Source organism: Rattus norvegicus, chromosome 9 (genome assembly GCF_021556685.1).
Source record: "Rattus norvegicus strain SHRSP/BbbUtx chromosome 9, alternate assembly SHRSP_T2T, whole genome shotgun sequence".
In the NCBI taxonomy this organism is placed as follows: Eukaryota; Metazoa; Chordata; class Mammalia; order Rodentia; family Muridae; genus Rattus; species Rattus norvegicus.
The window spans coordinates 22379862-22451950 of record NC_141542.1 but is presented as its reverse complement, the minus strand read 5'-3'; the positions used below and the strand labels follow the sequence as shown (position 1 = coordinate 22451950).

The window sequence follows — 72089 nt, the reverse complement described above, 5'->3', positions numbered from 1 at the left end:
GAGCAGAGGCTAGCCAGTGAGCCTGACTGAAGAGCAGAGGCTAGGCAGTGAGCCGGACTGAAGAGTAGAAGCTAGCCAGTGAGCCTGACTGAAGAGCAGAGGCTAGCCAGTGAGCCAGGCTGAAGAGCAGAGGCTAGCCAGTGAGCCAGGCTGAAGGCTGAAGAGCAGTGATTTTAACCTTTATTTCTAAGTTCTTCAGTTTTCCTAAAAGTTTCTACAAAGTTTTGCCTCCATAAAGTTTGGCTTAAAAGGTTCTCCTTGCTCTCTTCTTCTGATCTCCTTTCCTCTTGCTCTATGTCACAATAATTTCCTTACTCTCAATGCCTTACTCTCAACGCTATGCTTTACTTCTAAGTTCTTCTTGAGTTCTGTTCTGTTCTGTTCTGTTCAGTTCTGTCTAAAAAGCTTTCTCTCTCTTTGTCCTCAGCATTTGTATATCTTTCTGAACACAGCATCACATGGTGAAAAGTTCACTACAAGTTTGCACAGGAATTCAAATCATAAGTTGGATAATCAGTTTACGACAGAGAATGTTTACATGCACATCCATGAAGAGTAATCATCAGGATAAACCATCATCATCTGTCACTAGTTCTGCACGTTCATGGAGAGTTAAAAGCTGTAATTTTTATGAGAAAAGAATAAGTGAAATTACCTATAGGCAAATCCAGTCAATTATTTATGTTCACTCCTTGCATCTATAGTAAATCATTAGTTCTCTTTTTATGAACTTTGGTTAATTGGTTTACACCCTCTTAGGATGGGCTCTAATTTGTAGATGCCTGCTTGGTATTGCAGAAGCAATTCACTCATGACACTTTAAGAATAGAAGAGATTTCAATGCAATTTTGATTACCAGATAAAACATAATAGCAGTCCTATTATAAAAGCTTAACATTACTAATCTAATTTTAGGAATTCTTATAGAACCATCATTAGGAATTAAGAAATCATCTATTTGTCTACAGATCATCACTCCAAGACAATACATCTTCGTTGCTCTGTGGTGATCTGCTCAAAAGAGTGGGGTAAAGAGCATGACAAATACAGAGGCAGATGCTTGCAGCCAACAATTCAGCTGAGATCAGGGTCCCCAATGGAGAAGTAAGAGAAAGAATTGAGGGAGCTGAAGGGCTTTACAGCCCCATAAGAACAACAGTAAGAAACACCCATAGCTCCCAGGGCTGAAATCACCATCCAAAGAGTACACATGGACAGACCCATGAGTAAAACTGCATATGTAGAATAGGATGGCCTTCTTGGGTACAAATGGGAGGAGAAGCCCTTAGTCTTGTCAAGGCTTGATGGCCCAGCGTAGGGGAAAACAGAACAGGGAGGCAGGTAGGCCTGGGTGTTTGGGTGGGTGGTGAAACCCTAATAGTAGAAGGGGGAGGCATGTTATAAGGGGTTTTGTGGATGGGATACAGGAAAAGGGATAACATTTGAAATGTAACAAAAGCCCTCTCTGGGGGATGGACAGCGGCTAAGGTTCTCTGAGCCCCTACTTCTCTGCTGCCTCCCTTTGATCACGGATCTGGTGCCAGATGTCAGCCTGGGGCTCTCCATGGGCTGCTGCTGGCACTGGTCTTGGCGTTCAGGGCCAAGAGCATGATGAGCAAGGAGCACATGGTTTGTCCTGATTCAGAGCAGGGCGAGTGGCCACCAGGGAATAAGTACAGCTTCCTGTACGATCATGAGGTCTTCCTGGGCAAGGAGGACTCCAAGACCTTTGATAGCTAAGCCTGGACGAGAGCAGGAGAGGCTGGGGAAAATTGTTGATCCAATTGACAGTGATGGAGGCGGCCTTATTACTTCTGAAGACCTGAAAGTTTGGGTCAAACAGGTACAGAAAAGATACATCTACCATAATGTGGCTAAACTCTGGAAGAATTATGATAGGGACATAGAGGAAAAGATCTCCTGGTAAGAATACAAGCAGCCACCTATGGCTACTACCTTGCTGAATTCCAAGATAGCTCAGATCATCACAACTTTAAAAAGATGCCTCCAGGGGAATCACTATCCCTGAACTCAAGCAGTATTACAGAGCAATAGTGATAAAAACTGCATGGTATTGGTACAGAGACAGACAGATAGACCAATGGAATAGAATTGAAGACCCAGAAATGAACCCACACACCTATGGTCACTTGATTTTTGACAAAGGAGCCAAAACCATCCAATGGAAAAAAGATAGCATTTTCAGCAAATGGTGCTGGTTCAACTGGAGGTCAACATGTAGAAGAATGCAGATTGATCCATGCTTATCACCCTGTACAAAGCTTAAGTCCAAGTGGATCAAGGACCTCCACATCAAACCTGATACACTCAAACTAATAGAAGAAAAACTAGGGAAGCATCTGGAACACATGGGCACTGGAAAAAATTTCCTGAACAAAACACCAATGGCTTATGCTCTAAGATCAAGAATCGACAAATGGGATCTCATAAAACTGCAAAGCTTCTGCAAGGCAAAGGACACTGTGGTTAGGACAAAACGGCAACCAACAGATTGGGAAAAGATCTTTACCAATCCTACAACAGATAGAGGCCTTATATCCAAAATATACAAAGAACTCAAGAAGTTAGACCGCAGGGAGACAAATAACCCTATTAAAAAATGGGGTTCAGAGCTAAACAAAGAATTCACAGCTGAGGAATGCCGAATGGCTGAGAAACACCTAAAGAAATGTTCAACATCTTTAGTCATAAGGGAAATGCAAATCAAAACAACCCTGAGATTTCACCTCACACCAGTGAGAATGGCTAAGATCAAAAACTCAGGTGACAGCAGATGCTGGCGAGGATGCGGAGAAAGAGGAACACTCCTCCATTGTTGGTGGGATTGCAGACTGGTACAACCATTCTGGAAATCAGTCTGGAGGTTCCTCAGAAAATTGGACATTGAACTGCCTGGGGACCCAGCTATACCTCTCTTGGGCATATACCCAAAAGATGCCCCAACATATAAAAAAGACACGTGCTCCACTATGTTCATCGCAGCCTTATTTATAATAGCCAGAAGCTGGAAAGAACCCAGATGCCCTTCAACAGAGGAATGGATACAGAAAATGTGGTACATCTACACAATGGAATATTACTCAGCTATCAAAAACAACGGCTTTATGAAATTCGTAGGCAAATGGTTGGAACTGGAAAATATCATCCTGAGTGATCTAACCCTATCACAGAAAGACATACATGGTATGCACTCACTGATAAGTGGCTATTAGCCCAAATGCTTGAATTACCCTAAATGCCTAGAACAAATGAAAATCAAGACGGATGATCAAAATGTGAATGCTTCACTCCTTCTCTAAAAGGGGAACAAGAATACCCTTGGCAGGGAAGAGAGAGGCAAAGATTAAAACAGAGACTGAAGGAACTCCCATTCAGAGCGTGCCCCACATGTGGCCCATACATATACAGCCACCCAATTATACAAGATGGATGAAACAAAGAAGTGCAGACCGACAGGAGCCGGATGTAGATCGCTCCTGAGAGACACAGCCAGAATACAGCAAATATAGAGGCGAATGCCAGCAGCAAACCACTGAACTGAGAATAGGACCCCCGTTGAAGGAATCAGAGAAATAACTGGAAGAGCTTGAAGGGGCTCGAGACCCCATATGTACAACAATGCCAAGCAACCAGAGCTTCCAGGGACTAAGCCACTACCTAAAGACTATACATGGACTGACCCTGGACTCTGACCTCATAGGTAGCAATGAATATCCTAGAAAGAGCACCAGTGGAAGGGGAAGCCCTGGGTCCTGCTAAGACTGACCCCCCAGTGAACTAGACTTTTGGGGGGAGGGCGGCAATGGGGGGAGGGTTGGGAGGGGAACACCCATAAGGAAGGGGAGGGGAGAGGGGGATGTTTGCCCGGAAACCAAAGAATTATTATTAAGTATTAAATAAATTAAAAAAAACTGAAAACAACAAAAAAATGTAAGTTAAAATTATCCAATAAAAAGATTCAAAGCCAAAAAAAAAAAAAAAAAAGTTGCCTCCACGAGATGAGAGGAGGTTTAAGGCCTTGACGGTGACCTGACAGCTACTCAGGACGGGTTCATTGCTTTTCTACACTAAGAGGATTTAAAGCATATGAAGGAGATTGTAGTTCTGGAAACCCTGGAGGATATCAACAAGAACGGGGATGGTTTTGTGGACCAGGATGAGTACATTTTGGACATCTTTTTCCCATGATACAATTCCCCTATGACAGACTGGGTTTTGTCTGGGGAGCAGTTCAATGATTTTCTAGACCTGAACAAGGATGCGAAACTGGATTAGGATGAGATTCACCATTGGATCCTCCCTCAGGACTATGACCATGCACAGGCTGAGGCCTGGCATCTGGTATATGAGTCAGACAAAAACAAGGATGAGATGCTAACCAAGGAGGAGATTCTAGACAACTGGACCATGTTTATGGGAAGCCAAGCCACCCATTATGCGGAAGATCTTACCAAAAATCATGATGAACTTTGAAAGACATTCATCTTCATGTGGCCAATGGTCACAGGCTTCCTGCGGATGTTCTGGGTTATTGCTATATTTGTAAAGTATATAGCAGTTGTGTCCCTAAACAATGAGAAACCTTTCTAAAGCTCAAAAAAATAATATATTGCACCACAAACAATAATAGTTGGAGATTTAAACACCCCACTTTCATCAATGGACAGATCAAGGGAACAGAAATTAAACAGAGACATAGAAAGACTAACAGAAGTTATGAAACAAATGGATTTAACTTATATTTATAGAACATTCCATACTAAAACGAAAGGATATACCTTCTTCTCAGCATCTCATGGAACCTATTCCAAAATTGACCATATAATCGGTCACAAAACAAGCCTCAACAGGTACAGGAAGATAGAAATAATCCCATGCATCCTATCAAAAAACCACGGACTAAGGCTGCTGATCAATAACAACAAATAGAACAGAAAGCCCACATATACATGGAAGTTGAAGTCAATAACAACTTGTTCATTGGAGACATAAGAAAGAAATTAAAGACTTCTTAGAACTTAATGAAAGTGAAGATACAACATACCCAAACTTATGGGACACAATAAAAGCAGTGCAAAGAGGAAAACTCACAGCTCTAAGTGCCTGCAAAAAGAAACAGGAGAGAGCATCTGTCATCAGCTTGACGGCACACCTAAAAGCTCTAGAAAAAAAATTAAATAAACCCTAGAGGAGTAGAAGGCAGGAAATGATCAAACTCAGGGCTGAAATCAAACAAGAAGAAACAAAACTGAGTATCAAAGGAATCAGCAAACCCAGGAACTGGTTCTTTGAGAAAATCAACAAGATAAATAAACACTTAGCCATACTAACCAGAGGTCACGGAGAGTGTATCCAAATTAATAAAATCAGAAATAAAAGGGAGACATACAACAAAATCTGAAGAAATTAAAAAGATCATCAGATCCTACTACAAAAACATATATTCAACAAAACTGGAAAATGTGAAGGAAATGGACAATTTTCTATACAGATACCAGGTACCACAGTTAAATCAGGAACAAATAAACCATCTAAACAACCCCATAACTCCTAAAGAAATAGAAACTGGTATTAAACATCTCCCATCCAAAAAGAGCCCAGGACCAGATGGATTTAGTGCAGAATTCTATCAGACCTTCATAGAAGACTTCATACCAATACTGCCCAAACTATTCCGCAAAATACAAACAGACAGAGCATTACCAAATTCCTTCTATGAAGCCACAATTACTCTTATACCTAAACCACCCAAAGATACAACAAAGATAAAGAAAATCAGATCAGTTTGCTTTATGAATATTGATGCAAAAATGGTCAATAAAATTCTTGCAAACTGAATCCAAGAACACATCCAAATGATCATCCATCATGATCATGTAGGCCTCATGGCAAGGATGCAGGGATGGTTTAATATACAGAAATCCATCAACGAAATTCACCATATAAACAAACTCAAAGGAAAAAAAAAACACATGATCATTTCATTAGATGCTGAGAAATCATTTGACAAAATTCAACACCATTTCATTAATAAAGTCCTGAAAGATCAGGAATTAAAGACCCATATCTAAATATAGGAAAATACAAAATACATCAAACCAGTAGCTAACATCAAACTAAACTGAGAAAATTGAAGGAATCCCACTAAACCAGGGACTAGACACGGCTGACCACTCTTTCCCTACTTTTTCAATATGGTACTTAAAGTCCTAGCCATAGCAATCAAACAATGAAAGTAGGTCAAAGGGAAAAAATTAGAAGGGATGAAGTCAAAATACTAATATTTGAGGATGATATGATAGTCTACATAAGCAACGCCAAAATTCCACCAGAGAACTACTTAACCTGATCAACAACTTCAGCAAACTGTCCGAGTATAAAATTAACCCAAACAATTCAGTAGTCTTCCTCTACTCAAAGGGTAAACAGGCTGAGAAAGAAATTAGGGAAATGACAGCCTTCACAATAATCCCAAATAATATAAAATAACTTGCTGTTACTTGAACCAAGCAAGTAAAAAATCTGTATGACAAGAACTTCAAGTCTCTGAAGAAGTTGAAGAAGATCTCAGAAGATGGAAAGATCTCCCATGCTCATAGATTGGCAGGATGAATATGGTAAAAAATGGCTATTTTGCCAAAAGCAATCTACAGATTCAATGCCATCACCATCAATATTCCTACTCCATTCTTTATAAAGGTAGAAAGTGCAATTTGCCGTCATTTGGTATAACTTAAAACCCAGGATAGCAAAACTATACTCAACAATAAAAGAACTTCTGGGGGAATCACCATCTCTGACCTCAAGCAGTATTACAGAGCAATAGTTTCTATGGTATTGGCATACAGACAGGCAGCTCAGTGGAACATAATTGAAGACACAGAAAAGAACCCACACACCTATGTTCATTTGATCTTTGACAAAGGAGGTAAAACATCCAATGGAAGAAAGATAGTATTTTTAACAAATGGTGCTGATTCAACTGGAGGTCAACATGTAGAAGAATGCAAGTTGACCCATTCTTATTGCCCTGTACAAAGCTTAAGTTCAAGGGGATCAAGGACCTCCACATCAAACCAGATACACTAAAAGTAATGGATAAAAAGTAGGGAAGAGTCTCGAAGACATGAGCACTAAGGAAAATTTCCTGAACAAAATACCAATGGCTTATGCTTTAAGACCAAGAATCGACAATTGGGACCTCATAAAACTGAAAAGCTTCTGTAAGGCAAAGGACAGTGTCATTAGGACAAAAAGGCAACCCACAGATTGGGAAAAAATCTTTACCAATCCTGCATCTGATGGAGGGCTAATATCCAAAGTATACACAAAACAGAAGAAGTTAGAGTACAGAGAGCCAAACACCCCTGTTAATAAATGGGGTTCGGAGCTAAAGAAAACATTCTCAGCTGAGGAATATAGAATAGCTGAAAAGCACCTAAAGAAATGCTCAACATCCTTAGTCATCAGAGAAATGCAAATCAAAACAACCCTAAGAATCCACCTCACACCAGTCAGGATGTCTAAGATCAAAACATCAGGTGACAACAGATGCTGGCGAGGATGTGGAGAAAGAGGAACACTCGTCCATTGTTGCTGGGATTGCAAACTGGTACAAGAACTCTGGAAATCAGTCTGAACGTTCCTGGAAAATTGGACATTGCACTACCTGAGCACACAGCTATACCTGTCCTGGGCATATACCCAAAAGATACTCCAAAATAAAACAAACACATATGATCCACTATGTTCATAGCAGGCTTATTCATAATAGCCAGAAGCTGGAATGAACCCAGATGCCCTTCAACAGAGGAATTTATTTGAAAAATGTGGTACATCTACACAATGGAGTACCACTCAGCTATCAAAAACAATGACTACGTTCAATTCATAGACAAATGGAAAGAACTAGAAAATATCATCCACAGTGAGGTAATCCAATCACAGAAAAACACACTTGGTATGGTGTTGGGAGCGATGGCCTTGAAGACCTCCATTATTGATGTTATTATTATGGTTAGCATTAAATATGATGGGGTTCATGGAAAATCCCCAGCCAGCTGCAGAAGACTAATACAAATGTGCTGGTCAAGATGAATAATCATATGATAACGTGTGACGTTAAGATACCCAATGTCATGACCTGTAACCTTTCTGAAAAACCAACATCCTGCTGACTAATAGATATGACAAACCTGTGACCTTTCTGACAACCTGTCAACATCAGCCGATTCCCTGAGCACATGAATATTGTGTCCTTGGCGTGGGTAAATGTTTCTTACTTCTCTCCTCTCTCTGTTACCCTTTTTATGGTACAAATTTAGCCTTGGGGAAAAATAAAATTGTCGCCTTGATCAGACTCTTGTCGTGGAGTCCTTCTTCACATCTCTTGTCCCTCATTCTCTTCCAGATACTCAGCACCCCTCATTGACAGTATGTACTCATTGATAAGTGGATATTGACCAAAACCTCAAATTACCCAAGATGCAATCTACAGATCTCAGGAAACTCAAGAAGAAGGATGACCAAAGTGCAGATGTTCCCACTCCTTCTTAAAATGGGGAACAAAAATATCCATAGGAGGGGATATGGAGGCCAAATCTAAAGCAGAGACTGAAGGAACAGCCATTCAGAGTCTGCCCCACATGTGGCCCATATGTATACAGCCACCAAAACTAGGTAAGATTGATGAAGCTAAAAAGTGCTTACTGAAAGGGACCGGATATACATCTCCCCTGAGATACACATCCAGGGCATGTCAAATAAAGAGGTCAGTGCTGGCAGTAAACTGCTGAACTGAGAACAGGACGCCGTTTATGGGAATTAGAAGAAGGATTCACAGAGCTGAAGGACTTGCAACCCCATAAGAACAGCAATGCCCACCAAATAAACCACTAGCAAAAGACTATACGTGGACTGACCCAGGGGTCCAACTGCATATGTAGGAGAGAATAGCCTTGTTGGGGCACCTGTGGAAGGGGAAGCCCTTGTTCTTAACAAGGTGGGACCCTGAGTGCAGGGAAATGTCCGGGAAGGGGTTTCTAAGTGGCATGGATTGGGGGACCATACATATGGGAGAGGGCACGGCAGGGGGGCTTATGGACCAAAAGCTGGGAAAGGGAATAACGTTTGAATAAAACATATATATCTATTAAAAAAACTGAAATTTAAAAAAAATGATAGTAATACCAAAGAATAATCAAAATATGTGAATAAGAAAGAAATTTTAGGTTTTGGAAAAAGATGAATGCCAGGTATTTGAAAAACTGTATGACGATGGTAAACACTTTAATATACTTGAGAAATTTTTTACATGTTAATGAACTGCATCTTTTTTTTAAATAGTGAATGCAAATCCAGTCCCTTCCTGGGTATGAGGCTAGGGATCCAGATGTAGTGGAATTCATTATTTGTTGGTCCTGAACCTTTGAGCCTGCTTCTAACTCAGCTTATGCCAAGGAAACTAGACCAGGGTGATATCTAAGCCATTGACCAAACTATCTGGACTAACAATCACACGTGAAATTCCACCTTGTAAATGGGAGGAGAGGAATAAAAGATACCTTTAAGGATTTAAAAAAGATGAAATGTACCCAAAAAAATTCAATAAAAAATTTAAAATAAAAATAACTTAGGAAATACAAAATACTGGGGTACCATTCCACAATCATGATGTGTTTCTTCTGTGATAGCTTACAGGTTAATTTACTTCTCTATAACTGTTTTCTTATTTCAAAGTAAGAAATGGCATCATCTGTGGAGTGATGGTGAGAACAAAAGCTTTGCCGAACTTGAATAATCGATCCCTCCCGAGCATGTGCTTAACATTCTAAGCACAGGGAAATTTCCTGAGGGGATTAAAAAACAAAATGCAAACATAAAACAGGAACAACAACAATGTAAAAACATTCTGCATGCTGGGTATGAAGGCATGTTGCATCTTTAATCAGCTTTGTAGGTATTTCTAATAAACACACAAAGAAACAAACATCCTATCACAGTCCTAGCAGTTGCATCCAACAAAGAGAGAGCTGTGAGGTAGTGTGTGCTGCTTCTTTCCCCAGATACCACTGGGCCTCAGGCCTGCACCCAGTGAGCTGGACCAAGAGCAGACAGGTTGAAATTCCTGCTGCCATGGCAGGATTCTGCAGGAATATTTCCCTTTGACAACAAGGAACCTGTGTGGAGGAGACCTCTTGGTGAGTCCTCAAGGACTCTACATTTCCTATTCTACAGGGAGAAGCCCTGCCAGGTCTTTGGCAAGGCCAGCCATTTGTATGGGGAAGTCTCTGGTCCTGTGGCAGAGGGCGAGGAATGGCAGAAAGAATGGCAGCTCCACTGAGAGCAAAGGATAACCCTTCTAGGCCTATGACCTCCTAATTAATTTATCTTTTCACCTGATGCCCTATTCACATTTTCTTACTATCATACAACTGTGATCTTGATAAGCCGCTGGGCTCTTGTTTTCTTAATCAGTTCTTTGTTGTCACAGACGTTTTTAACTTACTCCAGCCCCTGAGACTTATTCATACCTTCTGTATGCAGTAGGACCCTTGGTGGGACTGTCATCTCAAAAATAGAAGGTTCAGTAATCCAAAAGATTGGACTCCAGTTTACCTCAGGCCAGGAAGGAAGTCAGCCACCATTACTAAAAGAGCAAGGGAAAAATTACATAGGAAAAACAAGTGGCTCAATCAGAAGAAAAGATCCTCGACTTCTAATGCCCGCACATCTGCACCCCTCTCTTCTGAGCTTTGTATAGTGATGTTGTATAACTTCAGATGGTAGTAAAAGGCAGAGTTCTTCCCAGAAAGGTCAGACATGATTTTCACTCTTACATATCTGAGGTGGGGTGGCATTATAGCACACATTCATGTTGAATTATTATAACACCTATGATAAGAAGACAGAATCCATATATCACAATGCCAAATGGACTCCCTCCTGAACGTATGGACCCATTAAAATTGAGGTTCAACCTGAACTCAGGCCATTCCACTCCCTTCCCATCCTCCTGATTCTTATGTTTGCTACAAGTAAAAGATATGGTGCAGCCCCCAATATTCTCATGCCTAGACTTGTCTATTCATGAAGAATGATATTGGAGAAGTGATGGCTATATAGTTACAATGTAGTAACACAAGGTCCAGGTTGACATTTGCTCACTGATGTCCAATTTAATTGTCTTGTTATATTTGAGAAGGGGAGGATGTGCTACATAATATATAAAACAGACAGAAATTTATTGTTTTATATATGCCCTGTAGTTGATCCCTATGTTCCCAAGGAAAAGGAGTTTTTATTGCAAAAAAATAGGATTATAGACCATTGATTTTGTGAAATACATGGATATGTAAATGGAAACAATGTCGGCTGTCAAGGACTGCACAGTAAGCAAATATTCCAGGTTTTATACACTCAGAGGTATAGAAGAAATATATTGGCCTCCAGAAAAAGGGAAAAGCTCAGGAATGGAAACGTGTGTCACATGCATTGTCTCAAGTAGTAGATTTACTTTTAAGAAAAATCTCCCTCCTCCTTGGTCCCTAGAGATTTGGGTGCTAAGAAAAATCTGTTCTCCAATTCAGGGTTGTAAGCAACCCTCCCCAGCAAAAGCATTGTTGACTTCTAATGAAGCAGAGAGAAATATCTAGCTTTGAAATAGAGGTTGCCAAATGGTATTCCCAGTGGCTCATGGGAGACTGGAGGAAAGGGTCCCCACATAAATTCATCAGTGTGGGGAGAGCTGGTTAGTAGGTAGGCCATAGAACTTTCCAGTGACATCACTAGTAAGCCGTTCACTGGACACTCTATTGTATCTAAGAGAACCCTAGAATCTTCTGTGATGTCACCAGTGTTGTGGTGACACCAACTGCCTTTGGGATATTACTTCAGTTCCCTTTGGGTTCACAAGCAGGCATGTTTCGCCAGCTGCTCAGGCTATTTCGGAAGGAAAGTGTTGATCAAGGAGAGACCGCACCAGGTCAGAGGGAAGCTGACCCCCTCTCTAGTGAAACAGGAAGGAGGAAATCATTCTGGGGAAGGCTTGGTGAGTCGTGGGCAGAGTTGGGGAACATCCTCAAGGAGGTAGGTTTGAGATGTGCCTTCTAAGACTAGGCCTTACAAGCAGGAGCCTTGGGATTTTTCAAGGGCAAACCAAGAGGCAGGAGTTTCTGATCTTTAATTTGAGAGAAAGCCATAAAGTGGTAAGACTTCAGTGTCTTTTCTTGAAGCTTTTTAACTGTGAGTGTCAACAAATGGCAGGAGGAGGCATTGTGAGATTAACAATGTGACCATCCATGGTTGGGGGTTGAAGCAATTCATCCTCTAGATTACTGTAGGTTACATAAGTGTCTGATGGCAAGAACAAGGAAGGATGCACCCCTAGTCATGAATTGAGTTCTCAGACACTTTGGGCTGGACACACTTGGTCAGAGCTTCATGGTGCTAAGCATTGTGAAGTCATTATGAACTCCAGGATTAACTGCACCACATCTGATATGAGATAACAATGTCGCAGATGGTTATGTCTCAGTCAGATTATAACTTTCAGTGCCAGGGGTCCTGTAATAGTGAGTGTGGCACGTGTATGGCATTAGAGGTTGGGAAGAGGGACATAGCTTAAGAATCAACCTTTAAGAACGCTTTTCTGCTCTTTCAGGGATTAACCCAGTCTCTACCATTTCCCCTTCCTCAACCTCCTTTTCGGATTCAGAATGATCTATTCTGCCCATTGGTTCAATATGCAAATTCACTTGGGTTTATCTGTCTACAGGTTTTGGTAGGAAGGCATCATCCCAAAATGTCATCAGTAAGCAAGAGGAGTGTCTAAAGGAACTGGAGGAACTCAAATTTGAAATCCAGAAGTGTCAATTCGAGAAGGATGAACTTTATCAAATCCTGGATCTTTATATCTATGATGAGTGGGACCACAGGTAGTCATTATGCCCAGTAACCTGTTCACTGTCTTGTGCTCTCTCTCTGCTAACCTGAGATTTCCTCATAGCACGAGAAAGTTTCACCTCTCATCCTGGATTTTAAGGAGATTTGGCAGGCATTAGCTTGTGAGATAAGCTAGGTGCTGTGTGTTTAGGGTCAAACTTTTTGTACTTGACCCTGAGCCTCTTGGATTAGCATTGGTTATGTCAACAGCTAGAAGGACCTTGTCACACTTGCTGCAACTGTGTGTGTGAATGAAATGCCTGCACGTCATCACTCTTTCCTCTGAATTTGTTCATTATACACTGATTCTATGGCACCTCCATGCATGTAGCTGGCATTCTAAATGTGTTTGGATATGGGTTGCTATGTATGTATGTGGCAGTATTTGTTGGTGGTTTACTCAGGATCAGGACATCTGGGACGTTTGATGGGGTCTGAGGATTTGTTTGATCAACAGTTTGCAGGTCATGATAGTGATGAGTACGTGGAGGCCCACACTGATCAACAGAGCACTTTGCTCCTTCTGTATACCTTGGTGGCACACAGGACTCTCCCGAGGGGAGGAGGTGCTATAAATCCTCTTCCCTGTCAAACTTAGTTATGCCCTCTGGGAATTCATGTAATGATAGAAACCAAGGATTGAGTATACCTGCTTTCAAAACAAGAGAAATGTCATCACAGCTTTCTCTTGGGCCCAAAGCTGTGGCACAGACTGGAGGAATCTTCTTCCTGAACTAGTCAATTCCATCATGCTCACCTGGCCAGCTCTTGAAGGTCAGGTCCCTCCAACTGGTACCGTGGCTCTGTTGTCCTGTGCCCAGGATAATAAACTTAACCAGTACAAATACTTTGAAGGAGCAAGTATGTGGTACATACTGAGTTTAAGTAATCGAGAGAACAGTCTGATTTCACCTAATTTGTTTCACCTGCTTTGATCTTTAGTTTTTTTATTTTTTTAACTATCCAGGGATTGTTTATTGTGACTTAGAAATGGTCACTGTGGTCTTGACAGTTGTTATTCCCAAACAGGCAGCTCTCAGGCTCTGCCCCCTCCTATATAGTGAGTCTTTGCAGAACCATATCTCTCAGGATTCCAAGGAGTCCTTATTTCAAAACAAATGTTTGCTTATTTACACAGAAATATTTTCTGTGGATTGAGTCTCACTGTTGGGTTTTGGTCTGGTTTTTGAGTTTGCCATTTTCTTCCCTTCCACCATTCCTTGAATTTTAAATTTTTTATTATATATTTTTGTTTACATTTCACCTAATTCTGAAATCGTGAGTTCAAAACATTATTTGTTCCTTTGGCCATGACCTAACCCAGGCTGCATGTCGAATTGCCAGTCCTTCAATCTGAACATGAGATGAGAATGATGGCTATGCAAATGATGACCAACTCAATAAGTGATGCCATGGAGAGGTACAAGGAGCTCATACAAGTGAACAGTTCCTACTGGTGAGTCGCAGACAGAGATGAGAACCCAGCACTAGGCAGGGAATGCTTCTGTCCTGTATGACTTTGAACCAAAGTCAGGGCTCTGGTTCTGTAGTGTCTGACTCTTAACAAGAAGCCTGCCTCCTGGCAAGGGTCTCGGATTTGTAGCTCTTGGACTCAGTTGTCCTACATGAGAAGGGTGTAGAAGACCCTCCAATTGTTATTTTCCCCGTTAAAGTTCCTCTAGATAGAAACGGTTTGCACCATGATGGGAATATCAATCAACTCTGAATCTCTAGGACTCTGACAGGAGATTTAAAGATCTGTGATCCATGAGAAACACATGGAAAGAATCTATAGCTATTGGGTCTTCAACTCCCCCTCAGACGGGCTTTCCCCACAACGTGAAGATGGTTTCACCATACCATGGACATACGAGCTCGCTTATGGACCATCTCTTCTACCTTGATTTATATAAACCGTCTTAGTGTCAGGATTTTCAGAAGTACTTTGATTCATGTGGAATGTGTGCTCTGGATTTGACCTCCTCTAATTGGTGCTAACTTGTATAGTGTGGCTCTATTCTGGGGATTTCTGAGGATGAGGACCCTTGAAGGGATGATTGGACTTGCAGGAGTGACAGGCAAATAGAAGCTAGCTGGGATTACCATTTTTTGTTTGTGGTTCAGCATCAGGCAATACCACCTCCTGCGTGAACAAGCTCAATTGAAGAACAATATACAGATTTTGCTGAATGAGAAGAGAGAACTGCTGGTGGAGCAGACTGAACTGCCAGCATCCTCTGTGGAGGCAAAGAGGCTCTGTGAAGAGGCCGGAATGAACATCTGTGACCCCGGAGCCAAGCCACAGCAGGTAGGGTTAGGGCTCAGGGTCGGGTTGTCCTCAGGTCTTACCATAACCATAGACAAACCAATGTAACTGTCTATTGACTGATCCATGTCCTGACCTAGGTCTCATCCAAGTGTTCATTCATGTGATGGTTTACAAAGCTTTCGGTGGAGATAGCCCCTTTTCAAGAAACTGCATGTTTGGAAAGCAAATGCTCCTGCTCTTCGAGAATCTGCACTTCATTAAGGGAAATAGGTTGATCACACAGCAGAGCACTACATGCCATTATGTATGGAGGGTGCTATGTGGGAGCCCCTCTTTAGACTAGAGCAGGGCTTTGAGGGATGAAGCAAAAGCCCAGAGCCCATTTTCTTTACAGGGATCGTGTGAGACTCAGGAAGTAAGTAGTTTTCAAGGAGGAGAGCCTGGTGGAAATGCCAAAGAAATGGTTCTCATTGTCATTTGTGGTGGCTTTTGTTCTTCCTCCCCTCATGTCCCTGTATATGAAGATGGTGACTTCATGCTTCTTAGATCTTGGGTAACTACAGAGCCTGTGTATCAGCATGTCAGTCCTGTCTTATTTGAGTGCTCCTGGAGAGTTCATAACTGGGCCTAACAACCTGAAGCTGGTTAGAAGAGCAAGGATGTGGAAAAGGTTTCTCAAAGGCTGAGGGCTGGCATGAGAGATTTGAGACTTCAAGAACAAAGTTATCCATATGTACCCCCAATTCTCACCAAGAAAGGTGCATTGCTGTGCTGACCTGCATCTTAGGGAACATGCGGGGAGGCCAGTTCATGACATGCAGTTTTGTCCAGTCATTATCTAACTTAGTCCTTTAAGCCTAGGTCTCTCAACAAACATGAAGCTTCCTGTTTTGTGCTGGCCAGCAGTCTTTGCATCATTCGTCCAGTTCCAAGATGAGCCCCCTCTCTTATTTGTCTCAACACATTCTTAAACCATTCACCTATTTTAAAAATAAGGATTAGATTTCTTCACTTTACCTGAACAGAGTTATCCCCCGGGAAGGTTCTGGATTGTCTTATTGGCTTCCCCATGATATTGCATGGAATCCTAGAGTGCAACCCTCTGCTGACATTGCTTTGCTGACTATATCATGGGCACTGCATTCTTTCAGGATAGATTCCCTCTCAATATTGTACACAGTGCTGCATTTCAGAAAATTCACTGTATGTTATTTATTTAGCCTTTTTCTGACTGACATTGAGGTTGTTTTAATATTACAGGAACTCTAATGTGGTCAAATGTTCCTGGTAACTGACCGTGAGTCACTGTCTTCTCTGATGCTTCCAAAGTCTTCTATGAAGGAAACAGGGTAGCTTTAGTGAGGGGCCTATGATGAGTCAGCATAGAGCTTGATGGAGTCTTTTCCTAGAAATCTCTCTCTCGGGGATTTGATGTTGTGTTGTTTAGGCTATCTGTGCAGAACATGTAACTTACTTGTCGCACCAGCAAGTATCTGCATAGAAAGGTTTCCTGAAGTGGAAATGAGTACAGGCCAGGGCAGCACATCTTGCTTGTGTCTAAGAGACTTGTACACAGCATTGTTCCCACTAATTCCTCACTCAACAGGAAATGTGCTGCATAAGAGCAAAGTTTTCATTTGTGCATGCAAGTGTGTATCTCTGTGTCTGTGTTTGTGTGTGTGTTTGTGTGTGTGTGTGTGTGGTGTGTGTGGGTATATGTGTGTGTGTGTGTGTGTGTGTGTGTGTGTGTGTTTGCAGTAGTGAACGTGTGTTTCCCTCTATTTCCAAGTTTCATGAGAAAAGTACTCTAAGCGTTCACTTTACATCCATGGAACATGAAATAGAGCTGCCCAGTCATTTGGCATCTCCATCTAGCTCTGTACAGCAAAAGGACACTTAAATTACTAATTTATTCTATTTCCAAAAATTTCAGAACAGAATTATCTTGTGAAGTCTGGGGGAGGAGTGGAAATATGTTCAAGTGAGTCGTGTTTAACAGGGGTAACAAATGGTACAGGCCTAGAGCTTGCAGGTCCCTTTTTGTTATGGTGTAGAAGCAGGACAGTACAATCCTTTAGAAATGCAACCCCCAAAAAGAGGACACAAAAACACCTGTAAAGTTAGATTTTCAAGTGATTAGGGGCAAAACTACTGATCTGCATTGAAATCCTTTGGAGCACATCAAAGGAATGGAGTACTGGGAGGTAAAGGCAAGCTTTCTCTATAAAATCCATGAGTTTATGTTGCTTCTCTGTTCTTTGTGAATTGTGAAAGCCCACTGGAAGGTTATGTCACTCACTGTGTCTTCTCCAAGGTTGCTTTCCACATTGCCTGCTACCATTTCTTTCGAGCTACCTTGGCACACTACAACTTCCCCTGGGAGTTTGGCTTGGATTTTATTCATTGAGAATTTGAGTTGCTTGGAATTGTATCGTCATCCAGAAACAGTCCCATAGCTATGCTGTGGTGCAAGAACAGGGCAGTTTCAGGAACCCCTTCAGGTGCACAGATAATCCAAAGAGCTCCTCTATGTTATCTGTGTAGCATTCTGCAACTGCTGTCGATCAACATCATTTTCTCTCAGTTAATTTCAGCCTCAATGGGTTAGGAGAAATGATGAGCTTCAAATGGGTCTGACAGTGTAAGAACAGGTAGCCCTATGAGAAGCCATGTTCAGAAAGTGGAACAGAAGTTTTAGTTAACCCAGTGATTCCACAACAAGGAGTAGGTATTGCCATTGCAACTAGGGAGCATCAATGTTGTTGTGGTCCCAGAGTAACCTTGAAGGAGAATCTATCCAGACGTCTATCAGCCAAGAGGTAAAAGTGTACCATACGATGGAGCCCTTCCATAGATTCTGATTCAGTGTGAGATAATCCATGCAAGCTTTTACTTACTTATTCAAATTATCTGTGGAACAATCACATTACGGGGAGAAAATTTGTTGATTTGGATCCTGGTTATGGAGATTTCCTATGATTCTAGCTTTGGGCATGAAGTCACTCAGTCTATGGTAAAGACAGCTCCGATTAGAAGAAGTTGCACACTTTGGGGAAAGTCTGAAAGAGTGAACAAGAACAAGAGTCTAGTCCACCACCAACATATGATCCTTTGCTGAGCAACAAGACAGCTCTACAGGGCCTTTGGAACTTGCTAAGCCAGATTGTTAATGGGGAAAGAACCCTGAGTCTATGACGGTTTATGGGAGGACAGCACATCACTGACTGAGCTGTCTATAGGTCTGGCCACTATGTACATATCCCACTCAACATTTGTTTTTATGCCTCCAGCGAATCCTGGGGAATCTTTACATTAAGCATTAATGTTCAGGTAGGAACATAGGCCGGAAGAAGCCATTTGAATATCCTTTCCCTATATAAATACCCTTTTTGGGTGGATGACCACCCCACCTGGATTTCAGCCTCAGGCAGCTAAGGAGCTACTCAGAGTATTGTTCTGGTACAGTTCATGTGAATTTTGCCCATGAAACAATATATATGATCCTCTGCATTTCTTGCTATGTTCTACTCCTTTCTTCCTGTGATCTCTCCGGAAAGATCTGAGGACATTTTCTCTTCTGTCCTCTAACAAATTGCCTTACACTAGCCATAGACTTGCAGGGGTGCTGTTCTGTTTCTACATGACAATCACCTCTAATGTCCACGTGTACGCTGGGAAGATTTGCATGGAGCACATTCTCAGTGATTACAGGATCTGTGCGGTGAGCATGAATTTGAAGTGAGATGGCTTCTCTGTGTATTTGCAGATACAGTGGTTACAAATGGAAACTAGACGGGTTCCTTCAGTGCTAACATAATCAGAAATTTCACCTCAATTCTGGGCATGTTCTCCAGAAGGAATCCACATGGTATTCTAGTTTGCTCATACCTCTCTTGAACTCAGATTCAGACATAGCTACAATGTTATTATTCAATGTCATATACCTGGACCAGTGGGGAAAAATGCTCATTTTTCTCTTAATCCCAGCACAGTGCATAGTCCACAGTTCAAATTCTAGCAGTGTTAAAAGCTGAGATATAAATCCAAGCGCAGGTACTCTATGTCACTTGGGGATGCAGGGACTGACCTCAGCTGACAGGTCATGCTGGATTGTCCAACTGAATAGAGCTGATGTAAGAGGGAGAGCTGAATTGACAACCACTCAATAAATCTTTATTCCCTTGCTCTGCTAGGTCTGAAATTCTCCAGCAGAAACTCGAACATGACACAGACCAGGACAAGATCTCCCTTGGAGAGAAGAGCTACAGGAGGAGAACTAAGTGTGCACAGCAAATACACCACTATTGCGTCTCATCTGTAGTGTCCATAGCAATTGTGGACTGCATTTTCCTCCTTTGGTTTAACTTCTTTGGATTGAATAGGCTGTACTTTCACCTCAGCCTCTCCAACAAGTGTGTACTTTTTGAGGGACTCAGAGAAGTGCTGATGCACATCAATCAAGAGCTGCAGGTCATCCAGAAAGACTGTGCATGGGTAAATTTGTACTTGTCCTGATGGGTCATCCAGAAGAGTTTCATGGAGATCAGTTCACAACATTGGAAAGACTTTGTGACAAAGTCTGTAATATCATTTATACTCAGTATTGGTAGGCTTTTTCCTTAATACCCCCACTCCAACAAAACAGACCTACTTCCACTCCTCTCGAAAAGATTGTTACCATCACTAACTGCTTGTCTACTATGTCTCCAAGGCAAGCCACAGGCTATAAGTCTATTCTGCAAAAGGAGCAGCAAAAGAATACTTAGCGCAATTCTTCTATTTAAAGTTTGGTTAATTTTTAATTGTTTTGGTTATTTGGTTTTCCTTCTATTCATTTGAAGATTTATTATTTATCTGTTGTTGTTTTGTTCATTTGCTTTTCTATTTTGATAAGGATATAGACTGTATATATTGACTACCTGCATCTGGTTACTATCAAGTAAATTGGATGTATTCCGGTCAATAAAGTAGTAATCTCAAACTCTTCACTCTTAAGAACCTTCTTTATTGATCATTAGTGTCAACATCTGAAGTCCCACAGCTATCAGGGAGGGATGGATCTCTGCTTTCTCATGGGGACTGGGCATCAAATCACTTCCCAGTCAGACTGAGATTCACAGGCATTTATACAGTCACTGTTCACTGTGTTTCCAACTCTGAATTTCAACTTCATCATGCATACATTACCCACTGTGTATGCTTGCTGTCAAATATATAGTTACCTCTAAATTATACTCTGTCGATGAGAGTTTTGACCAAATTAATAGGATAAACATTAATATTTCTGTAATACCTCCCAGGACATATAAATATGGTATAAGGGAGTTTAAAGCCATCGGGAATCCTGCACCCAAATCCTGGGGCAGAAAATGCTGAACACCCAGGAATGCAGATAATCCTGAGACCACAGGAAAGGAAGCTACTTCTGACCAGCTCTTCCCACATCTCTGGCCCAATATTAATCTGCATGGTGCCTCTGGAAACAGGAATAGAGGAGCAGTCAGTGGCAGGAACCTGCTTGGTTCAGCCTAGGCCCAGAACCTACCTGGGCCCCGAGCATATTTGAAGAAAACCATAGGCATACAATTCTCTGTTTCCTGACTGTGGCTTTTTTTGATTCGAAGCTCAAAATACCATTTTGCTGTTGTTGATTTTTAGTTGGATATTTCTCATTTCGAATTCAAATGTTATTCCTTCCTTGTTTTCCAGAAATAAGTCCGAATACCATCGCCCTCCACCTCTGCTATAAAAGTATTCCCTTCACCAGCCATCCACTTTCCCAGCCTAGGCAGGACCAAGGGCTGCTCATTCCATTTGTGCCCAAGAAGACCATCCTCTGATACACATGCAGATGAGGCCATGGCACAGTCCCTGTATAGTGGTTGGGTACTGGTTTAGTCTCTGGGAACTCTGCTTGGCAGCCATGGTTGTTCTTATGGGGTTGCAAGTCCCTTCAGCTCTTTCAATCTTTCTGTAATTCCTCCAAATGAGGTCCAGTTCTCAGTTCAATGGTTTGCTGCTAGCATTCACCGCTGTATTTGACATGATCTGGCTGTGCCTCTCAGGAGACATCTATATCCAGTTCCTATCAGCCTGCACTTCTTAGCTTCATCCACCTTATCTAGTTTGAAGGCTGTATATGTATAGGCCACATGTGGGGTAGACTCTGAATGGACATTCCTCTAGGCTCTGTTTTAAACTTTGCATCCCTATCCCTTCAATAGGGATTCTTCTTCTCCTTTAAAGGAAGGAGTGAAGAATCAGTATTTTGGTCATCCTTCCTGAGTTTCATTTGGTCTGTGAATCTTGGAGAATTTGAGCATTTGGGCTAATATCCACTTATCAATGAGTGCATACCATGTGTGTGTTTCTGTGATTGGATTAACTCATTCAGGATGATATGTTTTAGTTCATTCTCTTTGCCTATGAATTTCATGAAGTCATTGTTTTTGATACCTCTGTAGTACTCCATTGTGTAGATGTATCACACTTTCTGTTTCCATTCCTCTGTTGAAGGGCATCTGGGATCTTTTCATTTTCTGACTATTATAAATAAGGCTGCTATGAACATGGTGGAACATGTGCCCTGTTGTATGTTGGAGCATCTTTTGGGTATATGTGCAAGAGAGGTGTAGCTGGGTCCTCCGCTAGTGCAATGTCTAATTTTCTGAGGAACCGCTAGACTGATATCCAGAATGGTTGTACCTGTCTGCAATCTCACCAACAATGGAGGATTGTTCCTCTTTCTCACATCCATGCAAGCGTCTTCTATAGCCTGAGTGTTTGATCTTAGCCATTCAGAGTGGTGTGAGGTGGAATCTCAGGGTTGTTTTGATTTGCATTTCCCACATAACTAAAGACGTTGAACATTTCTTTTGGTGCTTCTCAGCCACTCCATATTCCTCAGCTATGAATTCTTTGTTTAGCTCTGAACTGCAATTTTTAATAGGGTTGTTAGTCTCCCTGCAGTCCAACTTCATGAGTTCTTGTATATTTTGGATATTAGCCCTCTATCAGTTGTAGGATTAGTAAAGGTCTTTTCCCAATCTGTTGGTTGCTGTTTTGTCCTAACCACAGTGTCCTTTGCCTTACAGAAGCTTTGTACCTTTATGAGGTCCCATTTGTCTATTCTTGATCATAGAGCATAAGCCATTCGTGTTTTGTTCAGGAAATTTTTTCCAGTGTCCTTGTGTTCAAGATTCTTCCCCGCTTTTGCTTCTATTAGTTTGAGTGATCTGGTTTGATGTAGAGGTCCTTGATCCACCTGGACTTAAGCTTTACACAGGGCAATAAGAAGACGATGATTTGTACTCCTGCATATGCTGACCTCCATTTGAACCAGCACCCTTTGCTAAAAATGCTATCCTTTTTCCACTGGATGCTTTTGTCTCCTTTGTCAAAAATCAAGTGCCCATAGGTGTGCTGGTTCATTTCTGGGTCTGCAGTTCTATTCCACTGGTCTATCTTCCTGTCTCTGTACCAATACCATACAGTTTTATCACTAATGCTCTGTAAACTGCTTGAGTTCAGGGATGGTGATTCCCAGGGAAGTCCTTTTATTGTTGAGGATAGTTTTAGCTATCCTGCGTTACTTGTTATTCCAAATGGATTTGCAAATTGTTCTGTCTAACCCTATGAAGAATTGGAATCGAATTTTGATGGAGAGTGCATTGCAACTGTAGGTCACTTTGGGAAAATGGCCATTTTTACTATCTTCATATTGCCAAGCCATGAACATGGGAGATCTTTGCATTTTCTGAGATCTTCTTCAATTTCTTTCTTCAGATCATGAAATTCTTGTCACACAGATCTTACACTTGTTTGATAAAAGTCACACTGAGGTATTTTTATATGATTTGGGACTACTATGAAAGGTGTCATTTCCCTAATTTCTTTCTCAGCTTGTTTATCTTTTGTGTAGAGGAAGGCTACTGATTTGTTTGAGTTAATTTTATACCCAGCCACTTTGCTGAAGTTGTTTATCAGGCTTAGGAGTTCTCTGTTGTAACTTTTGGGGTGTCCCATGTATACTACCCTATCCTCTGCAACAGTGATATTTTGACTTCTTCCTTTCCAATCTGAATCCCTTTGACCTCCATTTGTTGTCTGAGTTCTGGCTAATGCTGGGGACAACATACAATGGAGACATCGCAGTAGCCCGCAGTAGCTTTTTGTAAAAACTGGTTGTTTCCATTTCTCCAAACCTTAGCCCTGGACAACGGCTGTATAGATTTCATTTGTGTGTGACTGCCTATCAGTTGGCCTTGGTGTGCACAATTATTGTATTATATCTGACTTTTCTACTTCTTTCTCCTTCTGCTCTGGTGAATTCTGTGAAACTAGATGTTCCTTGATGTTATGATTCTGAGACAATTGGAAATTGATGCATAGGGGCACAGCACAGCACAGCCCTAGTGGCCCAGGTGGATACTGTGTATTCTCATCTTGGAAAAAATGTAATAACTGCAGAATTGTTGTTCTAGATTAGGGTTTTACTTGCAAAGACAGCTTGAAGAAAATAAGAGAAAATGAATTAGAGCCAACATTGGGACCCTAAGAAAGGAAAAAGTTATTGAAGTTAGGAAGTAAGTTTTACATAATATTATAGACTGGTTAAGGAAGTATAGAATATATAAAATAATATACTAGTAAACTAAGTCTAACTACTGGAACCCTTATGAGAGTCATTGTGTGCAAGGAACAGAACGCTAGTGGAATTAGTGTGCTAAGGGTTACCTTGATTCTTTCTGGCCACTGCCTGGCAGTTTTGCCTATGTCATTTATCATTAGAGTGTCACAGGAAAATGCAATTAGCTGATCTCGGAGCTTTGGACTCTGAAGTATAAAAGTAAATGTTTAAAGTTTAAATCATGATAAGTTTACAATTATTATTATTATATTGGCCACAGGCCTGGGTATAGGGCAAGCCTGAAACTTTGGAGAACAGTTGTAATTCTTAGTTCTTGGTGAGATGTAGTCATTCTTTGCATTTGATTTGGCAATGATTATAAATCTCTTTTTTCTACCTGCTTTTGGATTATTAATAAAGGACTGGGGCAAGAGAAAGGCTACAGAACATGTGAAGACTAAATGAGAGAGAGCATGAGGGAGTGAATGAGAGAGTAAATGACAGAGCTAATGTAAGAACAAATGTGAGAGCGAATGAGAGAGCATGACAAGAGCATGTGAAGAGTGAATGGAAAGAGAATGTGAAGAGTGAATGAGGGAGCTAATGAGGGAGCGAGTCTGAGAACAAATGTGAGAGCCAGGGAGAGAGCATGAGGAGAGCATTTGAGAATGAGTGAGGAGAGAATTTGAGGTGTGTGTGAAGACTGTGTGTGTGCGTGACAGGAGAGTGCATGTGCTGTGTGTGAGATATGTGTGAGGTGTGTGTGAAGACTGTGTGTGTGCGTGACAGGAGAGTGCATGTGCTGTGTGTGAGATATGTGTGAGGTGTGTGTGAAGATAGTGTGTGCATGACAGGAGAGTGCATGTGGTATGTGTGAGATATGTATGAGTTGTGTATGAAGATTGTGTGTGTGCGTGACAGGAGAGTGCATGTGGTGTGTGTGAGATATGTGTGAGGTGTGTGTGAAGATTGTGTGTGCATGACAGGAGAGTGCATGTGGTATGTGTGAGATATGTATGAGGTGTGTATGAAGATTGTGTGTGTGCGTGACAGGAGAGTGCATGTGGTGTGTGTGAGATATGTGTGAGGTGTGTATGAAGATTATGTGTGTGTACGTGACAGGAGAGTGCATGTGGTGTGTGTGAGATATGTGTGAGGTGTGTGTGAAGATTGTGTGTGTGCATGACAGGAGAGTGCATGTGCTGTGTGTGAGATATGTATGAGGTGTGTATGAAGACTGTGTGTGTGAGTGACAGGAGAGTGCATGTGCTGTGTGTGAGATATGTGTGAGGTGTGTATGAAGATTATGTGTGTGTACGTGACAGGAGAGTGCATGTGGTGTGTGTGAGATATGTACAAGGTGTGTATGAAGAGTGTGTGTGAGAATGAAAGGGTAATGAACAGACGTGTACATGATTGTGGGAGTTTGAGAAAAGAAAACTGCAATAAAAAAACCGGAGTGCACAAAAGAATGCAGCGTGTGTGCAGCCTCAAGCTGAGAGAGAGAGAGAGAGAGAGAGAGAGAGAGAGAGAGAGAGAGAGAGAGAGAGAAAATGACTTTAAGCCTTGAAGTTGCCTATCAGTTTGTACCCAAAGAGGAGTCTGTGGATATGTATTATGTGCCTTCCAGATATTCCTGCTTCCAGGTGAGAACTCTGATCCTGTGACCGAGGGCCAGGAAAGGCTGACAGAATGGCTGCTCCCCTGAGGGCAAAGGATAAAACTTTTAGGTCTATGACCTCCTAATTTATTTTTTCACCTGAAGACTTATTATTCAAATTTTCTTACTGGGATACAACTATGGTCCTGGTGAGCGTCTTTTCTCTTGGATGCTCAATCCGTTCTTTGTTGTCACAGACTGTTTGAGCTTACTCCAGTCACTGGGACTTATTCACACCTTCAAGTTTCCTGAACTTTTCAGATTTCTAACATTTGTGGCAAACTGCGTGGCAAAAGCAATGAATGTTGAGCACTTCCCTGGGGTCCAGTGCATATGGAGCTACGGGTGTATGGATATGGTAAATCCCTAGGAGTTACGCTAAGAATGTAGGACTGTGCTCTTAAGACCGCTGCCTGACCTCACTTCACTTTGCCAGCTTTGTGGGCTTCTACACTGCTGCTCTGAGAAGAACTGAAAACTAATGAAATAGATGTGTAGCCTCCCATTACCTTTGTCATTGTTAGGATATTAGTAGGATAGTTTTGATTGAAATATACTCTCAAAAATATTAACAAAACCATTGCCTCTTGTGTACCATCTGGATGAAGGACCAAGTTCACAGACATTTCTTCACAAACTTCCAAAAGCCAGCAAATTGGAGCATGAAGAAAGCCAAGTCCAAGGCATTCAAAACCAGCATCCTCACCAATGCAACCAGAAAAGGCTTTGGTAAAAGAAGGGAGGTACTGAGACAGTTGGCCCTCATACACTCAGAGAAGACTGTGCCAGGAGAATTGGGGAAGGATTGTGGGAGAGTAATTAGGTATCAGTAGTCAGTGAGCAGAACGTAAAGTGAAAAAGAAAAAATATATAAATAGAAATAAAACAAAGTTCTTTAACAAAATGGGATACAATGTATTGCTGAACTAACTCTACTGTATTTACATTTGCACAAGCTTTAACAGATAGAGAGACTAGATGTGATTAAGTAGGATGCCCTTGTCATTTACATATATTATGTATACAAGATAAATGAGGTGGAGAACATGCAGTTCAAAGATCCATTGTTCCCTCATATCTATGTGGCTCTGCTTCCCTTTATCAGGACTGTGGAGGCCTCTGCTCATCCAGGTCTCAGGGCTCAACCAAAATGCAGTCCCCTATGATCTCTGGCCAAGTGCTCTTGTGTTCACAACAGAACTCTGCCTCAGGCTGCAGAGGCACTGAAGGGCCAGCCTTCACCTTCAAGGTGCAACCACGCTTTCAGTCTTTCCAGGCTCTCTGTTACTCAACTGAAGGTTTCAGCAGAGGCTTTTCATCTCAATAACAGAAGCTTACCTAACCCAAAACAATGGGAAGCCATCCTACACTCCTGATTGGCTGGTTACCTGAGACCAAACAACATAGCTCTCTTCTTTATGCCTGTTTTCCTGATTTGAAAGTAAATAATGTGATCATCTGTGGTGTTGGTGGTAAGAATAAAATTCTTAACATGAATAACAGGACCATGCAGAGCATGGCCTTCACATTCTAGGTACAGAGTGAAGAGCTAGAGGGAATTACCAAAGAAAACAATAAGAATCCTAGCAACAATTACAGAAATAATGAAATGAAATAAAACAAAAACAAAAATACCTTGTGGGTGCTGTTATTAAAGGCATGTATTAACTCTGACCAGCTTTTAGGTATTTCCAATAAAAAGCAAACAAACAAACAAACAAACAAACAAACTGCCTTATTACAGTTGCAGCAAGTGCAGGAGAGAATGCTGGGAGACATGCTGTGCTGCTGCCCCCAGGCTGTGATTCTGCAGCAACAACTTCCTTGGGAATAGGAACCTGTATGCAGTGGGATCCCTTGCTGGGCCTATCATCTCAAAAAGAGGGGCTTCCCTAATTCAAACATTAGAATCCAGTTTACTTCCGGCCAGGAATGAAGTCAACCATCATTAGTGAAAGAGCAAGGGAACAATTATATAGGAAAAAATATGTGCCTTAATCAGAAAAGATCCTCAACTTCTAAGGCCTCCACAATCTCCACCCCTCTCTTCTGAGCTTTGCATAGTGATGTTGTATAACTCCAGATGGTAGGAAAAGGCAGAGTTCTTCCCAGAAAAGTCATACATGATTTTCACCCTGACATATGTGAGTTGAGGTGGCATCGTATCACAGAGTCAGCACACCCGGGATAAGGACACAGAAGCCACAGATGACAATGCCAAATGGACTCCCTCCTGAACTTATGGACCCATTAAAATTGAGGTTTAGCCTAACCTTAGGCCATTCCACTCCCTGCCCATCCACCTGATTTTTATGTTTGCTATGAGTAAAAGATCAGAGTGGACCCCCAAATAACCTCATGATTGGACTTGGAAATTCAGGAAGAATGATATTGGAGAAGGGATGGCTATGTGGTTACAATGTGGTAACTAGTTTCTGACCAGGACCTCGTCCTTAGCCATTGGGGAATTTAAGGCCGGGCCTCCTGCTTGTTCCAGTGCAGGCTAAGACTTCAGGGTCAGGCCAGCTCCTGAGCCCCACACAGGGCTGCCTGCATACTCTTGTGACTGCATTAGAGCCAGAGTGCTCTCCACCCTATCCTCTTCTCTCCTCTTTATCACAGCCATGGTCCCCAAGAGTACTTGTCAAACACATTTATACATCTATCTCTATCTCAAAGTCAGGTTCCCAGAGAATCAATCCCCATAGCTGACCATAAATGAGGATTCACTGTGTGTGTGTGTATATATATAGTATTTTAGAACACAGAATGGGGATTCTTGGTGAAAGCTTCATGGACATGTATTGCAGAACTAGAGTTTTAAAAAGGTTACTCATTGTCAGAGTCCGGATGTGCAGGGCCGGACGTGCCTTAGGGAGAGCCAGAGATAGGACTTGCCAAACCAGCTATCAGCCCCAAGGACATTGACCATCTATAGCCACCCCCTCCCCTTCCTTCACCCCCCTGAGTGAGATGAGCAACCCTACCTGCCTGCCGAGCTGCTAGAGAGCACGTACTCCTTGCTGATGTAATTTCGCGCTGAAAGTAACTGTGCACCATTTGAATTGACCAATCATGTGTAACCGCGCTAATGCCCCTAACCTCCCCTATATAAACCCCCGAGTTTGGAGGCTCGGAGTCTATTCCTCTGTCTCCTGTGTGAGATACGTGTCGACCCGGGGTCCCGCTAAGACTTGGGATCTCGTTTAATAAAGCTACCTCTTGCTGTTACATCAAGAATGGCTACTCGTGATTCCTGGGGGCACCCCAGCCCGAGATCGGAGCAAGAGACGGGGCTCCCCGTTTTGGGGTACGCTCTTTCATTTGGGGGCTCATCCGGGATCTGAGCGTGACCCCCCCGGAACCCCGAATGTCACTTGGAGGTACGTTAGTGTGAGTGCTGGAAAGCGGCCGCTGTGTGTGAGTGTGTGTGAATTAAGTCTTGTAGTCTGTGTTTTTCAGTACCGGTTTAAGGTCTTGGTGCACTGTCTGGGCAGATGAAGGATTCCTGCCCTGTGCACGGGTGGAAGAAGGATTCCCACCCCGTAGAAAGCTAGCTTGAGAGTGCACTGTCTGGGCAGATGAAGGATTCCTGCCCTGTGCACGGGTGGAAGAAGGATTCGCACCCAGTAGAAAGCTACCTTGAGAGTGCACTGTCTGGGCAGATGAAGGATTCCTGCCCTGTGCACGGGTGGAAGAAGGATTCCCACCCCGTAGAAAGCTAGCTTGAGAGTGCACTGTCTGGGCAGAAGGAGGATTCCTGCCCTGTGCACGGGTGGAAGAAGGTTCCCCACCCCGAATAGGCGCCTGTGAGTAGATGAAGGATTCCTACTCTGAATAGTCTTTTTTTTCTTTTTCCTCTTTAGAAAGCGCACAGGGGGACGCCCCAATTGCGCAGGTTCTGGGACGCATGAGACCGTTACACGAGCTGAATTTTGCAGGGAAGACCCGGCAACTGACAGTCAAAAAGATCTGACTGTGTTTAAAATCTTGGACTGACGACTGTGTTTGAAATCATGTTTTGCTTTGTTCGTCGAAGAGTTTTACTTGGTCCCCTTAATGCTTAGTGAGTAAGAAACTTAATCTTATGGACCCTGCTCTAGTGGCGGTGTGATGGTTGATAGCCAAAGTTAATTTTTAAAACAGTGTTTTCTCTGTGCTTGTGCTCGCAGCCAGCTGAGATAAGCTAGAGAAAGATTTAAATTTTGCTTGTGAGTAAGGAATCTTAAAGGCAGAGTTTCAGCCGTTTTGACACTTAGTGAGTAGCTGCCTAAAAGATCAGAAATGCTGTCAACAGGCTATCAAAAAGAGAGAGAGAGAGAGAGAGAGAGAGAGAGAGAGAGAGAGAGAGAGAGAGACAGGCTGTGTTAGAAATGCTACAGGAGGAACTATCTGAAAAGGCTGAGAGCGAGGTGGGAGAGGACTATAAGGAAAACAAGAACAAGAAAGGAATTTCTGACATTTGCTCACAGTAGGAGAGCACTCATTTAGAGAAGTTCTTTAAGGGAGCCTGCCTTATCAGGCAGTGGCCAAGGTCAGAATTAATGTTTTCTTTTCCATGGGCCTTTAAACCCAGTGAGACAGTTTGGTAAAGGGCTGCTACTGAGGTCCTGATAGCCCCAGTTGAATTGGTTACGATTCTTTTGTCAGCAACCTGGCATCTAGCACCCAGGTTCTAACCATCTCTCCATCCTTTGGTTATACACCTTGAGGGAAAAATCTAAGTCTAGAGAGATAGTCGATAACAGATCTGCTGCCTCTCTGCTCACCTTTCCGTTTCATAGACAAAGCTTGTGCTTATTTGTACAATGGCTTTTTGTCCAAGAAGGCCTCCTGGTTTAGCTGTGTGACTAAATGCTGTTTGCCCTCTTCATGCTTGTTAGTAACTGTTACAGGTTTTCTTTACCACTGAGGAAAGACGGGATCCTACTAGAGGCCAGAAAAAATGTTCCAGACACGGATAGAAGGCCCTCACTTCTGCCTGCTCTCTTCAGACGCCTGAAGGTAGGGAGTGCTCCAGGTCTGCCGCCAGGCTCCAAGGGTGGTCTCTGAAGGGCTGGAAAATGCCCCACCAATCTGGCTAAGATAAGGAAAGGATATGAAGAGAAAGTTACAGAAACTTGAAGGGTTAAGCTAAGTCACTGAGAGAGTTATTGTAAGTTGCAGAGAAAAATAGCTGTAGAAGAAGGTGCAGACAGAGAGATTGAAAAAAAGAAAGAAAGAAAGAAAGAGTATAAAAAGAGCAGGAAGCTAGGGAAGAAAAGAGACAAAAAGAAGAAGAAGTTAGAAAGCTAAAGAGAGATAAAAGATGAGAGAGGAACATATACTGGCCACAGTAGTTAGGGAACCTAGGAAGATAGTACCTGGCAACAGAAGAGAATTCCTGGCTAAAGATCAGTGTGCCTAATGCAAAGAAAAAGGACACTGGGGCAGGGACTGCCCAAGAAAGAACAAGAGGGGCCACTGGAGAGCTTCTTGGTCCTAGAGTGCTAGACAGGGACCCAATGCTCTGTGCTCCTGTGCCCCACAGTGGGCCAATATCCAAAGACCTTGAGTGCAAGGGGCTACTGGCAACGAACAATACTTATGGACTGCCCGAAGAACAGTGGACCTTGGCGTGGGCCGGGTAACCCACCCACTAATTCATGGTCATCCCTGACTGCCCCTATCCCTTGCTCATGAGAAAATTGCTCTCCAAATTGGCTTGCGTGGGCTGAAATCGCTGGGTGAGGCCATGTGTATGCATATCTACAGACTGTGAATGTGGAGCTTAAGACCTGTCTCAGTGCACCAGTACCTGATGCTGGGAGATGTGTGACTTAGTCCTGTTCTGCTTGGAACACACCGTTCCTGCCAGCCGGGCACTGGCAATTATCACCCAATCCAGGACTTAAACTGTGATAGAGTAGCTGATGTTTTGCCTTTAAATAGAGTGTCCCAAAAGATGGAACCACTGGTCAGCTGCCATGGACTAGATTCTCCACCGGTTGGGGACAATCTGGTCACCTTGCTGCCCAATCCAGACCTGGAGCCACCACAGCACGAGTGTCAAGCACTGACAGAAGCCCATGGGTGGAGGAAAGACCTCTGCAACTGGCTGATTGACCCATGCTGAAAGCCGAGGACCTTGTCCACAGACGGGAAGAGTTCTCTTCATGAATGAAGGTCAGAGACAAGTGGGTGCTGCCATGGTGGACAACACGATGTCATCTGGGAGGGCTGAACTTCTACCCCCCAGCACATCAGCACTTCAGATGCCTTTACCATCTCTTGCATGCCCTGGTGAAGCCAACAACTGCATAAGACGGCCTCGATAGTCATCAAGAAGATACTGGAAGAAATCTTCCCCCAGTCTGGAGTACCCAAGGTAATCTGGTCAGACAACAGCCCTATTTTCATTGCCAAGGTAAGACAGGGTGTGGCCAAGTATTTAGAGGTCGATTGGAAATTACATTGTATCTACAGACCTCAAAGTTCAGGACAGGTAGAGTAAATAAATAAAACTCTAAAAGAGACCCTGTCCAAATTAAATTAACCATGGAGACTGGCGCAGACTGGGTGACACTCCTTCCCTCTTGCTCTCTTCAGAGCAAGAAATACCCCTTCCAGATTCAGCCTTACCCCCTTTGAGATCTTATATGGGGCCTCAGCCCCCCTGACTGTATTAGATGATGTTACTGAACCAACACGTCATAGTGCCATAGTAATAATGATTTGTGTGCCAGGCTAAAAGACCTACAGGTGATACAGAAAGAAATCTGCTCACAGCTGACAGCAGCCTATGCCCCGGAGACCCCTGAGACATCCCATCAGTTCCAGGTCGGAGACTGCAGCTACACTGAGCCCAGACACTCGAGCCTCGCTGGAAAGGACCATACCTGGTGCTGCTGACCACCCTGACAGCTGTCAATTCTCAGCCCTCACCAGTCGTGTACTAGCTGTTGGGGCTGAGAGCTGGGACCTAGAGGGAAATTCAGTCATGTTTGTCCCGGGTTCTATCAAGATAGGTGTGGGATAGGCTTGATTTCCATTACAAATGATGTAACATTGCATATGTTACTACTCTTAATACTTCTTGGGACCGTGCCTCAGGGATCACAGTCTGTATAAGCTTAGAAGTTCTAAAAGCTAGTCATGACCTTGGTGTATAGGCTTAGATAGTGTCCAGATTAGAATCCTCATGTTAAGACAACAATACCAAGCTGTTATGCTAGATGAAGCTGAGTTCTCCATGAAGTTCTAAGATTAGAACTATTAACAAAAAAAAAGAAGTGGGCAATGTAGAACTAGAGTTTTTAAAAGGTTACTCATTGTCAGAGTCCGGATGTGCAGGGCCGGACGTGCCTGAGGGAGAGCCAGAGATAGGACTTGCCGGACCCGCTACCAGTCCCAAGGACATTGACCATCAGTAGCCACTCCCTCCCCTTCCTTCACCCCCCTGAGTGAGATGAGCCAACCTACCTGCCTGCCGAGCTGCTAGGGAGCACGTACTCCTTGCTGATGTAATTTCGCGCCGAAAGTAACTGTGCACCACTTGAATTGACCAATCATGTGTAACCGGGCAAATGTCCCTAACCTCCCTATATAAACCCCCCAGGTTGGAGGCTCGGGGTTGATTCCTCTGTCTCCTGTGTGAGATACGTATCGACCCGGGATCCCGCTAAGACCCGGGATCTCCTTAATAAAAGCTACCTCTTGCTGTTACATCAAGAATGGCTACTCGTGATTCCTGGGGGCACCACAGCCCGCGATCAGAGCAAGAGACGGGGCTCCCCGTTTTGGGGTACACTCTTTCAGTATCTTTGCTACATGTCTTTGCACTGGGATCTTTCCACATGACTTAGATATTCTTGCCATGGGGTCATTACCCGTCACCTTGCAATTTCAATTTTGTGTTTCTTTTGGATGCTAACGCTGTTTGACATAAGATCCAAGGATGAACTTCCATAATGGGCTATGGTTTCAGACTTGATTTACAGCCATGTGGCCCTCGGGTTGCTTCCTTTTGATCCTAGAGTTTGATTAATCTTTCCAGCAAGGCTTCCAGTACTTGATAGGATTGTGCTACATGCTGTCAGAGCAGAGTTATACAGAATTCATATGCTGGCCTTCCTCTGACAGTGCTTACCCTTGACAAGTCCTCAAACAGGGCAGCGCTTGCAGAAAAATAAAACCCTGCAGGCAATAAATCATATATCTGGGTCTTCCCCTGGATCCTTGAGAAATGAAAGAGGAATATGGTCTTGGCTTACTGGAAGTCTTATCCCAAGACTAGGGAAGGGGACTCCAGAGAGCACTAAGCCTTCTCCTCATCCATCCTATTCTGTATAGCCTGTGGCTTTCATTTGGTCGGTGTGGTGACCTTAAAATGTTCTAGGTATTTCTGCCATGTTATGTCTCTATACCTAGACATGACCTCAGGTGTACAGTCACATTGGAAATATACAAAGCCTCGCATCTGAATTGTAAAATTCAATGTGTGTTATATTTAAAATACCACAATAATTGAGTGGCCGTTGCTACAGTAAATATTATAAGGGGGTTTCTACCCCACCGTAGATCATTTAGTTCCCAAATAAAAGACACAAAACTTTTAGATTTATAATAAGCTTTAAAATACTAGAACTGGGCAGACATCAACCCTCTGTGCTATTTTTTCTGCTTCCCTCTCAATAACCCTGAGGTATTGCTTGCCATGCTCTACCTGGGCCACTCCTGTTCTGACAGGCTGCCCCTCATGGCAATACACTCACGATCCACCTACCGTATGGGGTGGTGTCTCCTTCTTTCTCCTCCATGTCCTTTCCTTCTCCTCGTGGACCCTGCCTGAGCCCCCAGGCCCAGGGAAACTTTGCTCTGTCCCCTCTCTTCTGCCCAGCCCATGTTGTAGGGATTTTATTAACCAATCAGGGGTAACTTAGGAGGCAAAAAAAAAAAAAAAAGAAAATCTGGTATACATGAGGATCTCCTTGTCTTGGAGCAACCAGACCTTAGGGTACAGAATTTACCATTTGAATATACAGCAGCAGCAGACACATTATAGGCCGATCTACTTTGTAGTTGGACTCAAAGCTTGGCTCTCACATCCATTGGATGTTCAACCTGGAGAAGTTATTTTACCTTTGTGTGACTCAATTCCCTTATCTGCACAGTGAGGATGATAACGAGTGTTAATTCACAGAGTTGTCTTGGGGACTGACGAGTTAATATATCTAGTATTTAAACATTAAACATCATCTACTTTGCATAATTAATAAAAGTCTGTGGAAAGGGCAAAGTAATAAAGCCAGAAGAACATTTGATTTGGAAATGGGGCTGTATAACTACCTCTAGTAACAAACTGAGAATCAGGGAATGGTGGAAGACTAAGGCCAGAGAATTGGGAAATCAAGGCCAGCCTGGGCTGCCTAATAAGATCCTATGTCAAAATGTCAAGAAAAGTCAAGATTTATTATTATTTAATAATAAATCAAGAAATAGCCATTGTAAAGAATTTACAAAAAGCAAAGCAGTGGAGCAGAGTGGATGCTGTGTGTCAAGTCCCTCTGCTGCCCATCTCTGGGACCAAGTATGCATCAGATCAGTGATGGGAATGGGGTGCTGAGAGCCTGGAGCAAAGGGATGCTGGCTGCATGGCCACATTTGAACAGCACTAAAGCAGGACTAAATGCTAAGAAAAAAAGCAATATGCAAAACATGTAAATTTTAATGTCCTCCAGAAAGGCAAAACCACAATAATTTTACTGTTTCTCAAGCTGCTTGTGTCACAAAACTTCTAATATTGGTAAGGATGTGGAAAACTCTTGTGATGCAAACCAGTTGCCAATAAGAAGAGCACTGTGGTCCTGACCACAGTGACCTGGATGCTGTCAGATAGGCCGAGGCAGCCTGGACAGCCATGAGAGTATGTTTAACACACAGATATCTGTCATTTCAAAAGGGGGAAAATGAAGCCTGACTTTCCCCCCCCTTTAAGCAAAACCAAGAATACTAAAGCATTGAGGATTACAAATAAAAATATGCCAAGAAACTTCATAGAATATACATTTCTCTTGTGTGTGCTCCTGAGTGTGTGTGTTTTGTATGTGTTTTGTGTGTGTATTATGTGTATGTGTGAGTGTGTGTGTATGTGTGTGTACTTGTGTGTGTGAGTGTCTGTGTGTCTGTGTGTGTATGTGTGTGAGTGTGTATGCAGGTGTGAGTGTGTGTGTATGCGTGTGAGTGTGTGTGTTTTGTGTGTGTGTGCGTGTGTGAGTGTATGTATGAGTGTGTGTGTGTGTCTGTGTCTGTGCCTGTGTGCACTAATGCTTCAATTATCTGCTATGGTGAATATTGTCCCCAACTCAATTATGAAGGTTAGTATTAAGCTGTGAGTAGTATGTGGAGAGTGGTCACAAAGAATAATTAGGAGTCCTCTTCTGTTAAGTTGTCTGAGACTTCCAAATGCTGCCTGATGTGAGTGGGCCTCACATCTCAGCACACTAACTATATTAAGTAAATTCCCGTGTGTTTTTCTTAAACATTTTTCTATGAAAACCTTTAATAATTTTTTCTCCCATTCATTTTTTTTGGGGGGGGGGCGCAAGGGTCTTTGTTCGTTTTTTGTTTTTGTTTTGTTTTTTGGTTTTCTTTTTGTTTGTTTGTTTGTTTTTTGCTTATTTTAGGTCCACAGGATTTTCTGTAGCCTTGGAGGAAGTCCTAGACTTAGGACACTGGATCTGTACAGTTAAGGGAATTAACCAGTTCACTGAGCACATTTTTTCTTTGTTTGGTTTCTGTTTTTCTTTTGAGATCTCACTGTGGGAGCAGAGGAAGCCCTGAGGAAGTACAGCCCTAAGTGGATGTGTGCTGTAAACATGATATGACCATGCCTTGGACCCAAAGCCATTTATCCATGGGGAAAATGCAAAGGCCCCCATGCCCCTTGAGGCTCAGGGACATGACAAAGCCTTCTCAGGATGGTGTTGATAGTGTGTGCAGAAAAAGTCTACTCTAACTTTCTCCCTGGCCCCATCTGGATATTTACAGCGTGAAGACTGCTCCCTGCACAGACTGCTCCTACTGAGATTAGCTAAATCTGCCCCTTGTCAGTTGCATATGCATAGTCCTCCCCTACTTGTTTATCTGCATGTAATGCCCACCTCCTTGCTGCCCTGTGCAACAGCCCTGCTTCCTGGCCAGCTCTATACAATAAACATGCTGAGCTTCTGGGATGCTGCATTTTCTCCAGCCCACGGACCCAGCCTTCCCCATGTATGTGTGTCCAATGTCATTCTTCATTTCCTCCTCATCCCTGGTCAGGCCCAAGTCCCTGGAGCCACACAAAGGACTTGGCAATCTCAGTCTGCTCCACTTTGAAGGAAGTACTTTCTAAACTGAAATCTAAAGCACACAGTGGGTTCAGCTCCCTCTCAAGTGTCTTTGGTGAGAGTTGGGGTGGGTGTGAGACCAGTTGCATTATGAGTATTGTAGAAGAGTAAAGGATTCACAGTTTGCTTTTGGTGAAGCTGAGCTCCCCAAGAGGCTATCACTGCCAGCGTTTTCCCAAGTCACTTCTAGGAGGTCAACTGACTCCTAGGTGAGTCTTTGGTTACACTGCTTCAGTTTTCTGTGGCTACACTGTCCAAATGGCACCCACTGGTCACACATGGCTATTTGAGATGAACTAAACTTAGAACTAAAATCTGCCTCTTTAGTCACAGCAGGCAAACCAGGAGGCAAACAGCCAGCCAGAATCCATAGCCAGAAACACCGCAGATATAGAATATTTCTATCATCTAGAAATTTCTCCTGGACAGCAGTGGTCTAGGTTCTTGGTGTCTGGTTTTTCCTTCAGGGAGAATTATTTGCCGTACTAATATCAAATGGTTTATTTTTAAAGCAACTTTACCAAAATATGACTTACTCACTCCGAAATTAATCCAGTTTAAGTCTACAATATAATGGTTCCCCATAAATCTATCCGAGTTCGATGGTAGACCACGGAATAAAAGAAAGACAGTTTATGCAGATATGTAAAAATGGTATGCATCAATATTGACCACTGCATAATTATACTGTACTACTTTTGATTTCTTCAAAATTCAGGCCTTTTATTGATAGTTTTACAAAAATACATTATCCTAGAGTTGAGAAAATATTTTACAATATTTCATCTGGGCTTTTTATTTCATTGAGACTTTAATATTTTTGCATCTTTTGCTAATATTGTTAGATTCTTAATATGAGTTTTATTTTGTGGATTTTTTTGCCGATCTGGTCACTATTTGATGCCATTTCAATGTTCTCAGGATTTTGATGACAATAATACCACAATGATAAAGGGATACTCATTTTCTTGAGCCATTTACATATGTATATACACACATATGGGAAGTTATGTATACATATTTCTATGCTATACTGTGTAGAATACAATTCTATTATACCTCAACATATACAGTGTACTCAATATGAGTTCTGTGAATGTTATCAGTCATGGGGAAATATTAAGAGCCTGAATAAACATGGACAATATTTGCAGAATGCACATAAAATTGAAGATGGTATATAAGCAAAAGTGTGAAGTATATCACTTAGAGCTTTCATATCGAATGCACTTTAAAATTTTTAATAGATTAAAAAATTTAAATCATCTTTACCCAGTTTCATGTTTTTTTTCACAATGTATCTCCTGGATGATTTGAATTATATATGCTGCTCAAGATCCTTTTAACAACAGTAACCTAATGCCTTACATGTGTTTCTGATATTTCTATTCACTTGATCACTGTTCAAAAATTGTACCAAGTTGATAGCTGTTATTTTTTATGACTTTAAGAATGTAAATTTCATGTGTGTGTATACACTTTTGATCCTAACTCTTTGGAGGCTTAGGCAGGTTGATCTCTTTTTTGAGTCAACCTGGTCTACTTAAGAAAACCCTATCTTAAAAAAAATCAATCAATAAATAAGCAAATAAAAAAAGAATTTAAAACACTTGAAATTAATATGAACACAACCACATCTTTAATAACAATTGATTTTTTTATTGCAGATAATCCATATAATCCATTCACAATATGTTATATAGTGTCATATGGGAACTCAATTTCATCGTAAACAAACCTGCTTTTCTCTTTTCATTGGTTGCTCTTAGTTAACATTTTCATACACATATATAATTTATTGTGATTATTCTCTCCCCCCACATCGTCTCATCCCCTCCCCTATGACTTAAACTTATACAGTCTTCTAAATTTAGGCTTTCCAAATTTAGGATTTCTCTTTTATTTATTATACATTCCTTTACTTTTCCATCTACATTTTATGATATCTTAATAAGAAACCCATTCTGTCATTAGCACTCTCTGTGCTTGATAGGAGACATTCACATTCTTCAGTAGCTTGTCATCAGTGCAGGAAATGACATCAAGCTCTCTCTCTGTCTCTCTCTCTCTCTGTCTCTCTCTGTCTCTCTGTCTCTCTGTCTCTTCTGTCTCTCTGTCTCTCTGTCTCTCTCTCCATCCCCTCCCCAATTGTTTTGTTTTCTATTACAAGGTCACACACTTTAGTCTAGCCTTGAACTCAAGGCAATCCACCTACCTCAGCCTTGTGAGTGTTGGGATTGCAGGTATACACCATCTTGTCCAGTGAATTTTGTGACTCTCATACATCCCTTTACTATTTCTGAGTTATTTTTAATAGTGCTGTGACCCTTTTCTAGCTTCTAGATGTAGATACATTAACTGATTAGAAGGTTTTATTTTTAAAGATTTATTTATTTATGTACATGAGCACTCTGTTTGCGAGTGTGCCTGCATCTCAGAAGAGAGCTTCAGACAGAAGAGGGCATTGGATCCCACTACAGATAGTTGTGGGTCACCATGTAGTTGCTGGGAATTGAACTTGGGAGCACTGGAGAAGCAGCGCTCTTAACCACCAAGCCATCTCTCCAACCTGATAAAAAAGATTTTAAATTTCATTCTTTTCGTGTTTGTTTGCATCTTTCTTCTTGAGAACACTGTGATGGAATGTCCAAATGGTGATTAGTGGCGGTTGGTAGAAGGAGCCATGTGTGTGATGCTGCCATATGTGTGAGGGGCTGGCAACAAGGTGCAGACCCAAGGCCATGGCCCTGAGCACTGAGGCTCGCCTGCTGGATGTGGGCTCTCAGCCCCATCAAGATGCCTTCAGGTGAGGACAGCAGGTGGTGGCTTGGGCCCTGCTGAGCCAGCCTAGGAGAGTGGCAACCACAATCGCCATGTCCAAGCCTCCAGCCTGGGGCACCTGGAAGCTCCAGCTGTGATGCCCGCGGGTTTTTCGTGGTGGACCTGGAGGCCTGAAGAAGCCGCCCTCGCATCCACAGAGCCTTGAGAGGGGACTGACGCGCCTGGTTGGATCCCTGATTTCAGCACCCTGCGCTTCTGGGTGTCGTGCCTCCCGGTGTTGCCTGCACCTTGCAGTGGGCACACGTGTCCTTCCCACCCCGCCCTTCGACCTCGCCCCAGCCGGGCCTCAGGGCACGCGGAGTTCGTGGGTGAGCGCAGGGCCTGAGGGGGCGGGGCGCTAGCGTTATATTTGGCGCCCGCAGCAGCGCGTGTGCCTGGACAGGTTTTCCCTCCGCAGGCGCCGGCAGCCAGGGCGCCTCCGCCCAAGCTGACTCCTCTCTCTCCCTCTCCGACCCCGGCAGGCCCCAGAGGTGATTCTGCCTGCACGATGTCCTCCTTCCTGGAGGCGAGCTCTTCGCAGGCGCCACATCGCCAGCAAAAAGAGAAAGAAAAAAAGAAAAGAAAAAGCAGAAGAAGCGGCCAGGGAAGGGGGCCTTAGCGGCGTTGGGCATCATCTCGGCCACGGGAGGGCGCCCTATGACAGCGGCGGGGTTTCCAACAGAGACTACAGCCTCGCAGTGTCCAAGGAAGAAGCCCAGGCCAGCCCTGCCAGGGGACCTTGAGGCATGGAGCTCGTGGGGACCCCTAGCCCAACCTCCGGTCTGGTCCCCAGGAACAGCAAGCAGCAAGTAGCAAGCAGGGCGGGCTGCAGCCCCAGAGCAGCAGAATCAAGGTAGGTAGGAGACCCGCGTCCCTCTTTGGACTGGTTCTGCCCCCCCCCCCCACCTGGTCCCCCTGTTCTGGGAAAGCAGTGGCAGAAGGAGGCAATGCAAAGTGAGCCCATTGGGTAGGGGGAGGGAGGGTTCAGGGATGTATGGAGAGCTGAAGCAGGGATTGGAAAGCCTATGGCATTGGGAAAGAGTGTAGAGATGCTCTGGAGTGTGCATGAGAGCTGTGCTCTGACATCCCCAGAGCAACTTGGGGCTGTCACCTCTCTCCAGATTGACTTAGAATTAAATGACCTGTACCTGCCAGGGCAGGACAGGCTTTTCAGAGGCAGCTTATCCTGGTGGCACACTCCCTGTAATGTTTCTATTGTATGTTAAAGGATGGGGATCATGGGAATATATTTTCTTGAAACCTCAGGCAATTTATGCAGATTACAGTTCTGCCTAATTTAATTCTTTCCTGCCTGCTATGAGCAGGCCCCCAGATCAGCAAGTTCCTTTGGAATGGTTTTGCTTGTTTTTGTTTATTGTCCATGGTGCTGATTAGAAAGCCATGAATTGTTTTGTGAATTTTAAATTTCAAGAGGTGGCACCCAGAGTTTATGGTGGTTTCCTTCACACATTGCAGTGTAGTTGCAGCATAAAAACGTACTTCTTGTGACAAGAAGTGGAAAAAGAAAGTTGATGAGCTAAGAAAAGTAGAGCCTTGAGCCAGATCAACCATTTGGCTTCCTCAAATATGGAGCAAGCATGGATTGTGGCTTTTTCAGAATCGAGGGGGTTTTTAGGATTGGGCAGTGAATGCTGTCTGGGGCTAACCCGTCCCTTTTGTGGCTGACAACCCTTAGGAGAAGGTCAGAATGTGCCAACAGCACAGAGTGGGCACTGGTGGTGTTTGAACTCAGCAGTGCTCAGGAACTGTGAAAGTTTCTCTGTTATCACCCTGGAGCCATCTAGTGAAATAGACCACTGTGATGCTGTGTAAGAGGCCGTTGTGAGGGCTGGAGAGATGGCTCAGTGGGTAAGAGCACCAAGTGTTCTTCCAGAGGTCCTGAATTCAAATGCCAGCAACCACATGGTGGCTCACAACCGTCTGTAAGGAGTACTGATGCCCTCTTCTGGTGTGTCTGAAGACAGATGCATTGTCTCACATATAAATAAATAAATCTAACAAAAGATTGTCATCTACTGCAGTTTCTATGTGGACAGGGCACAGTTAAAGGGATTAAAGATCAAGTACATTGTCTGTCTTTAAAGATCAAGTGTATCTCCTAACTTTTAAACCAAGAAATGTAGTGTCTTTTTTGCTGCTTGTGTAGCTTTTCGTGATGTATCTTTTCTCCTATTACGTCGTTTGTTTCCATGATAGTTGTTTTCAAGTATATATGATTATCGCTCCTATTTGCAGAGCTATTCAATATTTTCATTGGTTAAACATTTGTGGTGAATTTACATTGTGATATCAGTAAAATGCTATGTGAAAATTTTAGAGAATATACCGGTTTGGGTAATTTTAATAACCTTTGCCCTCAAGTGGTGGCCTGTTTTCACATTGAAAAGACTGGAATTCATTACCATCCATAGCAGGATTGATAGGGAAGCACAATGGACAGCAACAGTGTTGTTCCCTTTGACAGTTGTGGGAGCCAAGAAAGAAGTGTGACTTGCTTTTTGTGATTTACCAAATCAAGACTCAGTATCATTACTATAGAAGCCCATGGAAAAAATGATGAAGTTTTCAGAAATCACCAGTTGAAGAAATGGTGGTTTTGCTTATATTGAATTCTGAGTTTCAAAGTTATGTTTCATTTTTCTTTATTCCTTAATGAGTCTTTTTATTAAGTTTTTTATTCACCATTACACACTTAGATGCACAGTGCTAGGATCGTAGTAGGTGCTCATTAAATCACTGATCATTGGGGAGGAGGAATGATAAGAAAGTATGTATTTTCTGTAAGTTCTGTTAGTTTTGGGAACAGGTGGTTTTAGGTTTACCATCATACTTTGGTATCTTGTCCCACATAAGACAACTTGACAGAACCCCCTTTCTGGCCATTATGTTCAACTTATTTTTCTCTTAATCATTCTTGAAAATCATGGAAGTAGTGTGGAAAATTGATTGTACCTGCAGTATAGCAAAAAAGCCCAGTCTAGATAGGAAGCAGTTATGTTTCTCCATGAGCTGATGTCTTAAAACATCTAGATTTTAGGAATTTGGTGTTGTGTTTTCTAAACATACATCTTACAGCATTCAGATAACATCGTGATAGAATAAAGGAATCTTTTGATTTAGCACCAAATTCCCTAAAGCAATGACTACTGCACAGCTCTCTTGGCCATATGAATAGCCGAAATTATATTTCACTCTTTTAAAGAAAGTAATGAAAGCACTGAAGGTTAAAGCAGAGCCCATGGGAAAAGTTTGCTGTGGTGTTTCTCTTTGGTTTCTTGTGCTCTTTCTAGGGAATGACTTTAAGAAGTCAGGGCGACCGGTCAGGTGGTCAGTGTGGTCAGGCAGTCATGAGCAGATGGTTAAGCGATGTGCTAGGGCCCCATAGGCCAGTGAGCCCAGCTGAGAAGCAGAGTCTGGCCAGTGAGCCTAGCTGAAGAGCAGAGGCTAGCCAGTGAGCCTAGCTGAAGAGCAGAGGCTAGCCAGTGAGCCTAGCTGAAGAGGAGAGGCCAGCCAGTGAGCCTAGCTGAAGAGCAGAGGCTAGCCAGTGAGCCTAGCTGAAGAGCAGAGGCTAGCCAGTGAGTCTGACTGAAGAGCAGAGGCTAGCCAGTGAGCCTGACTGAAGAGCAGATGCTAGCCAGTGAGCCCAGCTGAAAAGCAGAGTCTAGGCAGTGAGCCAGGCTGAAGAGCACAGGCTAGCCAGTGAGTCTGACTGAAGAGCAGAGGCTAGCCAGTCAGCCAGGCTGAAGAGCAGAGGCTAACCAGTGAGCCTGACTGAAGAGCAGAGCTAGTCAGTGAGCCTAACTGAAGAGCAGAGGCTAGCCAGTGAGCCTGACTGAAGAGCAGAGGCTAGCCAGTGAGCCTGACTGAAGAGCAGAGGCTAGCCAGGGAACCTGACTGAAGAGCACATGGTAGACAGTGAGCCTGACTGAAGAGCAGAGGCTAGCCAGTGAGCCTGACTGAAGAGCACAGGCTAGCCAGTGAGCCAGGCTGAAGAGCACAGGCTAGCCAGTGAGCCTGACTAAAGAGCAGAGGCTAGCCAGTGAGCCAGGCTGAAGAGCAGAGGCTAGCCAGTGAGCCTGACTGAAGAGCACAGGCTAGCCAGTGAGCCAGGCTGAAGACTGAAGAGCAGTGATTTTAACCTTTATTTATAAGTTCTTCCGTTTTCCTAAAATTTCTACAAAGGTTTGCCTCCATAAAGGTTGACTTATAAGGTTCTCCTTGCTCTCTTCTTATCTCCTTTCCTCTTGCTCTTATGACACAATAATTTCCTTACTCTCAATGCCTTACTCTCAACGCTAGGCCTTTACTTCTAAGTTCTTCTTGAGTTCTGTTCTCTTCAGTTCAGTTCTGTCTAAAAAGCTTTCTCTCTCTTTGTCCTCAATATTTGTATATCTTTCTGAACACAGCATCACATGGTGAAAAGTTCACCACAAGTTTGCACAGGAATTCAAATCATAAGTTGGATAATGAGTTTATGACAGAGAATGTTTACATTCATATCCATCAAGAGTAATCATCAGGATAAACCGTCACCATCTGTCACTGGCTCTGCATGTTCATGGAGAGTTAAAAGCTGTAATTTTTATGAGAAAAGAATAAGTGAAATTGCCTATAGGCAAATCCAGTCAATTATTAACGTAAAGTCCTTGCACCTATAGTAAATCATTAGTTCTCTATTTATGAACTTTGGTTAATTGGTTTGTACCCTCTTAGGATGGGCTCTAACTTGTAGATGCCTGCTTGGTATTGCAGAAGCAATTCACTCATAACACTTTAAGAATGGCAGAGTTCTCAATGCAATTTTGATTACCAGAGAAAACATAATAGCTGTCCCATTATAAAGGAGCTTAAAATTACTAATCTAATTTTAGGAATTCTTATAGAACCATCATAAGAATTAAGAAATCATCTATTTGTCTGTACATCATCACGCCAAGACAATACATCTTCGTTGCTCTGTGGTGATCTGCTCAAAAGAGTGGGGTAAAGAGCATGACAAATACAGAGGCAGATACTTGCAGCCAACCATTCAGCTGAGAGCAGGGTCCCCAATGGAGGAGTAAGAGAAAGGATTGAGGGAGCTGAAGGGGTTTACAGCCCCATAAGAACAACACTAAGAAACACCCAGAGCTCCCAGGACTTAAAGCACCATCCAAAGAGTACACATGGACAGACCCATGGCTACAGCTGCATATGTAGAAGAGGATGGCCTTCTTGGGCACAAATGGGAGGAGAAGCCCTTGGTCTTGTCAAGGCTTGATGCCCCAGTGTAGGGGAAACCAGAACAGGGAGGAAGATAGGCCTGGGTGTTTGGGTGGGTGTGGTAACACCCTCACAGTAGAAGGGGGAGGGGGTTTTATAAGGGGTTTTGTGGAAACCAGGAAAACGGATAACATTTGAAATATAACAAAAGCCTCTCTGGGGAAGGGACAGCGGATAAGCTGCTCTGAGCCCCTACTTCCCTGCTGCCTCCCTTTGATCGAGACTGTGGTACATGGTGTCAGCCTGGGACTCTCCATGGGCTGCTGCTGGCACTGGTCCTGGCGTTCATGGCCAAGAGCATGATGAGCAAGGAGCACATGGTTTGTCCTGATTCAGAGCAGGGCGAATGGCCACCAGAGAATAAGCACAGCTTCCTGTATGATCCTGAGGTCTTCCTGGGCAAGGAGGACTCCAAGACCTTTGATAGCTAATCCTGAACGAGAGCAGGAGAGGCTGGGGAAAATTGTTGATCCAATCGACAGTGATGAAGGCAGCCTTGTTACTACTGAGGACCTGAAAGTTTGGATCAAACAGGTACAGAAAAGATACATCAACTAAAATGTGGCTAAACTCTGGAAGGATTATGATAGGGACATAGATGAAAAATCTCCTGGGAAGAATACAAGCAGGCTACCTATGGCTACTACCTGGGAAACCTTGCTGAATTCTAAGATAGCTCTGATCATCACAAGTTTAAAAAGTTGCCTCCACGAGATGAGAGGAGTTTTAAGGCCTTGACGGTCACCTGACAGCTACTCAGGACTGGTTCATTGCTTTTGTGCACTGAGAGGATTTAGAACATATGAAGGAGTTTGTAGTTCTGGAAACACTGGAGAATATCAACAAGAACAGGGATGGTTTTGTGGACCAGGATGAGTACACTGTGGACATCTTTTCTCACGAGGACAATTGCCCTGAGACAGACTGGGTTTTGTCTGGGGAGCAGTTCAATGATTTCCCAGATCTGAACAAGGATGGGAAACTGGATTAGGATGAGATTCACCATTGGATCCTCCCTCAGGACTATGACCATGCACAGGCTGAGGCCCAGCATCTGGTGTATGAGTCAGATAAGAACAAGGATGAGATGCTGACCAAGGAGGAGATTGTAGACAACTGGACCATGTTTGTGGGAAGCCATGCCACCAATTACAGGGAAGATCTTACCAAAAATCATGATGATCTTTGAAAGAAACTCATCCTCATGTGGCCAACAGTCACATGCTTTCTACGGATATTCTGGTTGATTGCTATATTTGTCAAGTATATAGCAGTTGTGTCCCTAAACAATAAGAAACCTTTCTAAAGCTCAAAAAAATCATACATTGCACCACGAACAATAATAGTAGTAGATTTAAACACGCCACTTTCATCAATGGACAGATCAGGGAAACAGAAATTAAACAGAGACACAGAAAGACTAACAGGTTATGAAACAAATGGATTTAACATATATTTATAGAACCCACCACGCTAAAACCAAAGGATATACCTTCTTATTAGCATCTCATGGTACCTTCTCCAAAATTGACCATATAATCGGTCACAAAACAAGCCTCAACAGGTACAGGAAGATAGAAATAATCCCATGCCTCGTATCAAAAAACCACGGACTAAGGCTGCTGATCAATAACAACAAATAGGACAGAAAGCCCACATATACATGGAAGTTGAAGTCAATGACAACTTGGTCATTGGAGACATAAGAAAGAAATTAAAGACTTCTTAGAATTTAATGAAAATTAAGATACAACATACCCAAACTTATGGGACACAATAAAAGAAGCGCTAAGAGGAAAACGCCTAGCTCTGTATGCCTGCAAAAAGAAACAAGAGAGAGCAAATATCAGCAGCTTGACAGCACACCTAAAAGCTCTAGAAAAAATTAAATAAGCCCTAGATGTGTAGAAGGCAGGAAATAATCAAATTCAGGGCTGAAATCAAACAAGAAGAAACAAAACCGAGCATCAAAAGAATCAGCAAACCCACGAGCTGGTTCTTTGAGAAAATCAACAAGATACATAAACGCTTAGCCATATTAACCAGAGGTCACAGAGAGTATATCCAAATTAATAAAATCAGAAATAAAAGGGAGACATAACAACAAAATCTGAAGAAATTAAAAAGATCATCAGATCCTACTACAAAAACATATATTCAACAAAACTGGAAAATGTGGAGGAAATGGACAATTTTCTATATAGATACCAGGTACCACAGTTAAATCAGGAACAAATAAACCATCGAAACAACCCCATACTCATAAAGAGATAGAAACTGTTATTAAACATCTCCCATCCAAAAAGAGCCCAGGACCAGATGGATTTAGTGCAGAATTCTATCAGACCTTCATAGAAAACTTCATACCAATACTGTCCAAACTATTCCGCAAAATAGAAACAGACAGAGCACTACCAAACTCCTTCTATGAAGCCACAATTACTCTTATACCTAAACCACACAAAGATACAACAAAGATAGAGAAATTCAGACCTATTTTATTTATGAATATTGATCAAAATGCTCAATAAAATTCTTGCAAACTGAATCCAAGAACACATCCAAACAATCATCCATCATGGTCAAGTAGGCCTCATGGCAAGGATGCAGGCATGGTTTAATATACGGAAGTCCATCAACGAAATTCATCATATAAACAAAGTCAAAACCACATGATCATTTCATTAGATGCTGAGAAATCATTTGACAAAATTCATTACCCTTTCATTAATAAAGTCCTGGAAAGATCAGGAATTGAAGGCCTGAATCTAAATATAGGAAAATGCAAAATACATCAAACCTGTACCTAACATCAAACTAAACTTAGAGTATTGAAGGAATCCCACTAAAATCAGGGACTAGACAAGGCTGCCCACTCTTTCCCTACTTAAGTACAATATGGTACTTAACGTCCTAGCCATAGCAATCAAACAATGAAAGTAGGTCAAAGGGGAAAAATTAGAAGGGATGAAGTCAAAACACTAATATTTGAAGATGATATGATAGTCTACTTAAACAACACCAAAATTCTACCAGAGAACTACTTAACCTGATTAACAACTTCAGCAAACTGTCCGAGTTTCAAATTAACCCAAACAATTCAGTAGTCTTCCTCTACTCAAAGGGTAAACAGGCTGAGAAAGAAATTAGGGAAATGACACCCTTCACAATAGTCCCAAATAATATAAAATAACTTGCTGTTACTTGAACCAAGCAAGTAAAAAATATGTATGACAAGAACTTCAAATCTCTGAAGAAGTTGAAGAGGTCTCAGAAGATTGAAAGATCTCCCATGCTCATAGATTGGCAGGATGAAAATGGTAAAAAATGACCATTTTGCTAAAGGCAATCTACAGATTCAATGCCATCACCAATAACATTCCTACTCAATTCTTTATAAAGGTAGAAAGTGCAATTTGCTGTCATTTGGTAGAACATAAAACCCAGGATAGCAAAACTATACTCAACAATAAAAGAACTTCTGGGGGAATCACCATCTCTGACCTCAAGCAGTATTACAGAGCAATAGTTTGTATGGTATTGGCATACAGACAGGCAGATCAGTGGAACATAATTGAAGACACAGAAAAGAACCCACACACCTATGGTCATTTGATCTTTGTCAAAGGAGGTAAAACATCCAATGGAAGAAAGATAGTATTTTTAACAAATGGTGCTGATTCAACTGGAGGTCAACATGTAGAAGAATGCAAGTTGACCCATTCTTATTACCCTGTACAAAGCTTAAGTCCAAGTGGATCAAGGGCCTCCACATCAAACCAGATACACTAAAATTAATAGAAAAAAAGTAGGGAAGAGTCTTGAAGACATGAGCACTAAGGAAAATTTCCTGAACAAAATACAAGTGGCTTATGCTTTAAGATTGAGAATCGACAAATGGGACCTCATAAAACTGAAAAGCTTCTGTAAGGCAAAGGACAGTGTCATTAGGACAAAACGGCAACCCACAGATAGGGAAAAAATCTTTACCAGTCCTGCATCTGATGGAGGGCTTATATCCAAAGTATACACAAAACAGAAGAAGTTAGAGTACAGAGAGCCAAACACCCCTGTTAATAAATGGGGTTTGGAGCTAAAGAAAACATTCTCAGCTGAGGAATATAGAATAGCTGAAAAGCACCTAAAGAAATGCTCAATATCCTTAGTCATCAGGGAAATGCAAATCAAAGCAACCCTAAGAATCCGCCTCACACCAGTCAGGATGTCTAAGATCAAAAACTCAGGTGACAACAGATGCTGGCGAGGATGTGGAGAAAGAGGAACACTCGTCCATTGTTGCTGGGATTGCAAACTGGTACAAGAACTCTGGAAATCAGTCTGAACGTTCCTGGAAATTTGGACATTGCACTACCTGAGCACACAGCTATACCAGTCCTGGGCATATACTCAAAAGATGCTCCAACATACAATAACACATATGATCCACTATGTTCATAGCAGCCTTATTCATAATAGCCAGAAGCTGGAATGAACCCAGATGCCCTTCAGCAGAGGAATTTATTCGAAAAATGTGGTACATCTGCACAATGGAGTACCACTCAGCTATCAAAAACAATGATTACGTTCAATTCATAGGCAAATGGAAAGAACTAGAAAATATCATCCACAGTGAGGTAATCCAATCACAGAAAAACACACTTGGTATGGTGTTGGGAGCGATGGCCTTGAAGCCCTCCATTATTGATGTTATTATTATGGTTAGCATTAAGTATGACTGGGTTCATGGAAAATCCCCAGCCAGATGCGGAAGACTAATACAAATGTGGTGGTCAAGATGAATAATCATATGATAACGTCTGACATTAATATACCCAATGTCATGACCTGTAACCTTTCTGAAAAACCAACATCCTGCTGACTAATAGATATGACAAACCTGTGACCTTTCTGACAACCTGTCAACATCAGCCGATTCCCTGACCACAGGAATATTGTGTCCTTGGCGTGGGTAAATGTTTCTTACTTCTCTCCTCTCTCTGTTATCCATTTTATGGTACAAATTCAGCCTTGGGGAAAAATAAAATTGTCGCCTTGATCAGACTCTTGTCTTGGAGTCCTTCATCACATCTCTTGTCCCTCATTCTCTTCCAGGTACTCAGCACCCCTCATTGACAATATGCACTCATTGATAAGTGGATATTGACCAAAACCTCGAATTACCCAAGATGCAATCTACAGATCTCAGGAAACTCAAGAAGAAGGATGACCAAAGTGCAGATGCTCCCACTCCTTCTTAAAATGGGGAACAAAAATATCCATAGGAGGGGATATGGAGGCCAAATCTAAAGCAGAGAGCAAAGGAACAGCCATTCAGAGCCTGCCCCACATGTGGCCCATATATATACAGCCACCAAAACTAGGTAAGATTGATGAAGCTAAATGTGCTTACTGAAAGGGACCAAATTTGCATCTCCCCTGAAAGACACATCCAGAGCATGTCAAATAAAGAGGTCATTGCTAGCAGTAAACTAATGAACTGAGAACAGGACGCCCTTTATTGGAATTAGAAGAAGGATTCAAAGAGCTGAAGGGCTTGCAACCCCATAAGAACAGCAATGCCAACCAAATAAACCACTAGCAAAAGACTATACGTGGACTGACCCAGGGGTCCAACTGCTTATGTAGGAGAGAATAGCCTTGTTGGGGCACCTGTGGAAGGGGAAGCCCTTTTTCTTAACAAGGTTGGACCCTGGGTGCAGGGAAATGTCCGGGAAGGGGTTTCTAAGTGGCGTGGATTGGGGGACCATACATATGGGAGAGGGCACGGCAGGGGGGCTTATGGAACAAAAGCTGGGAAAGGGAATAACATTTGAATAAAACATATATCTATTTAAAAAACTGAAATTTAAAAAAATGATACTAATACCAAAAAATAATCAAAAAATGTGAATAAGAAAGATATTTTAGGTTTTGGAAAAAGATGAATGCCAGGTATTTGAAAAACTGTATGACCATGGTAAACACTTTAATATACTTGAGAAATTTTTTACATGTTAATGAACTGCATCTTTTTTTTAAATAGTGAATGGAAATACAGTCCCTTCCTGGCTGTGAGGCTGGGGATCCAGATGTAGTGGAATTCATTATTTGTTGGTCCTGAACCTTTGAGTCTGCTTCTAACTCAGCTTATGCCAAGGAAACTAGGCCAGGGTGATATCTAAGCCATTGACCAAACTATCTGGACTAACAATCACAGGTGAAATTCCACCTTGTAAATGGGAGGAGAGGAATAAAAGATACCTTTAAGGATTTAAAAAAGATGAAATGTACCCAAAAAAATCCAATAAAAAAGTTTAAAATAAAAATAACTTAGGAAATACAAAATACTGGGGTGCCATTCCACAATCGTGATGTGTTTCTTCTGTGATAGCTTACAGGTTAATTTACTTCTCCATGACTGTTTTCTTATTTCAAAGTAAGTAATGGCATCGTCTGTGGAGTGATGGTGTGAACAAAAGCTTTGCCGAACTTGAATAATCGATCCCTCCTGAGCATGTGCTTAACATTCTAAGCACAGGGAAATTTCCTGAGGGGATTAAAAAACAAAATCCAAACATAAAACAGGAACAACAACGATGTAAAAACATTCTGCACTCTGGGTATGAAGGCATGTTGCAACTTTAATCAGCTTTGTAGGTATTTCTAATAAACACACAAGAAACAAAAATCCTATCACAGTCCTAGCAGTTGCATCCAACAAAGAGAGAGCTGTGAGGTAGTGCGTGCTGCTTCTTTCCCCAGATACCCCTGGGCCTCAGGCCTGCACCCAGTGAGCTGGACCAAGAGCAGCCAGGTTGAAATTCCTGCTGCCATGGCAGGATTCTGCAGGAACATTACCCTTTGACAACAAGGAACCTGTGTGGAGGAGACCTCTTGGTGAGTCCTCAAGGACTCTTAAGTGTCTTATTCTACAGGGAGACCCTGCCAGGTCTTTGGCAAGGCCAGCCAGTTGTTTTGGGAAGTCTCTGGTCCTGTGTCAGAGGGTGAGGAATGACAGAAAGAATGGCAGCTCCACTGAGAGCAAAGGATAACCCTTCTAGGCCTATGACCTCCTAATTAATTTATCTTCTCACCTGACGCCTATTCACATTTTCTTACTATCATACAACTGTGATCTTGATGAGCAGCTGGTCTCTTGTTTTCTTAATCAGTTCTTTGTTGTCACAGACGTTTTTAACTTACTCCAGCCCCTGAGACTTACTCATACCTTCTGTATGCAGTAGGACCCTTGGTGGGCCTGTCATCTCAAAATTAGAAGGTTCGGTAATCCAAAAGATTGGACTCCAGTTTACCTCAGGCTAGGAAAGAAGTCAGCCACCATTAGTAAAAGAGCAAGGGAAAAATTACATAGGAAAAAGAAGTGGCTTAATCAGTAGAAAAGATCCTCAACTTCTAAGGCCCGCACATCTGCACCCCTCTCTTCTGAGCTTTGCATAGTGATGTATAACTCCAGATGGTAGTAAAAGGCAGAGTTCTTCCCAGAAAGGTCAAACATGATTTTCACTCTTACATCTGTGAGGTTGGGTGGCATTATAGCACACATTCAGGTGGAATTATAACACCTAGGATAAGAAGACAGAATCCACATATCACAATGCCAAATGGACACCCTCCTGAACTTATGGACCCATTGACAAAACCATTGCCTCTATGTACCATCTGGATGAAGTACCAAGTTCACAGACAGTTCTTCACCAACTTCCCAAACCAGCGAACTGGAGCATGAAGAAAGCCAAGTCCAAGGCATTCAAAACCAGCATCCTCACGAATGCCACCAGGAAAGGCTTTGGTAAAAGAAGGGAGGTACTGAGACAGTTGGCCCTCATACACTCAGAGAAGACTGTGCCAGGAGAATTGGGGAAGGATTGTGGGAGAGTAATCAGGTATCAGTAGTCAAGAAAAAAAAATATAAATAGAAATAAAATAAAGGTCTTTAACAAAATGGGACATAATGTATTGCTGAACTAACTCTACTCTGTTTACACTTGCACATGCTTTAACATCTACACTCATTTACATATACTATGTATACAGCAAAGATTAATGTAGAAGAGAACAGGCAGATCAAAGATCCATTGTTCCCTCACATCTATGTGGCTCTGCTTCCCTTTATCAGGACTATGGAGGCCTCTGCTCATCCAGGTCTCAGGGCTCAACCAAAATGCAGTCCCCTATGATCTCTGGCCAAGTGCTCTTCTGTTCCCAGTAGAACTCTGCCTCAGGCTGCAGAGGCACTGAAGGGTTCACCTTCAAGGTACAACCACTCTTTCAGTCTTTCCAGGCTCTCTGTTACTCAACTGGAGGCTTCAGCAGAGGCCTTTCATCTCAATAACAGAAGTTTACCTGATCCAAAACATAGGGAAGCCATCCTACACTCCTGATTGGTTGGTTACCTGAGACCAAACAACATAGCTCTCTTCTGTATGCCTGTTTTCCTGATTTGAAAGTAAATATTGTGTGCATCTGTGGTGTTGGTGGTAAGAAAAAATCCTTAACATGAATAACAGGACCATGCAGAGCATGGCTTTACATTCTTGTACAAATTGAATATCTAGATGGAATTACCAAAGAAAACAATAAGAATCCTAACAACAATTACAGAAATAATGAAATGAAATAAAACAAAAACAAAAGCAAAAACAACAATACTTTGTGGGTGCTGGAATTTAAGGCACGTATTAATTTTGACCAGCTTTGTAGGTATTTCCAAATAAAAGCAAACAAACAAACAAACAAACAGCCTTATTAAAAGTGCTGCAGGTGCAGGAGAGAGAGGTGGGAGATGTCCTGTGCTGCTGCCCCCATGCTGTGATTCTGCAGCAACAACTTCCTTGGGAATAGGAACCTGTATGCAGTGGGATCCCTTGCTGGGCCTGTCATCTCAAAAAGAGGGGCTTCCCTAATCCCAAACCTTGGAATCCAGTTGACTTCAGGCCAGGAATGAAGTCAACCATCATTAGTGAAAGAGCAAGGGAAAAATTACATAGGAAAAAATATGTGCCTTAATCAGAAAAGATCCTAAACTTCTAAGGCCTCCACAATCTCCACCCCTCTCTTCTGAGCTGTGCATAGTGATGTTGTATAACTCCAGATGGTAGTAAAAGGCAGAGTTCTTCCCAGAAAACTCATACATGATTTTCACCCTGACATCTGTGAGGTGAGGTGGCATCATATCACAGAGTCAGCACACCCAGGATAAGGACACAGAAGCCACAGATGACAATGCCGAATGGACTCCCTCCTGAACTTATGGACCCATTAAAATTGAGGTTTAGCCTAACCTTAGGCCATTCCACTCCCTGCCCATCCGCCTGAGTTTTATGTTTGCTCTGAGTAAAAGATCAGCGTGTAGCCCCAAATATCCTCAGGATTGGACTTGGAAATTCAGGAAGAACGATATTGGAGAAGGGATGGCTATGTGGTTACAATGTGGTAACACAAGGTCCAGGTTGACGTTTGCTCACTGATGTCCGATTTCACTGTCTTGTTATATTTGAGAAAGGGAGGATGTCCAACTTAATATATAAAAGGTACAGAAATTTATTATTTTATATATGCCCTGTAGTTGATCCCTATGTTTCAAGAAAAAAGGAGTTTTTATTCTAAAAAAATAAGATAATAGACCATTGATTTTGTGAAATACATGGATATGTAAATAAAAACAATGTCAACTGTCAAGGACTGCACAGTAAGCAAATATTTCCAGGTTTTATACACTCAGAGGTCTAGAAGAAACATATTGGCCTCCATAAAAAGGAAAACCTTAGGAATCGAAATGTGTGTCACATGCATTGTCTCGAGTAGTAGATTTACTTTTAAGAAAAAACTCCCTCTTCCTTGGTCCCTAGAGATTTGGGTGCTAAGAAAAATCTGTTCTCTCATTCAGGTTGTAAGCAGCCCTCCCCAGCAAAAGCACTGATGAGTTCTAATGATGCACAGAGAAACATCTAGCTTAGCAATAGAGGTTGCCAAATGCTATTCCCAGTGATGTATGAGAGACTGGAGGAAAGGGTCCGCACAGAAATTGATCAATTTTTGGAGAGCTAGTTAGCAGGTAGGTCATAGAACTTCCCAGTGGCATCATCAGTAAGCCCTTCACTGGACAATCTATTGTATCTAAGAGATCCCTAGAATCTTCTGTGATGTCACCAGTGTTGTGGTGACACCAACTGCCTTTGGGTTATTCCTTCAGTTCCCTTTGGGTTCACAAACAGGCATGTTTCACCAGCCGCTCAGGCTATTTCAGAAGGAAAGTGTTGATCAAGGAGAGACCACACCAAGGCTGAAGGAAGATGACCTCCTCTCATCTTCCTTGGAAGGAAGGAAATCATTCTGGGGAAGGCTTGGTGAGTCCTGGGCAGAGTTGGGGAACATCCTCAAGGAGGTATGTTTGAGATGTGCCTTCTAAGATTAGGCCTTACAAGCAGGAGCCTTGGGATTTCTCAAAGGCAAACCAAGAGTCAGGAGTTCCTGATCTTTAATTTGAGAGAAAGCCAGAAAGTGGTAAGCCTTCAGTTTCTTTTCTGGAAGCTTTTTAATTGTGAGTGTCAATGAATGGCAGGAGGAGGCACAGTGAGATTAAAAATGTGACCATCCATGGTTGGGAGTTGAAGCATTTCTTCCTCTAGATTACTGTAGTTTACATAAGTCTCTGATGGTGAGAACAAGGAAGGATGCACCCCGAGAAATGAATTGAGTTCTCAGACACTTTGGGCTGGAACACAGATGATTAGAGCTTGATGGAGCTAAGCATTATGAACTCCAGGATTAATTGCACCACATCTGATATGAGATAATATTATCCCAGATGTTTATGTCTCAGTCAGGTTATACTATTCAGGGTGAGGGGTCCTGTAATAGTGAATGTGGCACGTGTATGGCATTAGAGGTTGGGAAGAGGGATATAGCTTAAGAATCCACCTTTAAGAAAGCTTTTCTGCTCTTTAAGGGATTCACCCAGTCTCTACCATTTCCCCTTCCTCACCTCCTTTTCGGATTCAGAATGATCTTTTCTGCCCATGGGCCACCAAATATGCAAATTCACTTGGGTTTATCTATTTACAGGTTTTGGTAGGAAGGCATCATCCCAAAATGTCATCAGTAAGCAAGAGGAGTGTTTAAAGGAACTGGAGGAACTTAAATTTGAAATCCAGAAGTGTCAATTCGAGAGGGATGAATTTTATCAAATCCTGGACCTTTATATCTATGATAATTGGGACCACAGGTAGTCATTATGGCCAGTAACCTGTTCACTGTCTTGTGCTTTCTCTCTGCTAACCCAAGATTTCCTCTTAGCACAAGAGAGGTTTACCTCTCATCCTGGATTTTAAGGAGATTTGGAAGGCATTTGCTTGTGAGACAAGCTAGGTCCTGTGTGTTTAGGGTCAACCTCTTTTGTACTTGACCCTGAGCTCCTTGGATTAGCATTGGTTCTGTCAGCAGCTGGAAGGACCTGGTCACACTTGCTGCCTCTAAGTGAGGGGATGAAATGCCTGCACGTCATCCCTCTTTTCCTCTAATTTTTTTCATTATACACTGATTCTATGGCACCTCCATGCATGTAGTTGGGATTCTGCTTGTGTTTGTATATTGATTGGTATGTAAGTATGTGAAAGTGTTTGTGGGTATTAAGCTCTCGGTCAGGGAGTCTGAGGAGTTTCATGGGATCTTAGGATATGTCTGATGGACAGTTTGCAGGTCATGATAGTGGGGATGCCCACATGGATCAACTGAGCACTTTGCATCTTCTGTTTACTTAGGTGGTAGATAGGACCCTCCTGAGGGAAGGAGGGGTTACAAATCCTCTACCCTGTCAAAGTAGTTATTCCCTCTGAGAATTCATGGAACAATAGGAACAAGGTTTGAGAATCCCTGTTTTCAAAACAAAAGAAATATCATGACAACTATCTGTTAGACCCAAGCCACTGCAGTACAGTTGGTCTTGGGGGAACCATATCTCCACAGTCTTAGAAAATGTCCATATTTCAAAATAACTCTTTGCTGATTTGCGTAGAAATATTTCCTTGAAAGAATTGTTGGAGTCTCACTGTTGTGTTTTTGCTCTGGTCTTTGTGTTTGCCACATTCTTCCCTCCCCCCACATTTCTTAAATTTCAATTTTTTATTGGGTTTTTTTAATTTACAATTCACTTAATTTTGAAATCATGAGTTCAGATGGTTATTTTTTTCTTGGGCCATGCCCCACAACAGGCTGGATGTCGAATTGCCAATACTTCAATCCGAACATGAGATGAGAATGATGGCTATGCAAATGATGACCAGTTCAATAAGTGAGGCCATGGAGAGGTACAAGGAGCTCATACAAGTGAACAGTTCCTACCGGTGAGTCGCTGACAGAGATGAGAACCCAGCACTAGGCAGGGAATGCTCCTGTCCTGTATGACATTGAACCAAAGTCAGGGCACTGGTTCTGTAGTGTCTGACTTTTAACAAGAAGCCTGCCTCCTGGCAAGGGTCTTATGTTTGTAGCTCTTGGACTCAGTTGTCCTACATGTGAAGGCTATAGAAGACCCTCCAATTGTTATTTTCCCCATTAAGGATCCTCTAGATAGAAAGTTTTGTACCATGATGGGAATATCAATCAACTCTGAATCTCTAGGACTCTGACAGAAGATTTAAAGATCTGTGATCCATGAGAAACACATGGAAAGATTGTATAGCTATTGGGACTTCAATTACCCCTCAGAGGGGATTTCCCCACTACGTGAAGATGGTTTTAGCATATCATGGACATATAAGCACCCATATGGACCATTTCTTCTTCCTGGATTTATATAAACCGTCTTAGTGTCAGGATTATCAGAAGTACTTTGATTCATGTTGAATGTGGATTCTGGATTTGACCTCCTCTAATTGGTGCTAACTTGTATAGTGTGGCTCTGTTCTGGGGATGTCTGGGGATGAGGGATTCCTTGAAGGGATGATTTGACTTGCAAGAGTGACAGGCAAATAGAAGCTGGCTGGGTTTACCATTTTTTGTTTGTGGTTCAGCATCAGGCACTCCCAGCTTCTGCGTGAACAAACTCAATTGAAGAACAATATACAGATTTTGCTGAATGAGAACAGAGAACTGCTGGTGGAGCAGACTGAACGGCCAGCATCCTGTGTGGAGGCAAAGAGGCTCTGTGAAGAGGCCGGAATGAACATCTGTGTCCCCAGTGCAAAGGAACAGCAGGTAGGATTAGGCCTCCAGGTCAGGTTGTCCTCAGGTCTTTCCATAAACATAGACAAACCAATGTAACTGTCTATTGACTGATCCATGTCCTGACCTAGGTCTCATCCAAGTGTTCATTCATGTGATGGTTTACAAGGCTTTCTGTGGAGATAGCCCCTCTTCAGGAAACTGCATGTTTGGAAAGCGAATGCTCCTGCTCTTTGAGAATCTGCAGTTTATTAAGGGAGATGGGTTGATCACATATCACAGCACTACATGCCATGTGTGTGGAGGGTGCTATGTGGGAGCCCCTCTTTAGACTAGAACAGGGCTTTGAGGGATGAAGCAAAAGCCTGGAGCTCATTTTCATTACAGGGATCTTGTGAGACTCCAGGAAGTAAGTAGTTTTCGAGGAGGAGAGCCTGGTGGAAATGCCAAAGAAATGGTTCTCATTGTCATTTGTGGTGGCTTTTGTTCTTCCTCCCCTCATGTCCCTGTATATGAAAATGGTGACTTCATGCTTCATAGATCTTGGGTAACTACAGAGCCTGAGGAGCAGCATGTCAGTCCTGTCTTATTTGAGTGCTCCTGGAGAGTTCGTATGTGGGCCTTACAATCTGAAGCTGGATAGAAGAACAAGGATGTGGAAAAGGTTTCTCAAAGGCTGAGGGTTGGCATGAGAGATTTGAGACTTCAAGAACAAAGTTATCCGTATATACCCCCAATTCTCACCAAGAAAGGTGCATTGCTGTGCTGATCTGCATCTTAGGGAGCCTGCGGGGAGGCCAGTTCATGACATGCAGTTTTGTCCAGTCATTATCCAACTTCGTCCTTTAAGCCTAGGTCTCTCAACAAACATGAAGCTTCCTTTTTTTGTGCTGTCCAGCAGTCTTTGCATCACCGGTCCAGTTCCAGGTGGAGCCCTGTCTCTTATTTGTCTCAACACATTCTTAAACCATTCAACTATTTTCAAAATAAGGATTAGATTTCTTCACTTTACCTGAACAGAGGTATCCCCCGGGAAGATTCTGGATTGTCTTATTGGCTTCACCAAGATCTTGCATGGAATCCTAGAGAGCATCCCTCTGCTGACATTGCTTTGCTGACTATATCATGGGCATGGCATTCTTTAAGGATAGATTCCCTCTCAATACTGTACACAGTGCTGCATTTCAGAAAAGTCAGGGTATGTTATTTCTTTAGCCTCCTTCTGACTGACATTGAGGTTGTTTTAACATCACATGAACTCTAATGTGATGAAAAGTTCCTGGTAAATGACCATGAGTCCCTGTCTTCTCTGATGGTTCCAAGGTCTTCTATGAAGGAAACAGGGTAGTTTTAGTGAGGGGCCTATGATGAGTCAACATAGAGCTTGATGGAGTCTTTTCCTAGAATCTCTCTCTTGGGAATTTGATGTTGTATTGTTTAGGCTATCTGTGCAGAACATGTAACTTACTTGTAAAACCAAAAAGTATCTGCATAGAAAGGTTTCCTGAAGTGGAAATGAGTACAGGCCAGGGCAGCACAGCCTGCTTGAGTCTAAGAGACTTGTACACAGCATAGCTCCCACTAATTCCTCACTCAACAGGAAATGTGCTGCACAAGATCAAAGTTTTCATTTGTGCGTGCAAGTGAGTATCTGTGTATTTCTGTGTGTTTGTGTGTGTTTGTGTTTGCAGTAGTGAATGTGTTTCCCTCTATTTCCAAGTTTCATGAGAAAAGTACTCTAAGAGTTCACTTTACATCCATGAAACATGAAATACAGCTGCCCAGTCATTTGGCATCTCCATCCAGCTCTGTACAGCAAAAGGACACTTAAGGTATTAATTTATTCTGTTTTCAAAAATACCGTAACAGAATTATCTCGTGAAGTCTGGGGGAGGAGTGGGAAATATGTTCAAGTGAGTCGTGTTTCACAGTGGTAACAAATGGTACAGGCCTGGAGCTTGCAGGTCCCTTTTAGTTATGGTGTAAAAGAAGGACAATAAAGTCCTGTAGAAATGCAGCCCCCCCCCAAAAAAAAGAAATGCAGCCCCCCAAAAAGAGGACACAAAAACACCTGTAAAGTTAGATTTTCAAGTGATTAGGGGCAAAACTACTGGTCTGCATTGAAATCCTTTGGAGCACATCAAAGGAAAGGAGTACAGGGAGGTAAGGGGGGCTTCTCTCTAAAATCCATGAGTTTATGCGGCTTCTCTGTTCTTTGTGAATGGTGAAAGCCCACTGGAAGGGTGTGTCACTCACTGTGTCTCCTCCAAGGTTGCTTTCCACATGGCCTGCTACCATTTCTCTCCAGCTACCTTGGCACACTACAGCTTCCGCTGGGAGTTTGGCTTGGATTTTATTCATTGAGAATTTGAGTTGCTTGGAGTTGTATTGTCATCCAGCAAAAGCCCCATAGCTATGCTGTGGTGCAAGAACAGGGCAGTGTCAGGAGCCCCTTTGGTGCACAGATAATCTAAAGCGCTCCCCTCTGTTATCTGTGTAGCATTCTGCAAGTGCTGTCAATCAACATCATTTTCTCTCCCTTAATTTCAGCCTCAATGGAGTTAGGAGAAATGATGAATTTCAGATGGTTCTGGGAGTTTAAGAACAGGTAGCCCTATGAGAAGCCATGTTCAGAAAGTGGAACAGAAGGTTTAGTTAACCCAGTGATTCCACAACAAGGAGTAGGTGTTGCCATTGCAACTAGGGCACATCAGTGTTGTAGTGGTCCCAGAGTAGCCCTGAAGGAGAATCTATCCAGATGTCCATCAGGCAAGGAGTAAAAGTGTACCATAGGGTGGAGCCCTTCCATAGATTCTGATTCAGTCTGAGAAAATCCATGCAAGCTTTTACGTACTTACTCAAAATATCTGTGGCACAATCACATTACGGGGAGAAAAATTGTTGATTTGGATCCTGGTTATGGAGATTTCCTATGATTCTAGCTTTGGGCATGAAGTCACTCAGGCTATGGTAAAGACAGCTCAGATTAGAAGAAGCTGCACACTTTTTGGAAAGTCTGAAACAGTGAACAAGAACAAGTCTAGTCTACCACCAACATATGATCCTTTGCTGGGGAACAAGACTGATCTACACAGCCCTGGGAACTTGCAAAGCAAGATTGGTAATAGGGAAAGAACCCTGAGTCTATGTCAGTTTATGAGAGGACAGCACATCACTGACTGAGCTGTCTATAGGCTCTATTCACTATGTACATATCCCACTCAACATTTGTTTTATGCCTCCAGCGTATACTGGGGAGTCTTTACATTAAGCATTAATGTTCAGGTAGGAACACAGGCTGGAAGAAGCCATTTGAATATCCTTTCCCTAAATAAGTACCCGTTTTGGGTGAATGACCACCTACATGGATTTCAGCCTCAGGCAGCTAAAGAGCTACTCAGAGTATAGTTCTGGTACAGTTCATGTGAATTTTGCCCATGAAACAATATATATGATCCTCTGGATTTCTTGCTATGTTCTACTCCTTTCTTCCTGTGATCTCTCCGGAAAGATCTGAGGACATTTTCTCTTCTGTCCTCTCACAAATTGCCTTACACTAGCCATAGACTTACAGGGGTGCTGTTCTGTTTCTACATCACAATCACCTTTAATGTCCGTGTGTACGCTGGGAAGATTTGCATGGAGCACATTCTCAGTGATTACAGGATCCATGCAATTCCCATGGATTTGATGTGAGATGGCTTCTCTGTGCATTTGCAGGTACAGTGCTTAAAATGGAACCTAGGCAGGTTCCTTCACTGCAAACATAATCAGAACTTTCACCTCAATTCTAGGCATCTTCTCCAGAAGGCATCCACATGGTATTCTAGGTTGCTCATCCCTCTCTTGAACTCAGATTCAGACATAGGTACAATGTTATTATTCAACATAATATATCTGGACCAGTGGAAAAATACGCTCATTTTTCTCTAAATTCCAATACAGTGTATAGTCCACAGTTCAAATTCTAGCAGTTTTAAAAGCTGAGATACAAATCCAAGAGCAGGTACTCTATGACACTTGGGGATGCAGGGACTGACCTCAGCTGACAGGTCATGCTGGATTGTCCAACTGAATAGAGCTGATGTAAGAGGGAGAGTTGAAAGACTGAACCCCCAGTGAACTAGACTGTGGGGGGGAGGGCAGCAATGGGGGGAGGGTTGGGAGGGGAACACCAATAAGGAAGGGGAGGGGGGAGGGGGATGTTTGCCCGGAAACCGGGAAAGGGAATAACACTCGAAAATTATACAAGAAATACTCAAGTTAATAAAAAAAAAAAAAAAGAGGGAGAGCTGAATTGACAACCACTCACTAAACCTTTATTCCTTTGCTCTGCTAGGTCTGAAATTCTCCAGGAGAAACTCGAACAAGACACAAACCAGGGCAAGATCTCCCTTGGAGAGAAGTGCTACAGGAGGAGAACTAAGTGTGCACAGCAAATACACCACTATTGCATCTCATCTGTAATGTCCATAGCAATTGTGGACTGCATTTTCCTCCTTTAGTTTTATTTCTTTGGATTGAATAGGCCGTACTTTCACCTCCCCACCCTCCAGCAAGTGTAAACTTTTGGAGGGACTCAGAGAAGTGCTGATGTACATCAATCAAGAGCTGCTGGTCATCCAGAAAGACTGTGCACGTGTAAATGTGTACTTGTCCTGGTGGGTCATCCAGAAGAGTTTCATGGAGATCAGTTCACAACATTGGAAAGACTTTGAGATAAAGTCTGTAATATCATTTCTACTCAGTATTGGATGGCTTTGTCCTTAATACCCCCACTCCAACAAAACAGACCTACTTCCACTCCTCTTGGAAAGATTATTACCACCAGTAACTGCTTGTCTACTGTGTCTCCAAGGAAAGACACAGGCTATAAATCTATTCTGCAGAAGGAGCAGCAAACAATGCTTAGCGCAGCTCCTCTATTTAAGTGTGGCTGAGTTTTGATTATTTTGGTTATTTGGTTTTCCTCCTATTCATTTGAAGTTTTGTTATTTATGTGTTGTTGTTTTGTTCATTTGCTTTTCTATTTTGATAAGGATATAGACTGTATATATTGACAACCTGCATCTGGTTACTATCATGTAAATTGGATGTATCCTGGTGAAAAAAAGAGTAATCTCAAACTCTTCACTCTTAAGAACCTTCTTTATTGATCATTAGTGTCAACATCTGAAGTCCCACAGCTATCAGGGAGGGATGGATCTGTGCATTCTCATGGGGACTGGGCATCAAAATCACTTCCCAGTCAGACTGAGATTCAAAGGCAATTATACAGTCACTGTTCACTGTGTTCCAAACTCTGTGAATTTCAACTTCATATTGCATATATTACCCACTGTGTATGCTTACTGTCAAATATATAGTTACCTCTAAATTATACTCTGTGGATGAGAGTGTTGAACAAATTAATGGGATAAATATTAATTTCTCTGTAATATCTCCCAGGACATATAAACGTGGCATAAGGGAGTTTAAACCAGTCAGGAAGCCTGCACCCAAATCCCGTGGTGGAGAGTGCTGAACACCCAGGAATGCAGATACTCCTGATGCCACAGGACAGAAAGCCACTTCTGCCCAACTTTGCCCACATCTCTTGCCCAATATTAATCTGCATGATGCCTCTGGAAACAGGAATATAGGAGCAGTCAGTGGCAGGAACCTGCTTGGTTCAGCCTGGGCCCAGAACCAACCCAGGCCCTGAGCATATTTGAAGAAAACCAGAGGCATACAATTCTGTTTCCTGATTGTGGCTTTTTTTTATTTGAAGTTCTAAACACCATTTTGTTGTTTTTGAATTTTAATTGGATATTTTTCATTTTGAATTCAAATGTTATTCCTTCCTTGTTTTCCAGAAATAAGTTGAATACCATCGCCCTCCCCCTCTTCTATAAAGGTGTTCCCTTCACCATCCATCTCTTTCCCAGCCTAGGCAGGACCAAGGGCTGCTCATTCCATTTGTGCCCAAGAGGACCATCCTCTGATACACATGCAGGTGGAGCCATGGCACAGTCCCTGTATAGTGATTGGGTAGTGGTTTAGTCTCTGGGAACTTTGCTTGGCAGTCATGGTTGTTCTTATGAGGTTGTTAGTCCCTTCAGCTCTTCCAATCTTTCTGTAATTCCTCCAACTGAGGTCCAGTTCTCAGTTCAATGGTTTGCTGCTAGCATTCTCCACTGTATTTGACATGCTCTGGCTGTGCCTCTCAGGAGAAATCTATATCCAGTTCCTGTCAGCCTGCACCTCTTAGCTTCATCCACCTTATCTAGTTTGAAGGCTGTATGTGTATAGGTCACTCGTGGGGTAGACTCTGAATGGCCATTCCTCCAGGCTCTGTTGTAAACTTTGTCTCCCTATCCCTTCAATAAGGATTCTTCTTCTCTTTTAAAGGAAGAAGTGAAGCATCTACATTTTGGTCATCCTTCCTGAATTTGATTTGGTCTGTGAATCTTGGGGAATTCCAGCATTTGGGCTAATATCCACTTATCAATGAGTGCATACCATGTGTGTGTTTCTGTGATTGGGTTAACTCACTCAGGATGATATGTTTTAGTTCATTCTATTTGCCTATGAAATTCATGAAGTCATTGTTTTTGATATCGCTGTAGTACTCCATTGTGTAGATGTACCACAATTTCTGTTTCCATTCCTCTGTTGAAGGGCATCTGGGATCTTTTCATTTTCTGACTATTATAAATAAGGCTGCTATGAACATGGTGGAGCATGTGCCCTCTTGTATGTTGGAGTATCTTGTGGGAATATGTGCAAGACAGGTATAGCTGGGTCGTCAGCTAGTGAAATGTCTAATTTTCTGAGGAACCTCCAGACTGATTTCCAGAATGGTTGTACCAGTCTGCAATCTCACCAACAATGGAGGAGTGTTCCTCTTTCTCATATCCATGCAAGCATCTTCTGTTGCCTGAGTATTTGATCTTAGGCATTCAGACTGGTGTGAGGTGGAATCTCAGGGTTGTTTTGATTTGCATTTCCCTTATAACTAACGATGTTGAACATTTCTTTTGGTGCATCTCAGCCACTCCATATTCCTCAGCTGTGAATTCTTTGTTTAGCTCTGAACTGCAATTTTTATTAGGGTTATTAGTCTCCCTACAGTCCAACTTCATGAGTTCTTTGTATATTTTGGATATTAGCCCTCTATCAGTTGTAGGATTAGTAAAGGTCTTTTCCCAATCTGTTTGTTGCTGTTTAGTCTTAACCACATGTCCTTGGCCTTACAGAAGCTTTGTACCTTTATGAGGTCCCATCTGTCTACTCTTGATCGTAGAGCATAAGCCATTCATGTTTTGTTCAGGAAATTTTTTCCAGTGCCCTTGTGTTCAAGATTCTTCCCCACTTTTGCTTCTCTTCGTTTGAGTGTATCTGGTTTGATGTAGAGGTCCTTGATCCACCTGGACTTAAGCTTTGTCCAGGGCAATAAGCAGGGTATGATTTGGACTAATCCATATGCTGACCTCCAGTGGAACTGGCACCATTTGCTGAAAAAGTATATTTTTTCCACTGGATGGTTTTGTCTCCTTTGTCAAAAATCAAGTGATCATAGATAGGTGTGTGGGTTCATTTCTGTGTCTGCAATTGTATTCCACTGGTATATCTTCCTGTCTCTGTACCAATACCATACAGTTTTTATCACCAATGCTCTGTAACTGCTTGAGTTCAGGGATGGTGATTCCCAGGGAAGTTCTTTATTGTTGGGGATAGTTTTAGGGATCCTGTGTTCTTTTGTTATTCCAAGTGAATTTGCAAATTGTTCTGTCTAACCCTATGAAGAATTGGATTGGAATTTTGATGGGGATTGCATTGAATCTGTAGGTCACTTTGGGTAAAATGGCCATTTTTCTATCTTCATCCTGACAAGCCATGAGCATGGAAGATCTTTCCATTTTCTGAGATCTTCTTCAATTTCTTTCTTCAGATCATGAAGTTCTTATCACACAGATCTTTCACTTGTTTGATAAAAGTCACACTGTGGTATTTTTATATTATTTGGGACTGTTATGAAAGGTGTCATTTCCCTAATTTCTTTCTCAGCTTTTTTATCTTTTGTGTAGAGGAAGGCTACTGATTTGTTTGAGTTAATATTATACCCAGGCACTTGCTGAAGTTGTTTATCAGGCTTAGGAGTTCTCTGGTGTAACTTTTGGGGTGAATCAAGTGTACTCTTCTGTCGTCCGCAATAGTGATATTTTGACATCTTCCTTTCCAATCTGTATCCCTTTGACCTCCTCTTGTTGTCTGCTTGCTCTGGCTAATGCTGGGGACAACATACAATGACGGGGACTGCAGGCAGTAGGCCGGGATGGAGACATCTCAGAAGCCTGCAGCAGCTCCTTGTAAAGTAGGGTGGCTTCTTGGAACCCTGAGAAGCAGGAGACACATCTCTCAATGAACCCACCATCTGAAATAAGAGGCTGCCTGCCGCAGTCCGGGATGGAGACATCTCAGTAGCCCACAGTAGCTCTTTTTAAAAACTGGTTGTTTCCATTTCTCCAAACCTTATCCCTGGACAAGGGCTGTATAGATTTCATTTGTGTGTGACTGCCTATCAGGTGGCCTTGGTGTGCACAATTATTCTATTATGTCTGACTTTCCTACGTCTTTCTACTTCTGCTCTGGTGAATTCTGTGAAACTAGATGTTCCTTGAGATTATGATTCTTAGACAATTGGAAATTGATGCATAGGGGCACAGCACAGCATATCCCTAGCGGCCCAGGTGCATATTGTGTATTCTCATCTTGGAAAATATGTAATAACTGCACAATTGAAGTTCCAGATTAAGGTTTGACTTGCAAAGACAGCTTGAAGAAAATAAGAGAAAATGAATTAGAGCCAACAATCGGGCGCTAGGAAAGGAAAAGGTTATTGAAGTTAGGAAATAAGTCTTATATAATATTACAGAATAGTTAAGGAAATATAGAATATATAAAATTATATACTAGTAAACTAAGTCAAACTACTGGAACTCTTATGAGAGTCATTGTGTGCAAGGAACAGAAAGCTAGTGGAATTACTGTGCTAAGGGTTACCTTGATTCTTTCAGGCCACTGCCTGGCAGTTTTGCCCATGTCATTTATCATTAGAGAGTCTCAGGAAAATGCAATTAGCTGACCTCGGAGCTTTGGACTCTGAAGTATAAAAGTAAAGAATTAAAGTTTAAATAATGATAAGTTTACAATTATTATTATATTGGCCACAGGCCTGGGTATAGGGGAAGCCTGAAACTTTGGGGAACAGTTGCAATTCTTAGATCTTGGTGGGATGTAGTCATTCTTTGCATCTGATTTGGCAATGATTAAAAAATGTCATTTTTCTACCCGCTTTTGCATCATGAATAAAGGACTGGGGCAAGAGAAAGGCTACAGTACATGTGAAGAGTAAATGAGAGAGAGCATGCGGGAGTGAATGAGAGAGTAAATGCCAGAGCAAATGTAAGAACAAATGTGAGAGCGAATGAGAGAGAATGAGAAGAGCATGTGAAGAGTGAGTGGAGTGAGAATGTGAAGAGTGAATGAGGGAGCTAATGAGAGAGCGATTCTGAGAACAAATGTGAGAGCCAGGGAGAGAGCATGAGGAGAGCATGTGAGAATGAGTGAGGAGAGAATGTGAGGTGTGTATGAAGATTGTGTGTGTGCGTGACAGGAGAGTGCATGTGGTGTGTGTGAGATATGTATGAGGTGTGTATGAAGATTGTGTGTGTGCGTGACAGGAGAGTGCATGTGGTGTGTGTGAGATATGTGTGAGGTGTGTATGAAGACTGTGTATGTGCGTGACAGGAGAGTGCATGTGGTATGTGTGAGATATGTATGAGGTGTGTGTGAAGATTGTGTGTGTGCGTGACAGGAGAGTGCATGTGGTGTGTGTGAGATATGTATGAGGTGTGTATGAAGATTGTGTGTGTGCGTGACAGGAGAGTGCATGTGGTGTGTGTGAGATATGTGTGAGGTGTGTATGAAGAGTGTTTGTGTAAGTGACAGGAGAGTGCATGTGGTGTGTGTGAGATATGTATGAGGTGTGTATGAAGATTGTGTGTGTGCGTGACAGGAGAGTGCATGTGGTGTGTGTGCGATATGTGTGAGGTGTGTATGAAGACTGTGTGTGTGCGTGACAGGAGAGTGCATGTGGTGTGTGTGAGATATGTATGAGGTGTGTATGAAGATTGTGTGTGTGCGTGACAGGAGAGTGCATGTGGTGTGTGTGAGATATGTATGAGGTGTGTATGAAGATTGTGTGTGTGCGTGACAGGAGAGTGCATGTGGTGTGTGTGAGATATGTATGAGGTGTGTATGAAGACTGTGTGTGTGCGTGACAGGAGAGTGCATGTGGTATGTTTGAGATATGTATGAGGTGTGTATGAAGAGTGTGTGTGAGAATGAAAGGGTAATGAACAGACGTGTGCATGATCGTGGGAGTATGAGAAAAGAAAATTGCAATTAAAAAGGCAGAGTGCACAAAAGAATGTTAAGTGTGTGTAGCCACAAAATGTGTGTGTGTGTGTGTGTGTGAGAGAGAGAGAGAGAGAGAGAGAGAGACAGAGAGGGAGACAGAGAGAGAGACAGAGAGAAAGACAGAGAGACAGAGAGAGAGACAGAAACACAGAGAGAGAGAGAATGACTTTAAGTCTTGAAGTTGCCTGTCAGTTTGTACCCAAAGAGTCGTCTGTGGATATGTATTATGTGCCTTCCAGATATCCCTGCTTCCAGGTGAGAACTCTGATCCTGTGAGAGGCCAGGAAGGGCTGACAGAATGGCTGCAACCCTGAGGCCAGAGGATAAAACTTTTTTGCCTAGAACTCCTAATTTATCTTTTCATCTGAAGCCTTAATATTAAAATTTTCTTACTGGGAAAAGACTATGATCCTGGTGAGCGTCTTGTCTCTTGGATACTCAAGCAGTTGTTTGTTGTCACAGACTGTTTGAGCTTACTCCAGTCACTGGGACTTATTCACACCTTCAAATTTGGTGAACTTTTCAGATATCTAACATTTGTGGCAAACTGAGTGACAAATGCAATGAATGTTGAGCACTTCGCTGGGGTCCAATGCATATACAGCTATGGGTGTATGGATATGGTAAGTCCCTATGAGTTACTCTAAGAATGTAGGACTGTGCTATTAGGACCTGTCCCGCGCGCGACTTTTCGCCGGCAAGGAGCATGCGGACATTTAGAAATCCTTACTGTGACCACTTTATTAATCTTAGAAGAGGAAAAACCATGCCGCGCCAACATGGCGCGCTTATAAAACCCTAGTGTGGCGCACCCACACCTGATTGGTTGTTACACATGATCTCATAAGGCACGCCCCGGAGTGCGCAAAGACCTGGCACGAAGGCACTCTTGCACATGCGCACAGTTAACTTCCTGTAAGGGGGCCGGCTGGTGCGACAAAGGCTGGCGCCATCTTGCAATGGCAGAGTCTATCCTAGCCTACCACGTGGGGCGCAGTGGAAGCCAGCGCCATCTAGTGCTGGCGAATGTTATTGCAGCCCTCTACATCTCACCCTTATAATTTATATAATTTATAGCAGTCATGATCACCCTATCGCATGCAATGAGGAAACCTCAGCGATGTGCAAGGGCTGATCAAAGGAACACTGAGTCTCTCTCAATCCCAGTGCAATGGATCCACAGATCCATGGGGTGCAGGAGCAGAGAACTCAGATACAGAGAGAGTCCCTCTCCTCCCAGTGCAATGGACCCACAGATCCATGGGGTGCAGGAGCAGGGAACTCAGATACAGAGTAAATCCTGAACAAGATAACCAAATTCCAGGTGAGGCCCTTTGTACAATGGCCACAAGTGCTTGAGTGATAACGGCCTTGTCACGTTACTGTTGAGATCTGAGTTTGCAAACCAACCATGGTATGAATACTGATCCACAGCATAGGGCTGCATCAAACAGAGCCACTCCCGATAAGTAGTGGGTACCTCATTTGGTCCTCCTCAGCTGTTACCACCAAGGACCGTAGTCAAGCCACTCCTATAAAATTTAGAACTCCCAATTGTTAGTAACTACTCCAGAAAGTTCACCCACTGTACTTGTCTAACAATAGATTGGGGGAGGATAACTCCAGACACTGCAGACACAATGTCTGCAGCAGTAAAGGCTGCTACAATAGCAGTGAAAGTGTCAAGGTCTTTTCCAGGACAGAGTTCTCCAGTCACTGTAGCTTTACACAGGTGGCTTTCTGTGAAGCTACAGTCTGTAAAATGACAACACCAGTTACCAGTTAAGGCAGCAAGAGTCACCAGAGAAATGAAGGGACAGGGGTAACAGTTGGAGTCAGCAAGCAGCAGTGTACAGAGTCTGAGCGTAGGCCACAGTGGGACGGGAACACCCAGCGGTAACACTGACTGCAGCAACAGCAAAATCTCTGTGATGACAAAGGATGAAGGGGAATCTTCTATCTTCCTCTCAGGGCAGAGGAATGACTCCAGGGACCCCAACCAGGAGAGCTGAATAACCAGGATCAGCAAGTCTCAGCAACCACAGCACACCTCAGGCAGCTGGCACACTCTTGTAGCATCCTGTAGAAAAAACACAAACATTCCCTCTTCCCCATATAAAATATCTGGACAGGAACATGTCAATAAGTGGATCTCTCTATTTCACCTAGCAGAAGTATGCCTAGTTGTAGGGTGCCATAAACTTTGGCATCCAAAATTTTAAAATTGAAATAAAAGGAGCATTATTTAGCATACAGGGATAACTCCCCCTTTTTATTTATTAAGATATAGTAAAGATATTATTTATTAAGGTAAGTCCTCGAGGATTAAATTGAGGACACTGAGCACTTGTATTTATAAATTGACCTGTATACCAAATTATTGTCTCCAGCATAATTGTATTGGATATATAAAGAATGAGATTTTTTTACTAATTGTTCTTATGTAAGGACTATAATCTGTCTGGTATCTGTCCTCCCTTGCTAAAGAGCCCAGGCAATCCAGTTTGAGTTCTTAAATGTCCTATAAAGGAACAGTATTTAGTGCTCTTAACCACTAAGCCATTTCTCTAGCACCTCACAAACTTTATTTACCTAAACATAAGCATTAATTAGAAATGTCAAATCTTGTAAATATTGTCCAGATTCAGTCTTACTAGAAATCCCTGAGCTGGCAGGGTGAAGCTGGGAGTTGAAAGTAAGCAAATGTAGTCTTCCTCTTTTCGTGAGGGTGTATTAGCAACTCTATTACCATTTTTAAAGAGCTGGGTCTATGGTTTTGTTTAGTTGTCTGAGCCAGAGCACTGAAGGGACAGTGAGTTGTCAGACATTTACACTGAAATCACTCACTGATTTCATGTAGAAAACTTGTCTCTAATAAAGCATTAAGTAATTGAAATCAATTGTAAACCACAAACCACACATTGGCTATCAGTATATGAATTGAAAGCTTGATTTTTTAACATTTTAAAAACAGCAGCTAAAGCATGGAATTTAATAATCTGTGCTGAAGCAGCAGAAACTCAAGAGAATAAACAAGTGATCTAATCATATATGTAGCCTTTTCATTAGATGAACCACCTATAAATGCACTAAGCGCATTTCCTATGGGTTGTACGCACAAATATGCAGGAAGTACAAAAGCATGTAAAGAGTAAAATTATCAATTTTGCCTGAAAAAGTTGTATATGTAATAGGCCAAATATCAGTATTTAGTAGTAACCAATTAACTGTTGTTTGGAATAAGATATGTTTTACCAGGTTTCTATTCAAAATACTTCCATGACTCTAGTCCACAACTCTGTACTAACACAGCTGAAGCTTTATCTCCAATGTGCATAACAAAGACCTAAGTCCTCTGGTAAGGTGAGGTACTTAGCCAATTAACATATCTTTAGAAGCTTAAAATTAGCTTCAAATATTCTTATCCGGAGTAGTGTGACAGCTACTCCC

The 72089-nt window shown here is 42.4% G+C and overlaps 2 protein-coding genes and 1 pseudogene across 8 annotated transcripts in view; all 3 read left to right on the top strand.

Moving 5' to 3' along the window:
* The window catches only part of LOC148003506 (uncharacterized), a 27731-nt gene extending 3476 nt beyond the window's left edge, over positions 1-24255 (top strand). The window contains exons 2-7 of one of the 5 annotated variants that reach the window (XM_087568709.1): positions 8432-8700; positions 10086-10306; positions 12797-12956; positions 14288-14419; positions 15088-15271; positions 19426-24255. In XM_087568709.1, coding sequence (XP_087424835.1) covers positions 14328-14419; positions 15088-15271; positions 19426-19431 — 282 coding nt within the window. In that variant the 5' untranslated portion in view covers positions 8432-8700; positions 10086-10306; positions 12797-12956; positions 14288-14327 and the 3' untranslated portion in view covers positions 19432-24255. Of the gene's footprint in view, positions 1-8431; positions 8701-10085; positions 10307-11879; positions 12071-12796; positions 12957-14287; positions 14420-15087; positions 15272-19425 lie in introns of those variants that run through there. The other 4 variants (XM_087568706.1, XM_087568708.1, XM_087568705.1 and 1 more) reach the window with 4 other exon arrangements.
* Positions 24256-40390: 16135 nt separating this feature from the next.
* On the top strand, positions 40391-62918 carry LOC148003504 (uncharacterized). 3 transcript variants are annotated; one of them, XM_087568678.1, is made up of 7 exons: positions 40391-40563; positions 50106-50374; positions 55229-55360; positions 56079-56238; positions 57224-57355; positions 58025-58208; positions 62515-62918. In XM_087568678.1, the coding sequence occupies exons 2-7, from the start codon at positions 50284-50286 to the stop codon at positions 62518-62520; spliced, it is 705 nt and encodes a 234-aa protein (XP_087424804.1). In that variant the 5' UTR covers positions 40391-40563; positions 50106-50283; the 3' UTR covers positions 62521-62918. The 3 variants fall into 3 exon arrangements, with proteins under 3 accessions (XP_087424804.1, XP_087424805.1, XP_087424807.1); XM_087568679.1 differs by lacking the exon at positions 50106-50374; XM_087568681.1 differs by lacking the exons at positions 50106-50374; positions 55229-55360.
* On the top strand, positions 45281-46182 carry LOC148003505 (reticulocalbin-1 pseudogene; annotated as a pseudogene).
* Positions 62919-72089: the final 9171 nt, after the last annotated feature.

Coding starts and splice junctions, on each gene's coding strand:
- LOC148003504 (XM_087568678.1), top strand. CDS start 50,284: ATGGAGGCCAAATCTAAAGCAGAGAGCAAAGGAACAGCCATTCAGAGC. Junction 56,239..57,223: donor TATGATAATTGGGACCACAG/GTAGTCATTATG, acceptor GCCCCACAACAG/GCTGGATGTCGAATTGCCAA. Junction 57,356..58,024: donor CAAGTGAACAGTTCCTACCG/GTGAGTCGCTGA, acceptor TTTGTGGTTCAG/CATCAGGCACTCCCAGCTTC.